The sequence below is a fragment of the Engystomops pustulosus genome, chromosome 4 (genome assembly GCF_040894005.1).
Source record: "Engystomops pustulosus chromosome 4, aEngPut4.maternal, whole genome shotgun sequence".
Classification (NCBI taxonomy): domain Eukaryota; kingdom Metazoa; phylum Chordata; class Amphibia; order Anura; family Leptodactylidae; genus Engystomops; species Engystomops pustulosus.
The window spans coordinates 225,626,230-225,698,318 of record NC_092414.1 but is presented as its reverse complement, the minus strand read 5'-3'; the positions used below and the strand labels follow the sequence as shown (position 1 = coordinate 225,698,318).

General features: G+C 52.3%; 1 protein-coding gene across 2 annotated transcripts; it reads right to left on the bottom strand.

Annotated features, from left to right (window-relative positions):
- Nucleotides 1-27,682: 27,682 nt before the first annotated feature.
- Nucleotides 27,683-68,691, bottom strand: EPHB4 (EPH receptor B4). 2 transcript variants are annotated; one of them, XM_072150063.1, is made up of 16 exons: nucleotides 68,223-68,691; nucleotides 40,025-40,095; nucleotides 36,123-36,798; nucleotides 33,530-33,685; nucleotides 33,124-33,453; nucleotides 32,906-33,042; nucleotides 32,671-32,833; nucleotides 32,472-32,592; nucleotides 32,285-32,349; nucleotides 30,772-30,885; nucleotides 30,448-30,695; nucleotides 29,864-30,079; nucleotides 29,578-29,727; nucleotides 29,309-29,502; nucleotides 28,921-29,076; nucleotides 27,683-28,759 (listed from the first exon to the last, which is right to left on the bottom strand). In XM_072150063.1, exons 1-16 carry the CDS (start codon nucleotides 68,275-68,277, stop codon nucleotides 28,645-28,647), a joined length of 2,967 nt encoding a protein of 988 aa, XP_072006164.1. In that variant the 5' UTR covers nucleotides 68,278-68,691; the 3' UTR covers nucleotides 27,683-28,644. The 2 variants fall into 2 exon arrangements, with proteins under 2 accessions (XP_072006164.1, XP_072006165.1); XM_072150064.1 differs by having other exon boundaries at nucleotides 32,472-32,574; nucleotides 68,223-68,690.
- Nucleotides 68,692-72,089: the final 3,398 nt, after the last annotated feature.

Here is a 72,089-nt window from a genome sequence, read left to right as displayed (position 1 = left end):
TGATCAGCAGGGGGCTCCCGGCCTGTAGCGCAGGGGCAGTACTAGTAGTGATCAGCAGGGGGCTCCCGGCCTGTAGCGCAGGGGCAGTACTAGTAGTGATCAGCAGGGGGCTCCCGGCCTGTAGCGCAGGGGCAGTACTAGTAGTGATGTGCAGGGGGCTCCCGGCCTGTAGCGCAGGGGCAGTACTAGTAGTGATGTGCAGGGGGCTCCCGGCCTGTAGTGCAGGGGCAGTACTAGTAGTGATGTGCAGGGGGCTCCCGGCCTGTAGTGCAGGGGCAGTACTAGTAGTCATCAGCAGGGGGCTCCCGGCCTGTAGCGCAGGGGCAGTACTAGTAGTGATCAGCAGGGGGCTCCCGGCCTGTAGCGCAGGGGCAGTACTAGTAGTGATCAGCAGGGGCTCCCGGCCTGTAGCGCAGGGGCAGTACTAGTAGTGATCAGCAGGGGGCTCCCGGCCTGTAGCGCAGGGGCAGTACTAGTAGTGATCAGCAGGGGGCTCCCGGCCTGTAGCGCAGGGGCAGTACTAGTAGTGATCAGCAGGGGGCTCCCGGCCTGTAGCGCAGGGGCAGTAGTGATCAGCAGGGGGCTCCCGGCCTGTAGTGCAGGGGCAGTACTAGTAGTGATCAGCAGGGGGCTCCCGGCCTGTAGTGCAGGGGCAGTACTAGTAGTGATCAGCAGGGGGCTCCCGGCCTGTAGTGCAGGGGCAGTACTAGTAGTGATGTGCAGGGGGCTCCCGGCCTGTAGTGCAGGGGCAGTACTAGTAGTGATCAGCAGGGGGCGCCCTTGTCATGTAGGTTGGGCTGCGCGGCTCCTGTGCTCCCCCCTCTGGTCAGGGTGAGGTTGTGTCTGAGCCGGACCACAAGTCTTCAGTACCAGAACCTCCCGGTCCTCATTTTCCACATCAGAACCACAACACAGAAGCGCGGCCGTACTGACTGCTCTACACTGAGCAGGAGCCGCCATTACTGACTGTCACCCTGTCATACATCAGTGTGACCAGCAGAGGGAGACACTACACCCCATATACTATACACACAGCCCTACACTACACCCCCCCCCCATATACTATACACACAGCTCTACACTACACCCCCCCATATACTATACACACAGCTCTACACTACACCCCCCCATATACTATACACACAGCCCTACACTACACCCCCCATATACTATACACACAGCTCTACACTACACCCCCCATATACTATACACACAGCTCTACACTACACCCCCCATATACTATACACACAGCTCTACACTACACCCCCCCCATATACTATACACACAGCCCTACACTACACCCCCCCATATACTATACACACAGCCCTACACTACACCTCCCATATACTATACACACAGCTCTACACTACACCCCCCATATACTATACACACAGCCCTACACTACACCCCCATATACTATACACACAGCTCTACACTACACCCCCCCATATACTATACACACAGCTCTACACTACACCCCCCCCCATATACTATACACACAGCCTTACACTACACCCCCCATATACTATACACACAGCTCTACACTACACCCCCCCATATACTATACACACAGCTCTACACTACACCCCCCCATATACTATACACACAGCTCTACACTACACCCCCCCATATACTATACACACAGCCCTACACTACACCCCCCCCCATATACTATACACACAGCTCTACACTACACCCCCCCATATACTATACACACAGCTCTACACTACACCCCCCCATATACTATACACACAGCCCTACACTACACCCCCCATATACTATACACACAGCTCTACACTACACCCCCCCCCATATACTATACACACAGCCCTACACTACACCCCCCATATACTATACACACAGCCCTACACTACACCCCCCCATATACTATACACACAGCTCTACACTACACCCCCCCATATACTATACACACAGCTCTACACTACACCCCCCATATACTATACACACAGCTCTACACTACACCCCCCCATATACTATACACACAGCCCTACACTACACCCCCCATATACTATACACACAGCTCTACACTACACCCCCCCCCATATACTATACACACAGCTCTACACTACACCCCCCATATACTATACACACAGCCCTACACTACACCCCCCCATATACTATACACACAGCTCTACACTACACCCCCCCATATACTATACACACAGCTCTACACTACACCCCCCCATATACTATACACACAGCCCTACACTACACCCCCCATATACTATACACACAGCTCTACACTACACCCCCCATATACTATACACACAGCTCTACACTACACCCCCCCATATACTATACACACAGCTCTACACTACACCCCCCCCCATATACTATACACACAGCCCTACACTACACCCCCCCCCATATACTATACACACAGCTCTACACTACACCCCCCATATACTATACACACAGCTCTACACTACACCCCCCATATACTATACACACAGCTCTACACTACACCCCCCATATACTATACACACAGCTCTACACTACACCCCCCATATACTATACACACAGCTCTACACTACACCCCCCATATACTATACACACAGCTCTACACTACACCCCCCCCCATATACTATACACACAGCCTTACACTACACCCCCCATATACTATACACACAGCTCTACACTACACCCCCCCATATACTATACACACAGCCCTACACTACACCCCCCCATATACTATACACACAGCTCTACACTACACCCCCCCCCATATACTATACACACAGCTCTACACTACACCCCCCATATACTATACACACAGCCCTACACTACACCCCCCCATATACTATACACACAGCCCTACACTACACCCCCCATATACTATACACACAGCTCTACACTACACCCCCCATATACTATACACACAGCCCTACACTACACCCCCCATATACTATACACACAGCTCTACACTACACCCCCCCCCCATATACTATTCACACAGCTCTACACTACACCCCCCATATACTATACACACAGCCCTACACTACACCCCCCCATATACTATACACACAGCCCTACACTACACCCCCCATATACTATACACACAGCTCTACACTACACCCCCCATATACTATACACACAGCTCTACACTACACCCCCCCATATACTATACACACAGCTCTACACTACACCCCCCATATACTATACACACAGCTCTACACTACACCCCCCATATACTATACACACAGCCCTACACTACACCCCCCCATATACTATACACACAGCCCTACACTACACCCCCCCATATACTATACACACAGCCCTACACTACACCCCCCCCATATACTATACACACAGCTCTACACTACACCCCCCATATACTATACACACAGCCCTACACTACACCCCCCATATACTATACACACAGCTCTACACTACACCCCCCATATACTATACACACAGCCCTACACTACACCCCCCATATACTATACACACAGCTCTACACTACACCCCCCCCCATATACTATACACACAGCTCTACACTACACCCCCCATATACTATACACACAGCCCTACACTACACCCCCCCCCCCATATACTATACACACAGCCCTACACTACACCCCCCATATACTATACACACAGCCCTACACTACACCCCCCCATATACTATACACACAGCCCTACACTACACCCCCCATATACTATACACACAGCCCTACACTACACCCCCCATATACTATACACACAGCCCTACACTACACCCCCCATATACTATACACACAGCCCTACACTACACCCCCCATATACTATACACACAGCCCTACACTACACCCCCCCCATATACTATACACACAGCCCTACACTACACCCCCCATATACTATACACACAGCCCTACACTACACCCCCCATATACTATACACACAGCCCTACACTACACCCCCCCCATATACTATACACACAGCCCTACACTACACCCCCCCCATATACTATACACACAGCCCTACACTACACCCCCCCCATATACTATACACACAGCTCTACACTACACCCCCCATATACTATACACACAGCCCTACACTACACCCCCCATATACTATACACACAGCCCTACACTACACCCCCCATATACTATACACACAGCTCTACACTACACCCCCCATATACTATACACACAGCCCTACACTACACCCCCCATATACTATACACACAGCCCTACACTACACCCCCCATATACTATACACACAGCCCTACACTACACCCCCCATATACTATACACACAGCCCTACACTACACCCCCCATATACTATACACACAGCCCTACACTACACCCCCCCCCCATATACTATACACACAGCTCTACACTACACCCCCCCATATACTATACACACAGCTCTACACTACACCCCCCATATACTATACACACAGCTCTACACTACACCCCCCATATACTATACACACAGCTCTACACTACACCCCCCATATACTATACACACAGCTCTACACTACACCCCCATATACTATACACACAGCTCTACACTACACCCCCCATATACTATACACACAGCTCTACACTACACCCCCCATATACTATACACACAGCTCTACACTACACCCCCCATATACTATACACACAGCCCTACACTACACCCCCCATATACTATACACACAGCTCTACACTACACCCCCCATATACTATACACACAGCCCTACACTACACCCCCCATATACTATACACACAGCCCTACACTACACCCCCCATATACTATACACACAGCCCTACACTACACCCCCCATATACTATACACACAGCCCTACACTACACCCCCCCATATACTATACACACAGCTCTACACTACACCCCCCCATATACTATACACACAGCCCTACACTACACCCCCCCATATACTATACACACAGCCCTACACTACACCCCCCATATACTATACACACAGCCCTACACTACACCCCCCATATACTATACACACAGCCCTACACTACACCCCCCATATACTATACACACAGCTCTACACTACACCCCCCCATATACTATACACACAGCTCTACACTACACCCCCATATACTATACACACAGCCCTACACTACACCCCCCATATACTATACACACAGCCCTACACTACACCCCCCCATATACTATACACACAGCTCTACACTACACCCCCCCATATACTATACACACAGCTCTACACTACACCCCCCCATATACTATACACACAGCTCTACACTACACCCCCCCATATACTATACACACAGCCCTACACTACACCCCCATATACTATACACACAGCTCTACACTACACCCCCCCATATACTATACACACAGCTCTACACTACACCCCCCATATACTATACACACAGCCCTACACTACACCCCCCCATATACTATACACACAGCCCTACACTACACCCCCCATATACTATACACACAGCTCTACACTACACCCCCCATATACTATACACACAGCCCTACACTACACCCCCCCATATACTATACACACAGCCCTACACTACACCCCCCATATACTATACACACAGCTCTACACTACACCCCCCATATACTATACACACAGCTCTACACTACACCCCCCATATACTATACACACAGCCCTACACTACACCCCCCCATATACTATACACACAGCCCTACACTACACCCCCCATATACTATACACACAGCTCTACACTACACCCCCCCATATACTATACACACAGCTCTACACTACACCCCCCCATATACTATACACACAGCTCTACACTACACCCCCCATATACTATACACACAGCCCTACATTACAACCCCCCATATACTATACACACAGCTCTACACTACACCCCCCCATATACTATACACACAGCTCTACACTACACCCCCCATATACTATACACACAGCTCTACACTACACCCCCCATATACTATACACACAGCTCTACACTACACCCCCCCATATACTATACACACAGCTCTACACTACACCCCCCCCATATACTATACACACAGCCCTACACTACACCCCCCCCATATACTATACACACAGCCCTACACTACACCCCCCATATACTATACACACAGCCCTACACTACACCCCCCCATATACTATACACACAGCTCTACACTACACCCCCCCATATACTATACACACAGCCCTACACTACACCCCCCATATACTATACACACAGCCCTACACTACACCCCCCCATATACTATACACACAGCTCTACAGTACACCCCCCCATATACTATACACACAGCCCTACACTACACCCCCCCATATACTATACACACAGCTCTACACTACACCCCCCATATACTATACACACAGCTCTACACTACACCCCCCATATACTATACACACAGCTCTACACTACACCCCCCCATATACTATACACACAGCTCTACACTACACCCCCCCCCCCCCATATACTATACACACAGCTCTACACTACACCCCCCCATATACTATACACACAGCTCTACACTACACCCCCCCCATATACTATACACACAGCCCTACACTACACCCCCCATATACTATACACACAGCCCTACACTACACCCCCCCATATACTATACACACAGCTCTACACTACACCCCCCATATACTATACACACAGCTCTACACTACACCCCCCCATATACTATACACACAGCTCTACACTACACCCCCCATATACTATACACACAGCCCTACACTACACCCCCCATATACTATACACACAGCCCTACACTACACCCCCCATATACTATACACACAGCCCTACACTACACCCCCCCATATACTATACACACAGCCCTACACTACACCCCCCATATACTATACACACAGCCCTACACTACACCCCCCATATACTATACACACAGCCCTACACTACACCCCCCATATACTATACACACAGCCCTACACTACACCCCCCCATATACTATACACACAGCCCTACACTACACCCCCCATATACTATACACACAGCCCTACACTACACCCCCCATATACTATACACACAGCCCTACACTACACCCCCCATATACTATACACACAGCCCTACACTACACCCCCCATATACTATACACACAGCCCTACACTACACCCCCCCATATACTATACACACAGCTCTACACTACACCCCCCCATATACTATACACACAGCTCTACACTACACCCCCCCATATACTATACACACAGCCCTACACTACACCCCCCATATACTATACACACAGCCCTACACTACACCCCCCCATATACTATACACACAGCTCTACACTACACCCCCCATATACTATACACACAGCCCTACACTACACCCCCCATATACTATACACACAGCCCTACACTACACCCCCCCATATACTATACACACAGCTCTACACTACACCCCCCCATATACTATACACACAGCCCTACACTACACCCCCCATATACTATACACACAGCCCTACACTACACCCCCCCATATACTATACACACAGCTCTACACTACACCCCCCATATACTATACACACAGCCCTACACTACACCCCCCATATACTATACACACAGCTCTACACTACACCCCCCCATATACTATACACACAGCCCTACACTACACCCCCCATATACTATACACACAGCCCTACACTACACCCCCCCATATACTATACACACAGCTCTACACTACACCCCCCCATATACTATACACACAGCTCTACACTACACCCCCCCATATACTATACACACAGCCCTACACTACACCCCCCCATATACTATACACACAGCCCTACACTACACCCCCCCATATACTATACACACAGCTCTACACTACACCCCCCATATACTATACACACAGCTCTACACTACACCCCCCCATATACTATACACACAGCTCTACACTACACCCCCCATATACTATACACACAGCTCTACACTACACCCCCCCATATACTATACACACAGCTCTACACTACACCCCCCCATATACTATACACACAGCTCTACACTACACCCCCCCATATACTATACACACAGCTCTACACTACACCCCCCATATACTATACACACAGCTCTACACTACACCTCCCATATACTATACACACAGCCCTACACTACACCCCCCCATATACTATACACACAGCTCTACACTACACCCCCCATATACTATACACACAGCCCTACACTACACCCCCATATACTATACACACAGCTCTACACTACACCCCCCATATACTATACACACAGCTCTACACTACACCCCCCATATACTATACACACAGCTCTACACTACACCCCCCCATATACTATACACACAGCCCTACACTACACCCCCCCATATACTATACACACAGCTCTACACTACACCCCCCCATATACTATACACACAGCCCTACACTACACCCCCCCATATACTATACACACAGCTCTACACTACACCCCCCCATATACTATACACACAGCTCTACACTACACCCCCCCATATACTATACACACAGCTCTACACTACACCCCCCATATACTATACACACAGCTCTACACTACACCTCCCATATACTATACACACAGCCCTACACTACACCCCCCCATATACTATACACACAGCTCTACACTACACCCCCCATATACTATACACACAGCCCTACACTACACCCCCATATACTATACACACAGCCCTACACTACACCCCCATATACTATACACACAGCTCTACACTACACCCCCCCATATACTATACACACAGCTCTACACTACACACCCCATATACTATACACACAGCCCTACACTACACCCCCCATATACTATACACACAGCTCTACACTACACCCCCCCATATACTATACACACAGCTCTACACTACACCCCCCCATATACTATACACACAGCTCTACACTACACCCCCCATATACTATACACACAGCTCTACACTACACCCCCCATATACTATACACACAGCTCTACACTACACCCCCCATATACTATACACACAGCTCTACACTACACCCCCCCCATATACTATACACACAGCCCTACACTACACCCCCCATATACTATACACACAGCCCTACACTACACCCCCCATATACTATACACACAGCTCTACACTACACCCCCCATATACTATACACACAGCTCTACACTACACCCCCCATATACTATACACACAGCCCTACACTACACCCCCCATATACTATACACACAGCTCTACACTACACCCCCCATATACTATACACACAGCTCTACACTACACCCCCCATATACTATACACACAGCCCTACACTACACCCCCCATATACTATACACACAGCTCTACACTACACCCCCCATATACTATACACACAGCTCTACACTACACCCCCCATATACTATACACACAGCCCTACACTACACCCCCCATATACTATACACACAGCTCTACACTACACCCCCCATATACTATACACACAGCCCTACACTACACCCCCCATATACTATACACACAGCCCTACACTACACCCCCCCATATACTATACACACAGCTCTACACTACACCCCCCATATACTATACACACAGCTCTACACTACACCCCCCATATACTATACACACAGCCCTACACTACACCCCCCATATACTATACACACAGCTCTACACTACACACCCCATATACTATACACACAGCCCTACACTACACCCCCCATATACTATACACACAGCTCTACACTACACCCCCATATACTATACACACAGCTCTACACTACACCCCCCCATATACTATACACACAGCTCTACACTACACCCCCCCATATACTATACACACAGCTCTACACTACACCCCCCCATATACTATACACACAGCCCTACACTACACCCCCCCCCATATACTATACACACAGCCCTACACTACACCCCCCATATACTATACACACAGCTCTACACTACACCCCCCATATACTATACACACAGCCCTACACTACACCCCCCCATATACTATACACACAGCCCTACACTACACCCCCCATATACTATACACACAGCTCTACACTACACCCCCCATATACTATACACACAGCTCTACACTACACCCCCCATATACTATACACACAGCTCTACACTACACCCCCCCATATACTATACACACAGCCCTACACTACACCCCCCCATATACTATACACACAGCTCTACACTACACCCCCCCCATATACTATACACACAGCTCTACACTACACCCCCCCCCATATACTATACACACAGCTCTACACTACACCCCCCCCATATACTATACACACAGCTCTACACTACACCCCCCATATACTATACACACAGCTCTACACTACACCCCCCCATATACTATACACACAGCCCTACACTACACCCCCCATATACTATACACACAGCCCTACACTACACCCCCCATATACTATACACACAGCTCTACACTACACCCCCATATACTATACACACAGCCCTACACTACACCCCCCATATACTATACACACAGCCCTACACTACACCCCCCCATATACTATACACACAGCTCTACACTACACCCCCCATATACTATACACACAGCTCTACACTACACCCCCCATATACTATACACACAGCTCTACACTACACCCCCCCATATACTATACACACAGCTCTACACTACACCCCCCCATATACTATACACACAGCCCTACACTACACCCCCCATATACTATACACACAGCCCTACACTACACCCCCCATATACTATACACACAGCCCTACACTACACCCCCCCATATACTATACACACAGCTCTACACTACACCCCCCATATACTATACACACAGCTCTACACTACACCCCCCATATACTATACACACAGCCCTACACTACACCCCCCATATACTATACACACAGCCCTACACTACACCCCCCCCATATACTATACACACAGCTCTACACTACACCCCCCCCATATACTATACACACAGCCCTACACTACACCCCCCCCCATATACTATACACACAGCCCTACACTACACCCCCCCCCATATACTATACACACAGCTCTACACTACACCCCCCCATATACTATACACACAGCTCTACACTACACCCCCCCATATACTATACACACAGCCCTACACTACACCCCCCCCCCCCATATACTATACACACAGCCCTACACTACACCCCCCCATATACTATACACACAGCCCTACACTACACCCCCCCATATACTATACACACAGCCCTACTCTACACACCCCCCCATATACTATACACACAGCCCTACACTACACCCCCCCCCATATACTATACACACAGCTCTACACTACACCCCCCCCCCCATATACTATACACACAGCTCTACACTACACCCCCCCATATACTATACACACAGCTCTACACTACACCCCCCCCCCCATATACTATACACACAGCTCTACACTACACCCCCCCATATACTATACACACAGCTCTACACTACACCCCCCCCCCCATATACTATACACACAGCTCTACACTACACCCCCCCCCCCATATACTATACACACAGCTCTACACTACACCCCCCCATATACTATACACACAGCTCTACACTACACCCCCCCATATACTATACACACAGCCCTACACTACACCCCCCATATACTATACACACAGCCCTACACTACATCCCCCCATATACTATACACACAGCCCTACACTACACCCCCCATATACTATACACACAGCCCTACACTACACCCCCATATACTATACACACAGCTCTACACTACACCCCCCATATACTATACACACAGCTCTACACTACACCCCCCATATACTATACACACAGCCCTACACTACACCCCCCCATATACTATACACACAGCTCTACACTACACCCCCCCATATACTATACACACAGCCCTACACTACACCCCCCCATATACTATACACACAGCCCTACACTACACCCCCCATATACTATACACACAGCTCTACACTACACCCCCATATACTATACACACAGCCCTACACTACACCCCCCCATATACTATACACACAGCTCTACACTACACCCCCCCATATACTATACACACAGCCCTACACTACACCCCCCCCCCATATACTATACACACAGCTCTACACTATACCCCCCCATATACTATACACACAGCTCTACACTACACTATACCCCCCCATATACTATACACACAGCTCTACACTACACCCCCCCCCATATACTATACACACAGCCCTACACTACACCCCCCCCCCATATACTATACACACAGCCCTACACTACACCCCCCCCCCATATACTATACACACAGCCCTACTCCCCGTCCTATATACACTATTGCGGGTTGTGTCTCTGAGGTGAGTGTTGGGTGTAGTATGTGACCCCGGGGCCACGTTGCACATTGTCTAGCTGCTCCTGCCCCGGGGTGTGACTACAGACAGGTCATAGGGTTATCATCTCCTAATTACTCCTTTCTGGGGGGAGATATTAGGAGTCATAGTCTGTGCTCATGGCTGCCTTTAGTCACATGACTAATCACATGACGTGGCCTTCGGCAGATGTTGCGGTCTCTGCTGCAGTCGGGGCGCTGCTCTTGAGGACTTTTCTCTGTCTCGGTGTCATCTGATTTCTCTTCTTTCCTCCTGGTGAAGTGTGAGCTCTTGTGTCTAGGGTGCTGTGGGGGAGGCGGTCTCCTTTGTTATGGCAGCCGCCTGAGGGACGCTCTAATTGCTCCCAATGACTCATTTCCTTGAGCTCGTCCTCTCCTTTTCTAACGAGTCCCACATGTTCTCGTGCTGATAATGGACGGCCTATAGCCTCGCACAAGGCTCCCTGCACCCCTCATACCGGGCCCCGGGGGGCTGAGAGGGCTGTGGGCCCCCGGGGTCTGTACATGTAGGAAATGGAAGGATATAATACATGTTACCCCCAATATGCCCCTGGAGGGGCAATAAATAGAAGCCCCACGTAGCAGCAGCAGCACAGAGTATTTTAGGAGAGGCATTTATCTGAGCTGTCACAGGCTGGGAAATTGTGGAGGTTTGCCAGCAGCACAGAGTATTTTAGAATAATTTAATGCTTTCCCTGTAGTTCTCCATAGGTGTGATGTGAGGCCTGTAAATCTGCAGCACATTGCTCCATCTACGCCGTCTGCAGCACATTACCACAGTATGGCCTCCATACAACGCATATTAATCTCTGACCCCAATTCCCTACAACTTTCTTGGACATGATCCAATTTCTGTAGAGCTTCTGCGCTCTCGCCCTTCCCAAGCTGCCACAGTCATTGTAGAAATGAAAGGATCTCATCAGAAATGGGAAAAGTGTACCCCGAGCAACAAGGCGAGCAGGAGGCTGAAGGAGTATGATCTAGATACTGTACACGGGCGACTCCACCCCAAGGACGTGACTGAACAGGAGGCTGAAGGTGTATGATCTGGATCCTGTACATAGGAGACCAGAGCTGTCCAACATGGCCACCTCCACCACAAGAACGTGGCTGAACAGGAGGCTGAAGGAGTATGACCTGGATCCTGTACATAGGAGACCAGAGCTGTCCAACATGGCGACCTCCAACCCAAGGACGTGGCTAAACAGGAGGCTGAAGGAGTATGATCTAGATACTTTACACGGGCGACCAGAGCTGTCCAACATGGCGACCTCCACCACAAGAACGTGACTGACAGGAGGCTGAAGGTGTATGACCTGGATCCTGTACATAGGAGACCAGAGCTGTCCAACATGGCCACCTCCACCACAAGAACGTGACTGATAGGAGGCTGAAGGAGTATGATCTGGATCCTGAGAGACCAGAGCTGTCCAACATGGCGACCACCACAACAAGAACGTGGCTGAACAGGAGGCTGAAGGTGTATGATCTGGATCCTGTACACGGGCGACCAGAGATGTCCAACATGGCGACCTCCACCACAAGAACGTGACTGAGCAGGAGGCTGAAGGTGTATGACCTGGATCCTGTACACGAGAGACCAGAGCTGTCCAACATGGCGACCACCACCACAAGAACGTGACTGAGCAGGAGGCTGAAGGTGTATGACCTGGATCCTGTACACGAGAGACCAGAGCTGTCCAACATGGCGACCACCACCACAAGAACGTGACTGAGCAGGAGGCTGAAGGTGTATGACCTGGATCCTGTACATAGGAGACCAGAGCTGTCCAACATGGCGACCACCACAACAAGAACGTGACTGAACAGGAGGCTGAAGGAGTATGACCTGGATCCTGTACATAGGAGACCAGAGCTGTCCAACATGGCGACCTCCACCACAAGAACGTGACTGAACAGGAGGCTGAAGGTGTATGACCTGGATCCTGTACATAGGAGACCAGAGCTGTCCAACATGGCGACCACCACCACAAGAACGTGACTGAACAGGAGGCTGAAGGTTTATGACCTGGATCCTGTACACGAGAGACCAGAGCTGTCCAACATGGCGACCTCCACCACAAGAACGTGGCTGACAGGAGGCTGAAGGTGTATGACCTGGATCCTGTACATAGGAGACCAGAGCTGTCCAACATGGCGACCACCACAACAAGAACGTGACTGAACAGGAGGCTGAAGGTGTATGATCTGGATCCTGTACACGAGAGACCAGAGCTGTCCAACATGGCGACCTCCACCACAAGAACGTGGCTGACAGGAGGCTGAAGGTGTATGACCTGGATCCTGTACATAGGAGACCAGAGCTGTCCAACATGGCGACCACCACAACAAGAACGTGACTGAACAGGAGGCTGAAGGTGTATGATCTAGATCCTGCACATAGGAGACCAGAGCTGTCCAACATGGCGACCACCACCACAAGAACGTGACTGAGCAGGAGGCTGAAGGTGTATGACCTGGATCCTGTACATAGGAGACCAGAGCTGTCCAACATGGCGACCTCCACCCCAAGGACGTGACTGAGCAGGAGGCTGAAGGTGTATGACCTGGATCCTGTACATAGGAGACCAGAGCTGTCCAACATGGCGACCACCACCACAAGAACGTGACTGACAGGAGGCTGAAGGTGTATGACCTGGATCCTGTACATAGGAGACCAGAGCTGTCCAACATGGCGACCACCACCACAAGAACGTGACTGAGCAGGAGGCTGAAGGTGTATGATCTGGATCCTGTACACGGGCGACCAGAGCTGTCCAACATGGCGACCTCCACCACAAGAACGTGACTGAACAGGAGGCTGAAGGTGTATGACCTGGATCCTGTACACAAGAGACCAGAGCTGTCCAACATGGCGACTTCCACCACAAGAACGTGACTGACAGGAGGCTGAAGGTGTATGATCTTCAGCTAAGAGACTTCTATATAGGGTGATTTTTTGGGGGGGCAGGAGTTGAGGGCCTGTGGCATGGGGCTATGCCGGTGGGGTGTCGGGATGGCAGGAGGTACGTGTCCGCAGGATAGGGCAATGTGGTCAGGTGATGGTTTCACAGTTTTCCCAAAGGCATCTTATTGTCAGCTTTGGACTTTCATTAACCCGGTGTCTTCCTGGGTCTACTCCATTGTTATTAACTCTTCCAATGCCGATGCCTCCCCCCCACCCCCCCTCTCACATCTTCCTGTACTCTCTGGCTGGAGATGCTTCCATTAACCCTTTTCCTGACGGGACTTCTCTTGGTCCTGGTTGCCCCCAGGCAAGAGCTGAGCGGGGAGGAGGCATTTGAGACCTGTGGGATTAAGGAAGGATTTGGAAGGAATGTTAAAACTATAATTAACATACCAGACAGGTGAGCGAGGGGGAGGGGGGGCTGAAAGAAGAGCCTGCGGGGCCCACTATTGTGCAGCCCATGGAGGGTGTTACATGTTACTGTGGGGTTCTCCCATTACGGTCATTAGACGTGAAAATGGCAATGACCGAGACCAGTCCATTCATGTCTATAGTGCTTGGGGATCCTCCAGTAACAAGGCTGTGAGGGGACGAGCATTATAGGGAGGGGGCGGAAGGCTGAGGGTTTAGACCCTCCAGTATTTATCGCCCCCCTCGTCATCTGTGCTCAGTGGGTTCTATGGGGGGCATATACCTTGAGATCTCCTTTTGTTCCTTGGGTCCAGCCCTACGCTATAAAGCAAAAGACACTCATCCCGTCTCCAGGCATGGTCCGGGGTCACCAAACAACATGGCTCCTTCCCGCTCCTTCATCTCCGAGGAGGATACAAGGGGCTCTGACAGAACTGGGGCAAGTGGTGCCCGGACCTGAGGTCTCCAGAGAACACACACAGACTTCAGATTATGCTGGAAGTCAATTTCTAATAATGACCTTAATTACCCCAGAATAAACATGTCCTGTCCCATTTCCTGAGCACTTCTCCACCGCCCACATCCAAGAGCGGCAAGTGCTCTAAACAAACTCTGCTAATTACCCCCCCATCCGCCTTAAATAAACTTCACTTCAGCATCCAGATGGCGAGCCGGGCCCTGTATGGACCACCATCTGCACAATCCCCCTACTCCACGCGCCAAACCTATTCTGTGTTGAAGCTGCCCCCCTCTCCATAGCAGTGCACTTGACCTCACATTGACACATAAGGGCTCATCTACTAAGGGTAGATTTTGGGAATTCGGGGTATTTAACAATTGTCTACCCCAGGATTTTGGCACATGCAATCCTTTTTTGATGCTGCTGCGCTGCTTCCATGTGACACAGTTTAGGGAGTGGGCCGTCAGACGATCCGACTGATTCGGACTGAGCACGGGATTTAACTTCCAAATTGTGTTGCAAGATCAAACACCAGGAAGAAGAAGGTGAACTCCGGGGACCTGAGCGGGGAAGCGACACATGCAGGATATCTTTAAGGGTCAAAGACCAACCCTTCCACTGGTCCACCTTCTGAGCGGCGATCTTAAGCCTGCTGTCCCAGTTTTGCATGGGGTAATCCCCCTGGCCAAATTCGACGCCGAGAACTTTGGCAGAGTCCTGGGGCCCTGGAAGAGTGTCCGGGAGATCAAAGCCTGGATCCCCCTCTCCCAGCCAGAGACTCTCACACTTATCCCGGGTGATCTTGGACCCAGAAGCCTCTGAGTAGCGGTCAACCTCCGACATCACCCACTGCGCCTCCCCTCGCGAGGACACAAAAACAGTGACATCATCGGCATATTCTACCACTCTAAGAGCGGCTTCCGGTGCTGCCCGATCCATCCCGACTCCCACCAACGGCCCACGATCAACCCTCCTAAGGAATGGGTCAATCGCAAACACGTATAGAAGTGGGCTCAGAGGACAACCCTGGCGAACACCAGACCCGACCTCAAAACTCTCTGCCCCTGCATACAAAACTTTCAGCCAATTGACAAACTCCCCCGGCAGGCCATACCTCAGAAGGACAGACCAGAGGTACTCGTGGTTAACCCGGTCAAATGCTTTTGCCTGATCCAAGGACAGCAAGTACCCCTTCCAGTTACCAGCCCTGCCCTGCTCCACTGCCTCCCGAACACAGAGCACAGCACTAAATGTACTGCGGCCTGGAACAGAGCAGTGCTGGGTCCCCGAAAGGAGCCGGGGCGCAAACTGCACCAGCCGATTAAACAACACCTTTGCCAAAACCTTTCTGTCCGTATTGAGAAGCGCTATGGGACGCCAGTTCTCAATACGAGATCGGTCCTTACCCTTTGACAGGATGATCAGGGCAGACCTCCTCATTGACTTCGGCAGAGCGCCCGAGGAAAGACACTCATTGAATACCTCAGTCAAGAGGGGAACCAAGGCGTCCTTAAAGGTCTTATAAAGCTCAGATGTTAAGCCATCCGGGCCTGGCGATTTCTTGAGGGCGAGCCCTTCAATCGCCCGGCTGACTTCCTCTTCCCTGATCATCTCTGTCAAAACATCAAGAGAGGGGTCTACTCCTGGCTCAGGGACAGTTTCAGCCAGGAAAGCCGACATCACATCCCGATCTAGATCCTTCCTGCCCAAGAGGTGTGAGTAGAAGGATCTGACGACCTCCAGAATCCCTGATCTGGACCTTTTCAGGGATCCCGTACTGTCAACCAGTCCTGTGACAACTTTACCATTCACTGACATCTTGCAGTTTCTGTAAGGGTCGGGCGAGCGGTATTTCCCGTAATCTCTCTCAAAAACCAAAGATGCGTGTCTATCGTACTGACACCTCTTCAGCAAGGATTTCACTCTGGAGATGTCCTCACGACTACCTCCAGTCGAGACGAGATGCTCGAGTTTCCTCCTCAGGCCCTGATACAGGCGGTACCTGTCCAGGCTCCTGAGGCTCGAGAGCTGGCGGAAGAATCTCGCCACCCTTTTCTTGAGCATCTCCCACCACTCTGACTTACTGCTACAAAGGCCCAGCAATGGTACCTGGCTCTGAAGAAAGTCCTCAAAGGATTGTCTGATCTCCGCTTCCTCCAGGAGAGACGAATTGAGCTTCCAGTAGCCTCTTCCCATCCGGGGGGTCTCTGTAACATTCAGAGAAAACAAAATTAGACAGTGGTCGGAGAACTCCACCTCAACAACGGACACTGCTGAAGAAATGGCTTCCTCCTTTAAATAAAACCTGTCTATTCTAGACCTACAGCTACCCCTATAATAGGTGAACCCTGCGTGGCCTGGGGTGTGCCGGATGTGGACATCCACCAGGCGAGCCTCACTGGCTATGCTATTAAGAGCGACGCTATCATAAGTCAGCTTGTCTCTGGAACCTCCCCTATCCTGGGGCCTCGTGACAGCATTGAAGTCCCCTCCAAAGACCACCTGCCGACTTGTAAAAAGGTAGGGCTTGATCCTCATAAAGAGACACTTCCTGTCCCACTTGGACTGGGGACCATAGATGTTAATTAGGCGAAGTTCTTGTCCCTTCATGAGGACATCCAGGATCAGGCACCTCCCCATTTCTAACTCAATAACTCGTCGGCATTCTACCGGTGCGGTAAAAAGGACCGCCACTCCGCTATACGGCTCTGCCGCAAGAGACCAATAGGAAGGCCCGTGTCTCCATTCCCTCTTAGCTTTAAACACGGCCGCCAAATCTGGCAGCCTGGTCTCCTGCAAAAATAAAATGTCGGCTTCAACACGGCCGAGAAAATCAAAGGCCGCAAATCTAGCCGCATCAGACTTAATGCTGGCGACATTAATGGACGCCAGCGTCAACGGAGTGGGTGCCGCCATCATGAGTGATTGAGTTAGACGGCTTTCTTCTTTCCACCCCCCTCCTTATCACCGTCTGACGAGGAGCAACCTCTACGCTTTAGGGAGACAGACATATCCATTGCCCCCCTGGTCACCCCACCGTCAGACTCATCGTCCCCATCAGCAGACTACGGGCCAGGATCCCCCCTCGAGGACCTTTCATCCTCCGAGGAGGGAGACTCGGCGCCCCCCACAGGACCTACCGCCGCTGGATCCTTACCCCCTACCTCCTCTTCCAAGGAGGAGATATCCTTAAGGGCTTGGAAACGGTTCAGAGGGGGGTGGTTTGGCCTTCCTTTGAAGCAGCCGAAGCTTTTACCGCTTTGTTTTTCTTTTTGGCACCTTCTTACGTTTTTCATTTAGCCACCTCCTATTGTCCACATCCATACTCTCATAAGGAGAGGAACCAGTGGTGATGGCCTCTTCCTCTCCCTCCAGCCTCCTGACCTCTTCATCCAAGTCCTGTCCCCCAGGGCCTCACCCCAGCAGCCGGGGCTCCCCAAGCTCTCTGCTCCTCCGACGGCCTTCAAGTCGCCTCAACTGGACCTGTATGTGGGGGGATGTATAATTGGGCTACTAGTCGGGGGTTAATGCTTGGTGATCCTGATGATGAGAATCTGCTCCACATTCCAGACAATTGCTAATTATCCATTGGATTCATCCATCAGAGGGACCAGGACAGCGGGAAGTCAGAGAAAGGAGGGTCCAGGGAGAAAACAATGGAGGAGGAAGACAAACAGTGATACATTGTTATATCCGCAAACATGACCCGGACAACCCCCTCCCCCCCATGTAATATCACACATGTAATACACCCCCCTCCCCCCATGTAATATCACACATGTAATACACCCCCCTCCCCCCATGTAATATCACACATGTAATACACCCCCCTCCCCCCATGTAATATCACACATGTAATACACCCCCTCCCCCCCATGTAATATCACACATGTAATACACCCCCCTCCCCCATGTAATATCACACATGTAATACACCCCCCTCCCCCATGTAATATCACACATGTAATACACCCCTCCCCCATGTAATATCACACATGTAATACACCCCCCTCCCCCCATGTAATATCACACATGTAATACACCCCTCCCCCATGTAATATCACACATGTAATACACCCCCTCCCCCATGTAATATCACACATGTAATACATCCCCCTCCCCCCATGTAATATCACACATGTAATACACCCCTCCCCCATGTAATATCACACATGTAATACACCCCCCTCCCCCCCTGTAATATCACACATGTAATACACCCCCCTCCCCCATGTAATATCACACATGTAATACACCCCTCCCCCATGTAATATCACACATGTAATACACCCCCTCCCCCCATGTAATATCACACATGTAATACACCCCCCTCCCCCCATGTAATATCACACATGTAATACACCCCTCCCCCATGTAATACACCCCTCCCCCCCTGTAATATCACACATGTAATACACCCCCCTCCCCCCATGTAATATCACACATGTAATACATCCCCTCCCCCATGTACTATCACACATGTAATACACCCCCTCCCCCATGTAATATCACACATGTAATACACCCCTCCCCCCATGTAATATCACACATGTAATACATCCCCTCCCCCCATGTAATATCACACATGTAATACACCCCCTCCCCCCATGTAATATCACACATGTAATACACCCCCTCCCCACCTCCTCCCCCCATGTAATATCACACATGTAATACACCCCCTCCCCCATGTAATATCACACATGTAATACACCCCCCTCCCCCATGTAATATCACACATGTAATACACCCCCTCCCCCCATGTAATATCACACATGTAATACACCCCCTCCCTCATGTAATATCACACATGTAATACACCCCTCCCCCCATGTAATATCACACATGTAATACACCCCCCTCCCCCATGTAATATCACACATGTAATACACCCCCTCCCCCCATGTAATATCACACATGTAATACACCCCCTCCCCACCTCCTCCCCCCATGTAATATCACACATGTAATACACCCCCTCCCCCATGTAATATCACACATGTAATATACCCCCCTCCCCCATGTAATATCACACATGTAATACACCCCCTCCCCCATGTAATATCACACATGTAATATACCCCCCTCCCCCCATGTAATATCACACATGTAATACACCCCCTCCCCCCATGTAATATCACACATGTAATACACCCCCCTCCCCCCATGTAATATCACACATGTAATACACCCCTCCCCCATGTAATACACCCCCTCCCCCCCTGTAATATCACACATGTAATACACCCCCCTCCCCCATGTAATATCACACATGTAATACACCCCCTCCCCCATGTACTATCACACATGTAATACACCCCCTCCCCCATGTAATATCACACATGTAATACACCCCCCTCCCCCATGTAATATCACACATGTAATACACCCCCCTCCCCCCATGTAATATCACACATGTAATACACCCCCTCCCCATGTAATATCACACATGTAATACACCCCCTCCCCATGTAATATCACACATGTAATACACCCCCCTCCCCCCATGTAATATCACACATGTAATACACCCCCTCCCCCCATGTAATATCACACATGTAATACACCCCTCCCCCATGTAATATCACACATGTAATACACCCCTCCCCACATGTAATATCACACATGTAATACACCCCCTCCCCCATGTAATATCACACATGTAATACACCCCCTCCCCCCCATGTAATATCACACATGTAATACACCCCCCTCCCCCATATAATATCACACATGTAATACACCCCCTCCCCATGTAATATCACACATGTAATACACCCCCCTCCCCCATGTAATATCACACATGTAATACACCCCCCTCCCCCCATGTAATATCACACATGTAATACACCCCCTCCCTCATGTAATATCACACGTGTAATACACCCCCTCCCTCATGTAATATCACACGTGTAATACACCCCCTCCCCATGTAATATCACACATGTAATACACCCCCTCCCCCCATGTAATATCACACATGTAATACACCCCTCCCCCATGTAATATCACACATGTAATACACCTCCTCCCCCCATGTAATATCACACATGTAATACACCCCTCCCCCCATGTAATATCACACATGTAATACACCCCTCCCCCCATGTAATATCACACATGTAATACACCCCTCCCCCCATGTAATATCACACATGTAATACACCCCCTCCCCCCATGTAATATCACACATGTAATACACCCCCTCCCCCATGTAATATCACACATGTAATACATTCCCTCCCCCCATGTAATATCACACATGTAATACACCCCCTCCCCCATGTAATATCACGCATGTAATACAACCCCCCTCCCCCCATGTAATATCACACATGTAATACACCCCCTCCCCCATGTAATATCACACATGTAATACACCCCTCTCCCCATGTAATATCACACATGTAATACACCCCCTCCCCCATGTAATATCACACATGTAATACACCCCCTCCCCCATGTAATATCACACATGTAATACACCCCTCCCCCATGTAATATCACACATGTAATACACCCCCCTCCCCCATGTAATATCACACATGTAATACACCCCTCCCCCATGTAATATCACACATGTAATACACCCCCCTCCCCCCCTGTAATATCACACATGTAATACACCCCTCCCCCATGTAATATCACACATGTAATACACCCCCTCCCCCCATGTAATATCACACATGTAATACACCCCCCTCCCCCCATGTAATATCACACATGTAATACACCCCTCCCCCATGTAATACACCCCCTCCCCCCCTGTAATATCACACATGTAATACACCCCCTCCCCCCCTGTAATATCACACATGTAATACACCCCCCTCCCCCCATGTAATATCACACATGTAATACACCCCTCCCCCATGTAATATCACACATGTAATACACCCCCCTCCCCCCCTGTAATATCACACATGTAATACACCCCTCCCCCATGTAATATCACACATGTAATACACCCCCTCCCCCCATGTAATATCACACATGTAATACACCCCCCTCCCCCCATGTAATATCACACATGTAATACACCCCTCCCCCATGTAATACACCCCCTCCCCCCCTGTAATATCACACATGTAATACACCCCCTCCCCCCCTGTAATATCACACATGTAATACACCCCCCTCCCCCCATGTAATATCACACATGTAATACACCCCTCCCCCATGTAATACACCCCCTCCCCCCATGTAATATCACACATGTAATACACCCCCTCCCCCATGTAATATCACACATGTAATACACTCCCTCCCCCCATGTAATATCACACATGTAATACACCCCTCCCCCATGTAATATCACACATGTAATACACCCCCTCCCCCCATGTAATATCACACATGTAATACACCCCCTCCCCCCATGTAATATCACACATGTAATACACCCCCTCCCCCCATGTAATATCACACATGTAATACACCCCTCCCCCCATGTAATATCACACATGTAATACACCCCCTCCCCCCATGTAATATCACACATGTAATACACCCCCTCCCCCCATGTAATATCACACATGTAATACACCCCTCCCCCCATGTAATATCACACATGTAATACACCCCTCCCCCATGTAATATCACACATGTAATACACCCCTCTCCCCATGTAATATCACACATGTAATACACCCCCTCCCCCCATGTAATATCACACATGTAATACACCCCCTCCCCCCATGTAATATCACACATGTAATACACCCCCTCCCCCATGTAATATCACACATGTAATACACTCCCTCCCCCCATGTAATATCACACATGTAATACACCCCTCCCCCATGTAATATCACACATGTAATACACCCCCTCCCCCCATGTAATATCACACATGTAATACACCCCCTCCCCCCATGTAATATCACACATGTAATACACCCCTCCCCCATGTAATACACCCCCTCCCCCCCTGTAATATCACACATGTAATACACCCCCCTCCCCCCATGTAATATCACACATGTAATACATCCCCTCCCCCATGTACTATCACACATGTAATACATCCCCTCCCCCATGTACTATCACATGTAATACACCCCCTCCCCCATGTAATATCACGCATGTAATACAACCCCCCTCCCCCCATGTAATATCACACATGTAATACACCCCTCCCCCATGTAATATCACACATGTAATACACCCCTCCCCCCATGTAATATCACACATGTAATACACCCCTCCCCCATGTAATATCACACATGTAATACACCCCTCTCCCCATGTAATATCACACATGTAATACACCCCCTCCCCCCATGTAATATCACACATGTAATACACCCCCTCCCCCCATGTAATATCACACATGTAATACACCCCCTCCCCCATGTAATATCACACATGTAATACACTCCCTCCCCCCATGTAATATCACACATGTAATACACCCCTCCCCCATGTAATATCACACATGTAATACACCCCCTCCCCCCATGTAATATCACACATGTAATACACCCCCTCCCCCCATGTAATATCACACATGTAATACACCCCCCTCCCCCCATGTAATATCACACATGTAATACACCCCTCCCCCATGTAATACACCCCCTCCCCCCCTGTAATATCACACATGTAATACACCCCCCTCCCCCCATGTAATATCACACATGTAATACATCCCCTCCCCCATGTACTATCACACATGTAATACACCCCCTCCCCCATGTAATATCACGCATGTAATACAACCCCCCTCCCCCCATGTAATATCACACATGTAATACACCCCTCTCCCCATGTAATATCACACATGTAATACACCCCCTCCCCCATGTAATATCACACATGTAATACACCCCTCCCCCCATGTAATATCACACATGTAATACACCTCTCCCCCCATGTAATATCACACATGTAATACACCCCCTCCCCCATGTAATATCACACATGTAATACACCCCCTCCCCCATGTAATATCACACATGTAATACACCCCCTCCCCATGTAATATCACACATGTAATACACCCCCCTCCCCCCATGTAATATCACACATGTAATACACCCCCTCCCCCCATGTAATATCACACATGTAATACAACCCCTCCCCCCATGTAATATCACACATGTAATACACCCCTCCCCCCATGTAATATCACACATGTAATACAACCCCCTCCCCCCATGTAATATCACACATGTAATACACCCCCTCCCCCCATGTAATACACCCCTCCCCCCCATGTAATATCACACATGTAATACACCCCTCCCCCATGTAATATCACACATGTAATACACCCCCTCCCCCCATGTAATATCACACATGTAATACACCCCTCCCCCCATGTAATATTACACATGTAATACACCCCTCCCCCCATGTAATATCACACATGTAATACACCTCCTCCCCCCATGTAGTATCACACATGTAATACACCCCCTCCCCCCATGTAGTATCACACATGTAATACACCCCTCCCCCATGTAATATCACACATGTAATACACCCCTCCCCCATGTAATATCACACATGTAATACACCCCCTCCCCCCATGTAATATCACACATGTAATACACCCCTCCCCCCATGTAATATTACACATGTAATACACCCCTCCCCCCATGTAATATCACACATGTAATACACCTCCTCCCCCCATGTAGTATCACACATGTGATACACCCCCTCCCCCATGTAATATCACACATGTAATACACCCCTCCCCCATGTAATATCACACATGTAATACACCCCTCCCCCATGTAATATCACACATGTAATACACCCCTCCCCCCATGTAATATCACACATGTAATACACCCCTCCCCCATGTAATATCACACATGTAATACACCCCTCTCCCCATGTAATATCACACATGTAATACACCCCCTCCCCCCATGTAATATCACACATGTAATACACCCCCTCCCCCCATGTAATATCACACATGTAATACACCCCCTCCCCCATGTAATATCACACATGTAATACACTCCCTCCCCCCATGTAATATCACACATGTAATACACCCCTCCCCCATGTAATATCACACATGTAATACACCCCCTCCCCCCATGTAATATCACACATGTAATACACCCCCTCCCCCCATGTAATATCACACATGTAATACACCCCCCTCCCCCCATGTAATATCACACATGTAATACACCCCTCCCCCATGTAATACACCCCCTCCCCCCCTGTAATATCACACATGTAATACACCCCCCTCCCCCCATGTAATATCACACATGTAATACATCCCCTCCCCCATGTACTATCACACATGTAATACACCCCCTCCCCCATGTAATATCACGCATGTAATACAACCCCCCTCCCCCCATGTAATATCACACATGTAATACACCCCTCTCCCCATGTAATATCACACATGTAATACACCCCCTCCCCCATGTAATATCACACATGTAATACACCCCTCCCCCCATGTAATATCACACATGTAATACACCTCTCCCCCCATGTAATATCACACATGTAATACACCCCCTCCCCCATGTAATATCACACATGTAATACACCCCCTCCCCCATGTAATATCACACATGTAATACACCCCCTCCCCATGTAATATCACACATGTAATACACCCCCCTCCCCCCATGTAATATCACACATGTAATACACCCCCTCCCCCCATGTAATATCACACATGTAATACAACCCCTCCCCCCATGTAATATCACACATGTAATACACCCCTCCCCCCATGTAATATCACACATGTAATACAACCCCCTCCCCCCATGTAATATCACACATGTAATACACCCCCTCCCCCCATGTAATACACCCCTCCCCCCCATGTAATATCACACATGTAATACACCCCTCCCCCATGTAATATCACACATGTAATACACCCCCTCCCCCCATGTAATATCACACATGTAATACACCCCTCCCCCCATGTAATATTACACATGTAATACACCCCTCCCCCCATGTAATATCACACATGTAATACACCTCCTCCCCCCATGTAGTATCACACATGTAATACACCCCCTCCCCCCATGTAGTATCACACATGTAATACACCCCTCCCCCATGTAATATCACACATGTAATACACCCCTCCCCCATGTAATATCACACATGTAATACACCCCCTCCCCCCATGTAATATCACACATGTAATACACCCCTCCCCCCATGTAATATTACACATGTAATACACCCCTCCCCCCATGTAATATCACACATGTAATACACCTCCTCCCCCCATGTAGTATCACACATGTGATACACCCCCTCCCCCCATGTAGTATCACACATGTAATACACCCCTCCCCCATGTAATATCCTCCCCCAGTATTGGGGACCTCCCGGGGCGTGCGCTCAGTGGAGGCCGGGGATGGAAGCCACACAGGCCATTGTATACTACACTCTCCAGCAGGATGATATAGAGCAGCTTGCAGGGACTTTCCATTAGGCGTTTCCTGCTGGATGCCTCCGTCTGCCAGGATAATTCCATACGATATATTCAGGATGTGAACAATTCTAGATTTATTAACCCTTCACATTCTGCTGAGGTTTTATTATCAAATAATTTAATATAAAAAATGCATGAAAATGGCATATACAGATATATACAGGAGCTGTATACAGGTCACCCCCGCAGTCTTCACAGTGCTACACGGGAGCCCCCCGTATACAGATACCGCCTTATACATGGCACCAGAGAAAGGCTCCAATAATAGTGGACAACTGCTCATCTGGAGGGTAAAGGGTCAGCTGGGAGTCAAAGGGTCGAAGGCCGCAGGGTAATGGTCGTCACAGTCTGGGGGCGGCTCCAGGGGCTGTCCGTGGCTGGTGAGACCACGTGTTGGCACAGAGTGATCACAGGAATCATCAACAGAATCCGAGTAGCTTCTTCAGGATGAAAGGAGGTCACGAGGAACGAGCGTAGGCTTCGGGTGCTCCTACCCTCAGAGCAGACATGGCAGCTGGTGAAGGGTGGGCTGCTGGAGGCCCATAGCCGTGGTCCTACAGGTCACAACAGCCGGGCACACGTGGCACAGGTCTCCATCATGCTCCAACCCTTATGTCACAGAAGATATGGAAGGATGGGCACACGTAGGCACAGAGGGCAGAGGTCATTAGGGAAGGTTAAATATATAAGGCACAGGTTTCCCATCTACTGCTCCGAGCCACGGTCTTCCATGACCTCCGGGAACAGAGGTGGTCACAACGGGCGGGCACATGTAGGCGCAGGTTTCTCCACTTGTGCCCAGACCCTCAGATCACAAATGGCAGCCTCCGAGATCACAGAAAGTATCATAGGCACTGGCTTCCGATCTCGTGGTAGGAGCCACGGCAGCCGTGGAGAACGGTCACATGTCGGCACAGATTTCCAGTCTCTCCCTGAGCCCTGGTCTGGGAGCCTTTAGGGTCCTGTGTTGGCATGGGCCAGGAGGCAGCCACCATCCGTGGGCTCATAGTCATGGCAATACACAACGTCCCAATGCCCAGGGGCAGAAATTCAGTAGAACGGCGCGGAGCCTCCAGACATCTTCTCAGCCGGAACAATCTGCTGCAGACTGGACAGGATCTTCTTCTGATGGCCGGCCAGGGTGACCCCAATCCGCAGCAGGTCTCTGCAGGAAACAAAATTGACATTTCATGATCTACCAGCGGTCACATGACTTGGCACCCCCCCCCCCTCACCATACAGGTCACGCCCCCCCCCCACCATACAGGTCACGGCCCCCACCACCACCACCACCATACAGGTCACGGCCTCCCAGTCCGCACATACTCTGTGGTCATCTGCCGCACTCGGCTGAAGGTGGTGAACCCGGCGTTCCTGAATCCGTCTTCGTACCGCCCCATTTTGATGGCGTGTAGCCACTCGCCCACTGAGGAGAAGGAGGAGTAGTGGGGCGTGCGCTGGTCCAGGAGCGGCTGAGAGCTTCTGCGTGAGACACAAAGATTGGAGACGCTGCACAATACAATCACCCCATTATCTGCTCTACGCCCAGAAACTTCCTCTGCTTCCTGCAAACCCTGGAACACTGACCCCCGGCCTGACCTGCAGAGCATTCCTCCGCACAGCACTTCCTCTTCACAGCTCCGTTAACCCCTGCCCTCCTGTGTGGCGCCACATATGGGGGGGAAGTGCTCTGTACTAGTGCCCCAGCTCTTACCCCGGCTGCTCCCGGACGGTGATCTTCAGGCTGGCCGGGTTGCGGATGAGTTTGTCCAGAGCGCTCACGATCTCGTTAAAGCGCGGGCGGACGGCTCGATCCCGCTGCCAGCAGTCCAGCATCAGCTGGTGGAGAGCCGACGGGCACTCAGGTGGCGCGGGCAGCCGGTAGTCCTGCTCAATAGCATTGATCACCTGAAGGAAGTAGATGCCAAATTAGTCCCCGAGCGGTGACCCCCCCCCCTCCCCTCCGCAGGCTCCTGCACTCACATCCTGGTTGGACATGTCCCAGTATGGACGCTCTCCAAATGACATGACCTCCCACATGACTATTCCGTAGCCCCACACGTCACTGGATGAGGTGAATTTACGGAAGGCGATGGCTTCTGGTGCCGTCCATCTGATCGGGATTTTACCGCCCTAAGAATAGAGGATGAAGCCGAGTGAGATCCGGTGGGATTGTTAGATTAACCCCTTCCCCTCTGCGCTGTGCCCAGCCCCTTCTCCATTAGGTATCATCCACCATCATGTCCCCCGGCCTGAGGCCACTACTCACCAGACAGGAGGTGTATGTGGGGTCGGTTGATCCCTCTTGTAAGAACCGGGACAATCCAAAGTCAGACACTTTGCAAACTAAATTACTGTTCACCAATATGTTCCGCGCCGCGAGGTCCCGGTGAACGTAATTCATCTCTGCCAGATATCGCATGCCGGAGGCGATTCCCCGCAGCATCCCCACCAGCTGGATCGGAGTAAACTGACCATCATTTTGCTTTAAAAACAAGAAATATTCATGAATATCCTGTAACCTAACCCCCAACCGGCCCGAAAAAGACCCCGGCCCCATCCGGCCCGATGATGAAGACCCCGGCCCTATAAAGACCCCGGCCCGATGATGAAGACCCCGGCCCTATAAAGACCCCGGCCCCATCTGCCCACTAATAAACCCCATTACAATCACATATTCATCCAACCCCTTTACTCCAACCCCTCAACCATCCTGTGATAAACTCCACTTCAGAGTCCCCACTATCCTGTGACAGACCCCACACCAGCTCCTCTGAAAGACCCCACTACCTCTAATAAAGGTGGGAGGTAGGAGGAGACTAAATGTGACAGAGAGGCCGGATGTCGTCTCACCCTGAGGAAGGAGTCTAGGGCGCCATTCTCCATGTACTCGGTGATGATCATGACGGGGCAGTTGTTGGTGATGACTCCTTCCAGGTGGATGATGTTGGGATGATGGAATTGGCCCATGATGCTGGCCTCGCTCAGGAACTCCCGCCGCTGCCGCTCCGTGTAGCCGCCCTTCAGAGTCTTGATGGCCACGTAATTCTCCTTCTTCCCCGGGACCTTAAGTCTCCCACGACAGACCTCTCCGAATTCCCCTGTAAGAGAGCGCGGGTCAGGGGGGTACGAGACAGTCCTGAGCCGTCAGCCAGGCCCGGGGTCCATCGCACTCACCAGCACCGATCACCTCCTCGATCTTCACGTAGGAGACGTCAATCTCTTTGGCAAATTCTCTCACCGCTTCGTTAGGGTCTTCGTAGGTGAACGGATCAATGTACAGCTTGGTATCTGACACAAAAATAAGGCAATTACAAGAGACGCTGAGCTCCGGGAGCTCCCAGATACATCATCCAGGAATCGAGACGCTGAGCTCCGGGAGTCCCCAGATCCATCGTCCGGGAATCGAGACGCTGAGCTCCGGGAGCCCCCAGATCCATCGTCCGGGAATCGAGACGCTGAGCTCCGGGAGCCCCCAGATCCATCATCCAGGAATCGAGACGCTGAGCTCCGGGAGTCCCCAGATCCATCGTCCGGGAATCGAGACGCTGAGCTCCGGGAGCCCCCAGATACATCATCCGGGAATCGAGACGCTGAGCTCCGGGAGCCCCCAGATCCATCGTCCGGGAATCGAGACGCTGAGCTCCAGGAGCCCCCAGATCCATCATCCAGGAATCGAGACGCAGAGCACCGGGAGCTCCCAGATACATCATCCAGGAATCGAGACGCTGAGCTCCAGGAGCCCCCAGATCCATCATCCAGGAATCGAGACGCTGAGCACCGGGAGCTCCCAGATACATCGTCCGGGAATCGAGACGCTGAGCTCCGGGAGTCCCCAGATCCATCGTCCGGGAATCGAGACGCTGAGCTCCGGGAGTCCCCAGATCCATCGTCCGGGAATCGAGACGCTGAGCTCCGGGAGTCCCCAGATCCATCATCCAGGAATCGAGACGCTGAGCTCCGGGAGTCCCCAGATCCATCGTCCGGGAATCGAGACGCTGAGCTCCGGGAGCCCCCAGATCCATCGTCCGGGAATCGAGACGCTGAGCTCCGGGAGCCCCCAGATCCATCGTCCGGGAATCGAGACGCTGAGCTCCGGGAGCCCCCAGATCCATCGTCCGGGAATCGAGACGCTGAGCTCCGGGAGCCCCCAGATCCATCGTCCGGGAATCGAGACGCTGAGCTCCGGGAGCCCCCAGATCCATCGTCCGGGAATCGAGACGCTGAGCTCCGGGAGCCCCCAGATCCATCGTCCGGGAATCGAGACGCTGAGCTCCGGGAGCCCCCAGATCCATCGTCCGGGAATCGAGACGCTGAGCTCCGGGAGCCCCCAGATCCATCGTCCGGGAATCGAGACGCTGAGCTCCGGGAGCCCCCAGATCCATCGTCCGGGAATCGAGACGCTGAGCTCCGGGAGCCCCCAGATCCATCATCCGGGAATCGAGACGCTGAGCTCCGGGAGCCCCCAGATCCATCGTCCGGGAATCGAGACGCTGAGCACCGGGAGCTCCCAGATACATCATCCGGGAATCGAGACGCTGAGCTCCAGGAGCCCCCAGATCCATCGTCCAGGAATCGAGACGCAGAGCTCCGGGAGCCCCCAGATCCATCATCTGGGAATCGAGACGCTGAGCTCCGGTGATGTCATATCAGGCACAAAGAAACCTCAGGATCAGGACACAACACTTACTGTGCCCGATGAGGTACTGTCCCGGCTTATCCGAATACTCCGGCTCCTTGTTGCTGCCATGTTTCCTGTAAAGACAGAGGGGAGATCACATTAATTACATTTAGGACAAGGGGGCGGGGCTGTGACCACCTCTCACACAGGATATACAGGCAGGGGGGGCGGGGCTGTGACTACCTCTCATACTTACCTCACACACACTACTGCAATGATGATGACGATGAGAATTAGGACTGTCCCAACTCCTACTGTCCCGGCGATGAGCTCCACCTGCGGCTGGGCCTTCTCTGGGTCTGGAAGAAGAAATGCCCCTATAAGTACACAGGAGGGTTAGGGGGGTGTCAGGCTGAGGTATTATTAGTGCTCATGCCCTCCTGCCCGCGGCTTACCCTGCGCCATTGTCTGGAACGTGTTGTCTCCACTGAAGGCGCCATATCCGGCTTCGGTCCGGGCTCGCACCTGCACCACGTAGACGGTCCCTGCGCTCAGCCCCTCCAGCAGGGCCTGGGTCCCGGGGGTCTTCAGGAATCTGATGAAGGGTCTCTCCCGATCCTGTGGAGAGGGCAGTAGCTGAAGCTCTGGTCTCTTCTCGTTAGTAATTGGGGGTCCTGCGCCCTGACCTACCTTCTCATAATACTTGACTTCATAATCCAGAATGTTGCCCCTGTTAGGAGACTGCGGGGGTCCCGGGGGGTTCCACCTTAAGGACAAGGAGGAGGCGGACGCAGCGGTCTGCTGGATTCCCATCACGGCGTGGGGCACTGCAGGATGAAGAGATAGCGGGGGTCAGTGCTGCGTCCTACGGGGGGTACATACATACGCAGATCAATCGCTCCACTCACGGTCGCGGTCTATGGTGACATTAAGCTCCTCCCCCATGGCGGGCGCACCGCTGCGCTCCGACACGCCATTCAATGCCAGGACGCGGAAGTTGTAAATGACTTGAGGGCGGAGTCCGGACACTCGGAGTTTGCGTTCCTCTACTTTTTGTGGACTGGGTGTGAAGAAGAGGCGGGAGCAGGGCACCCAGCCCCCTCCAGTGGAGTACTCCCGGCACCGCACCTCATAGTACACGTCCTGGCGCCCCCCAGAATCCTGCGGCTCGCTCCACTCCAGATCAACAGTGGATCCATTAAGATTGGACACGATGCTGCGCGGAGGGGACGGCGGCTCTGCGGAAGAGGGAGAGCGGGTCAGAACACCACATGTGGCCACAGGGGGTGCTGCTGGTGGGGGGAGGGCACTTACTGGTGCATGGATCAGTGGCCGGGTCCTGGGGGGCCCGGTAATACCCCGCTCTGCAGGTGCAGACTGTGGCTCCAGCGCTGGTGGAGAGACTGTGCTGCGGACACGCCTGGCAGGGCGACTCTCCCGACTCCTGCTTAAAGTATCCCAGGGGACACGCTGCACGGAGGAAAGGAAAAAGTGTCAGCTCTTCAGACAATGGCTCCAATCACTGATTCAAGGGTAATGGGAAGAAAAGTATCAGAAGCCGGTGGTCTCCGATACTGAGGAGAAGAAGGGTTAATGAGCGGTGGTCTCTGATACTGAGGAGGGGAAGGGTTAATGAGCGGTGGTCTCTGATACTGAGGAGGAGAAGGGTTAATGAGCGGTGGTCTCTGATACTGAGGAGGGGAAGGGTTAATGAGCGGTGGTCTCTGATACTGAGGAGGGAGAAGGGTTAATGAGCGGTGGTCTCCGATACACAGGAGGGGAAGGGTTAATGAGCGGTGGTCTCCGATACACAGGAGGGGAAGGGTTAATGAGCGGTGGTCTCTGATACTGAGGAGGGGAAGGGTTAATGAGCGGTGGTCTCTGATACTGAGGAGGGAGAAGGGTTAATGAGCGGTGGTCTCTGATACTGAGGAGGGGAAGGGTTAATGAGCGGTGGTCTCCGATACACAGGAGGGGAAGGGTTAATGAGCGGTGGTCTCTGATACACAGGAGGGAGAAGGGTTAATGAGCGGTGGTCTCTGATACACAGGAGGGAGAAGGGTTAATGAGCGGTGGTCTCTGATACTGAGGAGGGGAAGGGTTAATGAGCGGTGGTCTCCGATACTGAGGAGGGGAAGGGTTAATGAGCGGTGGTCTCCGATACACAGGAGGGGAAGGGTTAATGAGCGGTGGTCTCTGATACTGAGGAGGGGAAGGGTTAATGAGCGGTGGTCTCCGATACTGAGGAGGGGAAGGGTTAATGAGCGGTGGTCTCCGATACACAGGAGGGGAAGGGTTAATGAGCGGTGGTCTCTGATACACAGGAGGGAGAAGGGTTAATGAGCGGTGGTCTCTGATACACAGGAGGGGAAGGGTTAATGAGCGGTGGTCTCTGATACTGAGGAGGGAGAAGGGTTAATGGTCTCTGGTTGGGCCCCTCCCCCCTCCTCACATACCTGACATTCCAGGCCCCTTTTGTCTGACACTTCAGAGCCCATGACAGCAGCCGCCCCTCCCCTTATAGCTCGGTGCCCCTCCTCCTGTATTAGGCCTCTCCCCCTATAGCTCAGTGCCCGCTCATCATGTGGTGCCCCTCATGTATTAGGCCCCTCCCCCTATAGCTCAGTGCCCGCTCATCATGTGGTGCCCCTCATGTATTAGGCCTCTCCCCCTATAGCTCAGTGCCCGCTCATCATGTGGTGCCCCTCATGTATTAGGCCCCTCCCCCTATAGCTCAGTGCCCGCTCATCATGTGGTGCCCCTCATGTATTAGGCCCCTCCCCCTATAGCTCAGTGCCCGCTCATGTGGTGCCCCTCATGTATTAGGCCCCTCCCCCTATAGCTCAGTGCCCGCTCATCATGTGGTGCCCCTCATGTATTAGGCCCCTCCCCCTATAGCTCAGTGCCCGCTCATCATGTGGTGCCCCTCATGTATTAGGCCCCTCCCCCTATAGCTCAGTGCCCGCTCATCATGTGGTGCCCCTCATGTATTAGGCCCCTCCCCCTATAGCTCAGTGCCCGCTCATCATGTGGTGCCCCTCATGTATTAGGCCCCTCCCCCTATAGCTCAGTGCCCGCTCATCATGTGGTGCCCCTCATGTATTAGGCCCCTCCCCCTATAGCTCAGTGCCCGCTCATCATGTGGTGCCCCTCATGTATTAGGCCCCTCCCCTATAGCTCAGTGCCCGCTCATCATGTGGTGCCCCTCATGTATTAGGCCCCTCCCCCTATAGCTCAGTGCCCGCTCATCATGTGGTGCCCCTCATGTATTAGGCCCCTCCCCTATAGCTCGGTGCCCCTCCTCCTGTATTAGGCCCCTCCCCCTATAGCTCGGTGCCCCTCCTCCTGTATTAGGCCCCTCCCCTATAGCTCAGTGCCCCTCCTCCTGTATTAGGCCCCTCCCCTATAGCTCAGTGCCCGCTCATCATGTGGTGCCCCTCATGTATTAGGCCCCTCCCCTATAGCTCAGTTCCCCTCCTCCTGTATTAGGCCCCTCCCCCTATAGCTCGGTGCCCCTCCTCCTGTATTAGGCCCCTCCCCTATAGCTCGGTGCCCCTTCTCCTGTATTAGGCCCCTCCCCTATAGCTCGGTGCCCCTCCTCCTGTATTAGGCCCCTCCCCCTATAGCTCGGTGGCCCTTCTCCTGTATTAGGCCCCTCCCCCTATAGCTCGGTGCCCCTCCTCCTGTATTAGGCCCTCCCCCTATAGCTCGGTGCCCTCCTCCTGTATTAGGCCCCTCCCCTATAGCTCGGTGCCCCTCCTCCTGTGTTAGGCCCCTCCCCTATAGCTCGGTGCCCCTCCTCCTGTGTTAGGCCCCTCCCCTATAGCTCGGTGCCCCTCCTCCTGTGTTAGGCCCCTCCCCTATAGCTCGCCGCCCCTCCTGTATTAGGCCCCTCCCCCGCTCTTACCTGTGCACTTGGTGCGCCCGTCTGTCTCCTCCCTCCCGGCCAGGCACACGCAGTCTCCGGCGGCAGGTCTGGCCCACTCTCCGTCCTCCCGGCAGTACATGGTGGGGCGTTTGCCCTCGGCGCCGCTCACACAGCTGCCCTCCACCGACACCACCAGACCCGCGGGCACCGTCTCAGGGAAGCTGGCCAGCGAGGCCACCACCGCCGGGCAGCGCCTGTAGAAGACGCGCACCGCCAGCAGCGCCATGCACGCCCCCTGGTCCAGGAACGCCAGGTACAAGCCGCTCTCCCTCAGGGGGCCCAGGCGCAGCGTCTTGACATTGGAGCGCAAGGATCCCCCTCTGACCCGATCGCTGGGCCGCCCCAGGGTGTCTGCCGCCACCGTGTCCACTTTGATCCAGGGGTTCTCCATCCAGTTTGGGAAGTGGTCGGTGGCCACGTTGGAGTTGGCCGGGTAGTAGTACAGGTTGAAGGTTTCCTTACAGGAGCGGCCGGCGCTGGGGATGGAGGCGCACTCCATCATGGTGAAGGTGATCTCCACGTAGATGTGGTGCGCAAGACCACGGGGGATGTAGTTGGTGCGCAGCCAGTTATTCTGCTGCGGGAGGTTGGGATTACAGATCTCATAGGTGCGCACCGGGGTGTTCTCCTCGTCCAGACCCGAACTCTCGTCCCACTGAAAGAAAAGACCATGAGAGAAGAGGAGCCATGATAGGAGTAGTAGTAGTGGTGATGTGACCTGCGCTGAAGCCAGGGAGGGGGGGGGGGCTCAAGGGCCGCGGAGACGGGAGGGAGAGCCGAGCGGGCCGCGGAGACGGGAGGGAGAGCCGAGCGGGCCGCGGAGACGGGAGGGAGAGCCGAGCGGGCCGCGGAGACGGGAGGGAGAGCCGAGCGGGCCGCGGAGACGGGAGGGAGAGCCGAGCGGGCCGCGGAGACGGGAGGGAGAGCCGAGCGGGCCGCGGAGACGGGAGGGAGAGCCGAGCGGGCCGCGGAGACGGGAGGGAGAGCCGAGCGGGCCGCGGAGACGGGAGGGAGAGCCGAGCGGGCCGCGGAGACGGGAGGGAGAGCCGAGCGGGCCGCGGAGACGGGAGGGAGAGCCGAGCGGGCCGCGGAGACGGGAGGGAGAGCCGAGCGGGCCGCGGAGACGGGAGGGAGAGCCGAGCGGGCCGCGGAGACGGGAGGGAGAGCCGAGCGGGCCGCGGAGACGGGAGGGAGAGCCGAGCGGGCCGCGGAGACGGGAGGGAGAGCCGAGCGGGCCGCGGAGACGGGAGGGAGAGCCGAGCGGGCCGCGGAGACGGGAGGGAGAGCCGAGCGGGCCGCGGAGACGGGAGGGAGAGCCGAGCGGGCCGCGGAGACGGGAGGGAGAGCCGAGCGGGCCGCGGAGACGGGAGGGAGAGCCGAGCGGGCCGCGGAGACGGGAGGGAGAGCCGAGCGGGCCGCGGAGACGGGAGGGAGAGCCGAGCGGGCCGCGGAGACGGGAGGGAGAGCCGAGCGGGCCGCGGAGACGGGAGGGAGAGCCGAGCGGGCCGCGGAGACGGGAGGGAGAGCCGAGCGGGCCGCGGAGACGGGAGGGAGAGCCGAGCGGGCCGCGGAGACGGGAGGGAGAGCCGAGCGGGCCGCGGAGACGGGAGGGAGAGCCGAGCGGGCCGCGGAGACGGGAGGGAGAGCCGAGCGGGCCGCGGAGACGGGAGGGAGAGCCGAGCGGGCCGCGGAGACGGGAGGGAGAGCCGAGCGGGCCGCGGAGACGGGAGGGAGAGCCGAGCGGGCCGCGGAGACGGGAGGGAGAGCCGAGCGGGCCGCGGAGACGGGAGGGAGAGCCGAGCGGGCCGCGGAGACGGGAGGGAGAGCCGAGCGGGCCGCGGAGACGGGAGGGAGAGCCGAGCGGGCCGCGGAGACGGGAGGGAGAGCCGAGCGGGCCGCGGAGACGGGAGGGAGAGCCGAGCGGGCCGCGGAGACGGGAGGGAGAGCCGAGCGGGCCGCGGAGACGGGAGGGAGAGCCGAGCGGGCCGCGGAGACGGGAGGGAGAGCCGAGCGGGCCGCGGAGACGGGAGGGAGAGCCGAGCGGGCCGCGGAGACGGGAGGGAGAGCCGAGCGGGCCGCGGAGACGGGAGGGAGAGCCGAGCGGGCCGCGGAGACGGGAGGGAGAGCCGAGCGGGCCGCGGAGACGGGAGGGAGAGCCGAGCGGGCCGCGGAGACGGGAGGGAGAGCCGAGCGGGCCGCGGAGACGGGAGGGAGAGCCGAGCGGGCCGCGGAGACGGGAGGGAGAGCCGAGCGGGCCGCGGAGACGGGAGGGAGAGCCGAGCGGGCCGCGGAGACGGGAGGGAGAGCCGAGCGGGCCGCGGAGACGGGAGGGAGAGCCGAGCGGGCCGCGGAGACGGGAGGGAGAGCCGAGCGGGCCGCGGAGACGGGAGGGAGAGCCGAGCGGGCCGCGGAGACGGGAGGGAGAGCCGAGCGGGCCGCGGAGACGGGAGGGAGAGCCGAGCGGGCCGCGGAGACGGGAGGGAGAGCCGAGCGGGCCGCGGAGACGGGAGGGAGAGCCGAGCGGGCCGCGGAGACGGGAGGGAGAGCCGAGCGGGCCGCGGAGACGGGAGGAAGAGCCGAGCGGGCCGCGGAGACGGGAGGAAGAGCCGAGCGGGCCGCGGAGACGGGAGGAAGAGCCGAGCGGGCCGCGGAGACGGGAGGAAGAGCCGAGCGGGCCGCGGAGACGGGAGGAAGAGCCGAGCGGGCCGCGGAGACGGGAGGAAGAGACGAGAGGGCCGCGGAGACGGGAGGAAGAGACGAGAGGGCCGCGGAGACGGGAGGAAGAGACGAGAGGGCCGCGGAGACGGGAGGAAGAGACGAGAGGGCCGCGGAGACGGGAGGAAGAGACGAGAGGGCCGCGGAGACGGGAGGAAGAGCCGAGCGGGCCGCGGAGACGGGAGGAAGAGCCGAGCGGGCCGCGGAGACGGGAGGGAGAGCCGAGCGGGCCGCGGAGACGGGAGGGAGAGCCGAGCGGGCCGCGGAGACGGGAGGGAGAGCCGAGCGGGCCGCGGAGACGGGAGGGAGAGCCGAGCGGGCCGCGGAGACGGGAGGGAGAGCCGAGCGGGCCGCGGAGACGGGAGGGAAGAGCCGAGCGGGCCGCGGAGACGGGAGGAAGAGCCGAGCGGGCCGCGGAGACGGGAGGAAGAGCCGAGCGGGCCGCGGAGACGGGAGGAAGAGCCGAGCGGGCCGCGGAGACGGGAGGAAGAGCCGAGCGGGCCGCGGAGACGGGAGGAAGAGACGAGAGGGCCGCGGAGACGGGAGGAAGAGACGAGAGGGCCGCGGAGACGGGAGGAAGAGACGAGAGGGCCGCGGAGACGGGAGGAAGAGACTAGAGGGCCGCGGAGACGGGAGGAAGAGACGAGAGGGCCGCGGAGACGGGAGGAAGAGACGAGAGGGCCGCGGAGACGGGAGGAAGAGACGAGAGGGCCGCGGAGACGGGAGGAAGAGCCGAGCGGGCCGCGGAGACGGGAGGAAGAGCCGAGCGGGCCGCGGAGACGGGAGGAAGAGCCGAGCGGGCCGCGGAGACGGGAGGAAGAGCCGAGCGGGCCGCGGAGACGGGAGGAAGAGCCGAGCGGGCCGCGGAGACGGGAGGAAGAGCCGAGAGGAAGAGACGAGCGGGCCGCGGAGACGGGAGGAAGAGACGAGAGGGCCGTGGAGAGACGAGCGGGCCGTGGAGACGAGCGGGGCGCGGAGACGGAGGAAGAGCCGAGCGGGCCGTGGAGACGGGAGGGGAGCCGAGCGGGCCGTGGAGACGGGAGGAGAGACGAGCGGGCCGTGGAGACGGGAGGGGAGCAGGCGGTGGCTACGGGAGGAGATTACTGTATATACTGATGGGTGGGGGAGGGTGAAGGAGGCGGGGCTAACAGCATGATTGGCATTACCTGGCTGCTGGATCGGGGGTAGGTGGTCCAGCCGAGGTCAGAGGTCTCCAGCTTTGTGTTCATGAGTGTAACTGGAATAAGACAGAAGATATCAGTACACCTACCTCTAACCGGTACTTACTGTACACAGGTCACCCCCAACCAGAACCCCAGACCGGCCCATTACATAGTGGCTGGTACAGGTGCGGTGTAGTATAGAGGTAGCAGTGTGTAGATGGTACAGGTGTGGTGTAGTATAGAGGTAGCAGTGTATAGATGGTACAGGTGTGGTGTAGTATACAGGTAGCAGTGTATAGATGGTACAGGTGTGGTGTAGTATAGAGGTAGCAGTGTGTAGATGGTACAGGTGTGGTGTAGTATACAGGTAGCAGTGTATAGATGGTACAGGTGTGGTGTATTATAGAGGTAGCAGTGTGTAGATGGTACAGGTGTGGTGTATTATAGAGGTAGCAGTGTGTAGATGGTACAGGTGTGGTGTAGTATAGAGGTAGCAGTGTATAGATGGTACAGGTGTGGTGTAGTATAGAGGTAGCAGTGTATAGATGGTTCAGGTGTGGTGTAGTATAGAGGTAGCAGTGTGTAGATGGTACAGGTGTGGTGTAGTATAGAGGTAGCAGTGTATAGATGGTACAGGTGTGGTGTAGTATACAGGTAGCAATGTATAGATGGTACAGGTGTGGTGTAGTATAGAGGTAGCAATGTATAGATGGTACAGGTGTGGTGTAGTATAGAGGTAGCAATGTATAGATGGTACAGGTGCGGTGTAGTATAGAGGTAGCAGTGTGTAGATGGTACAGGTGTGGTGTAGTATAGAGGTAGCAGTGTATAGATGGTACAGGTGTGGTGTAGTATAGAGGTAGTAGTGTATAGATGGTACAGGTGTGGTGTAGTATAGAGGTAGCAGTGTATAGATGGATCAGGTGTGGTGTATTATAGAGGTAGCAGTGTATAGATGGTACAGGTGTGGTGTAGTATAGAGGTAGCAGTGTGTATATGGTACAGGTGTGGTGTAGTATAGAGGTAGCAGTGTGTAGATGGTACAGGTGTGGTGTAGTATAGAGGTAGCAGTGTGTAGATGGTACAGGTGCGGTGTAGTATAGAGGTAGCAGTGTGTAGAGGGTACAGGTGCGGTGTAGTATAGAGGTAGCAGTGTATAGATGGTTCAGGTGCGGTGTAGTATAGAGGTAGCAGTGTGTAGATGGTACAGGTGCGGTGTAGTATAGAGGTAGAAGTGTGTAGATGGTACAGGTGTGGTGTAGTATAGAGGTAGCAGTGTATAGATGGTACAGGTGAGGTGTAGTATAGAGGTAGCAGTGTATAGATGGTACAGGTGCGGTGTAGTATAGAGGTAGCAGTGTGTAGATGGTACAGGTGCGGTGTAGTATAGAGGTAGCAGTGTATAGATGGTACAGGTGTGGTGTAGTATAGAGGTAGGTACAGGTGGCAGATACACGTGCGGTGTAGTATAGAGGTAGGTACAGGTGGCAGATACACGTGCAGTGTAGTATAGAGGTAGGTACATGTGGCAGGTACACGTGCGGTGTAGTATAGAGGTAGGTACAGGTGGCAGATACACGTGCGGTGTAGTATAGAGGTAGGTACAGGTGGCAGATACACGTGCGGTGTAGTATAGAGGTAGGTACAGGTGGCAGATACACGTGCGGTGTAGTATAGAGGTAGGTACAGGTGGCAGATACACGTGCAGTGTAGTATAGAGGTAGGTACAGGTGGCAGATACACGTGCGGTGTAGTATAGAGGTAGGTACAGGTGGCAGGTACACGTGCGGTGTAGTATAGAGGTAGGTACAGGTGGCAGGTACACGTGTGGTGTAGTATAGAGGTAGCAGTGTATAGATGGTACAGGTGTGGTGTATTATAGAGGTAGCAGTGTGTAGATGGTACAGGTGTGGTGTAGTATAGAGGTAGCAATGTATAGATGGTACAGGTGCGGTGTAGTATAGAGGTAGCAGTGTGTAGATGGTACAGGTGCGGTGTAGTATAGAGGTAGCAGTGTGTAGATGGTACAAGTGTGGTGTAGTATAGAGGTAGCAGTGTATAGATGGTACAGGTGTGGTGTAGTATAGAGGTAGCAGTGTATAGATGGTACAGGTGTGGTGTAGTATAGAGGTAGCAGTGTGTAGATGGTACAGGTGTGGTGTAGTATAGAGGTAGCAGTGTGTAGATGGTACAGGTGTGGTGTAGTATAGAGGTAGCAGTGTATAGATGGTACAGGTGTGGTGTATTATAGAGGTAGCAGTGTGTAGATGGTACAGGTGTGGTGTAGTATAGAGGTAGCAGTGTATAGATGGTACAGGTGTGGTGTAGTATACAGGTAGCAGTGTATAGATGGTACAGGTGTGGTGTATTATACAGGTAGCAGTGTATAGATGGTACAGGTCGGTGTAGTATAGAGGTAGCAGTGTATAGATGGTACAGGTGTGGTGTATTATACAGGTAGCAGTGTGTAGATGGTACAGGTGTGGTGTAGTATAGAGGTAGCAGTGTATAGATGGTACAGGTGTGGTGTAGTATAGAGGTAGCAGTGTATAGATGGTACAGGTGTGGTGTAGTATAGAGGTAGCAGTGTATAGATGGTACAGGTGTGGTGTAGTATAGAGGTAGCAGTGTATAGATGGTACAGGTGTGGTGTAGTATAGAGGTAGGTACAGGTGGCAGGTACACGTGTGGTGTATTATAGAGGTAGCAGTGTATAGATGGTACAGGTGTGGTGTAGTATAGAGGTAGCAGTGTATAGATGGTACAGGTGTGGTGTAGTATAGAGGTAGCAGTGTATAGATGGTACAGGTGTGGTGTAGTATAGAGGTAGCAATGTATAGATGGTACAGGTGCGGTGTAGTATAGAGGTAGCAATGTATAGATGGTACAGGTGCGGTGTAGTATAGAGGTAGCAGTGTATAGATGGTACAGGTGCGGTGTAGTATAGAGGTAGCAGTGTATAGATGGTACAGGTGTGGTGTAGTACACAGGTAGCAGTGTATAGATGGTACAGGTGTGGTGTATTATACAGATAGCAGTGTATAGATGGTACAGGTGCGGTGTAGTATAGAGGTAGCAGTGTGTAGATGGTACAAGTGTGGTGTAGTATAGAGGTAGGTACAGGTGGCAGATACAAGTGTGGTGTAGTATAGAGGTAGGTACAGGTGGCAGGTACACGTGCGGTGTAGTATAGAGGTAGGTACAGGTGGCAGATACACGTGCGGTGTAGTATAGAGGTAGGTACAGGTGGCAGGTACACGTGCGGTGTAGTATAGAGGTAGGTACAGGTGGCAGGTACACGTGCGGTGTAGTATAGAGGTAGGTACAGGTGGCAGGTACACGTGCGGTGTAGTATAGAGGTAGGTATATGTGGCAGGTACACGTGCGGTGTAGTATAGAGGTAGGTACAGGTGGCAGATACACGTGCGGTGTAGTATAGAGGTAGGTACAGGTGGCAGGTACACGTGCGGTGTAGTATAGAGGTAGGTACAGGTGGCAGGTACACGTGCGGTGTAGTATAGAGGTAGGTACAGGTGGCAGATACACGTGCGGTGTAGTATAGAGGTAGGTACAGGTGGCAGGTACACGTGCGGTGTAGTATAGAGGTAGGTACAGGTGGCAGATACACGTGCGGTGTAGTATAGAGGTAGGTACAGGTGGCAGGTACACGTGCGGTGTAGTATAGAGGTAGGTACAGGTGGCAGGTACACGTGCGGCGTAGTATAGAGGTAGGTACAGGTGGCAGGTACACGTGCGGTGTAGTATAGAGGTAGGTACAGGTGGCAGGTACACGTGCGGTGTAGTATAGAGGTAGGTACAGGTGGCAGGTACACGTGCGGCGTAGTATAGAGGTAGGTACAGGTGGCAGGTACACGTGCGGTGTAGTATAGAGGTAGGTACAGGTGGCAGGTACACGTGCGGTGTAGTATAGAGGTAGGTACAGGTGGCAGGTACACGTGCGGTGTAGTATAGAGGTAGGTACAGGTGGCAGATACACGTGCGGTGTAGTATAGAGGTAGGTACAGGTGGCAGGTACACGTGCGGTGTAGTATAGAGGTAGGTACAGGTGGCAGGTACACGTGCGGCGTAGTATAGAGGTAGGTACAGGTGGCAGGTACACGTGCGGCGTAGTATAGAGGTAGGTACAGGTGGCAGGTACACGTGCGGTGTAGTATAGAGGTAGGTACAGGTGGCAGGTACACGTGCGGTGTAGTATAGAGGTAGGTACAGGTGGCAGATACACGTGCGGTGTAGTATAGAGGTAGGTATATGTGGCAGGTACACGTGCGGTGTAGTATAGAGGTAGGTACAGGTGGCAGCTGCCCGCTGTATACACAGTGATAAGTAGTGGAAATCGTAGATACGGCCGGGGGGGGGGGGGGGGGGTAAATATTGACTCTTCTACACCAGCGAGTCTAGGACAGGACAAGGGCAGTCCTGGAGAGGAGGGGGTTAACAGCGCCGGCGCTGCCCATTCCCCGCTCGGGTTTCAGGTGTTCACCAGGTGACGGCACAGTCCACCGATCCCGAGGGGCAACTGCCTGCACACAGGCAGCTACATACAGGGCCCCTCCGTATACCACCACATACCATGCACATATATACTGCCCCACACTGTTCTATCTAGCATCATAAAGCCACACGTGGTCATATGTACCTCTATATAGCCACACGTGGTCATATCTACCCCTATATAGCCACACGTGGTCATATCTACCCCTATATAGCCACACGTGGTCATATCTACCCCTATATAGCCACACGTGGTCATATCTACCCCTATATAGCCACACATGATCATATCTACCCCTATATAGCCACACCTGGTCATATCTACCCCTATATAGCCACACCTGGTCATATCTACCCCTATATAGCCACACATGGTCCTATATAGCCACACATGGTCCTATATAGCCACACATGGTCCTATATAGCCACACATGGTCATATCTACCCCTATATAGCCACACATGGTCATATCTACCCCTATATAGCCACACATGGTCATATCTACCCCTATATAGCCACACATGGTCATATCTACCCCTATATAGCCACACATGGTCCTATATAGCCACACATGGTCATATCTACCCCTATATTGCCACACATGATCATATATAGCCACACATGGTCCTATATAGCCACACATGATCATATCTACCCCTATATAGCCACACATGATCATATATACCCCTATATAGCCACACATGGTCCTATCTACCCCTATATAGCCACACATGGTCCTATCTACCCCTATATAGCCACACATGGTCATATCTACCCCTATATAGCCACACATGGTCCTATCTACCCCTATATAGCCACACATGGTCATATCTACCCCTATATAGCCACACATGGTCATATCTACCCCTATATAGCCACACATGGTCATATCTACCCCTATATAGCCACACATGGTCATATCTACCCCTATATAGCCACACATGGTCATATCTACCCCTATATAGCCACACATGGTCATATCTACCCCTATATAGCCACACATGGTCATATCTACCCCTATATAGCCACACATGGTCATATCTACCCCTATATAGCCACACATGGTCATATCTACCCCTATATAGCCACACATGGTCATATCTACCCCTATATAGCCACACATGGTCATATCTACCCCTATATAGCCACACATGGTCATATCTACCCCTATATAGCCACACATGGTCATATCTACCCCTATATAGCCACACATGGTCATATCTACCCCTATATAGCCACACATGGTCATATCTACCCCTATATAGCCACACATGGTCATATCTACCCCTATATTGCCACACATGATCATATCTACCCCTATATTGCCACACATGATCATATCTACCCCTATATTGCCACACATGGTCATATCTACCCCTATATTGCCACACATGGTCATATCTACCCCTATATAGCCACACATGGTCATATCTACCCCTATATAGCCACATGGTCATATCTACCCCTATATAGCCACACATGGTCATATCTACCCCTATATAGCCACACGTGGTCATATCTACCCCTATATAGCCACACATGGTCATATCTACCCCTATATAGCCACACATGGTCATATCTACCCCTATATAGCCACACATGGTCATATCTACCCCTATATAGCCACACGTGGTCATATCTACCCCTATATAGCCACACGTGGTCATATCTACCCCTATATAGCCACACCTGGTCATATCTACCCCTATATAGCCACACATGATCATATCTACCCCTATATAGCCACACATGATCATATCTACCCCTATATAGCCACACATGATCATATCTACCCCTATATAGCCACACATGGCCATATCTACCCCTATATAGCCACACATGGTCATATCTACCCCTATATAGCCACACATGGTCATATCTACCCCTATATAGCCACACATGGTCATATCTACCCCTATATAGCCACACATGATCATATCTACCCCTATATAGCCACACATGGTCATATCTACCCCTATATAGCCACACATGGCCATATCTACCCCTATATAGCCACACATGGCCATATCTACCCCTATATAGCCACACATGGTCATATATACCCCTATATAGCCACACATGGTCATATCTACCCCTATATAGCCACACATGGTCATATCTACCCCTATATAGCCACACATGGTCATATCTACCCCTATATTGCCACACATGATCATATCTACCCCTATATTGCCACACATGGTCATATCTACCCCTATATAGCCACACATGGTCATATCTACCCCTATATAGCCACACATGGTCATATCTACCCCTATATAGCCACACATGGTCATATCTACCCCTATATAGCCACACATGGTCATATCTACCCCTATATAGCCACACATGGTCCTATATAGCCACACATGGTCATATCTACCCCTATATAGCCACACATGGTCATATCTACCCCTATATAGCCACACATGGTCATATCTACCCCTATATAGCCACACATGATCATATCTACCCCTATATAGCCACACATGATCATATCTACCCCTATATAGCCACACATGGTCATATCTACCCCTATATAGCCACACATGGTCCTATATAGCCACACATGGTCATATCTACCCCTATATAGCCACACATGGTCATATCTACCCCTATATAGCCACACATGGTCATATCTACCCCTATATAGCCACACATGATCATATCTACCCCTATATAGCCACACATGATCATATCTACCCCTATATAGCCACACATGGTCATATCTACCCCTATATAGCCACACATGGTCATATCTACCCCTATATAGCCACACATGGTCATATCTACCCCTATATAGCCACACATGGTCATATCTACCCCTATATAGCCACACATGGTCCTATATAGCCACACATGGTCATATCTACCCCTATATAGCCACACATGATCATATCTACCCCTATATAGCCACACATGATCATATCTACCCCTATATAGCCACACATGGTCATATCTACCCCTATATAGCCACACATGGTCATATCTACCCCTATATAGCCACACATGGTCATATCTACCCCTATATAGCCACACATGGTCATATCTACCCCTATATAGCCACACATGGTCATATCTACCCCTATATAGCCACACATGGTCATATCTACCCCTATATAGCCACACATGATCATATCTACCCCTATATAGCCACACATGGTCATATCTACCCCTATATAGCCACACATGGTCATATCTACCCCTATATAGCCACACATGGTCATATCTACCCCTATATAGCCACACATGGTCATATCTACCCCTATATAGCCACAAATGGTCATATCTACCCCTATATAGCCACACATGGTCCTATATAGCCACACATGGTCATATCTACCCCTATATAGCCACACATGGTCATATCTACCCCTATATAGCCACACATGGTCATATCTACCCCTATATAGCCACACATGGTCCTATATAGCCACACATGGTCATATCTACCCCTATATAGCCACACATGGTCATATCTACCCCTATATAGCCACACATGATCATATCTACCCCTATATAGCCACACATGATCATATCTACCCCTATATAGCCACACATGGTCATATCTACCCCTATATAGCCACACATGGTCCTATATAGCCACACATGGTCATATCTACCCCTATATAGCCACACATGGTCATATCTACCCCTATATAGCCACACATGATCATATCTACCCCTATATAGCCACACATGATCATATCTACCCCTATATAGCCACACATGATCATATCTACCCCTATATAGCCACACATGGTCCTATCTACCCCTATATAGCCACACATGGTCCTATCTACCCCTATATAGCCACACATGGTCCTATATAGCCACACATGGTCATATCTACCCCTATATAGCCACACATGATCATATCTACCCCTATATAGCCACACATGGTCCTATATAGCCACATGGTCATATATACCCCTATATAGCCACACATGGCCATATCTACCCCTATATATCCACACATGGTCATATCTACCCCTATATAGCCACACATGGTCATATCTACCCCTATATAGCCACACATGGTCATATCTACCCCTATATAGCCACACATGATCATATCTACCCCTATATAGCCACACATGGTCATATCTACCCCTATATAGCCACACATGGTCATATCTACCCCTATATAGCCACACATGATCATATCTACCCCTATATAGCCACACATGGTCCTATATAGCCACATGGTCATATATACCCCTATATAGCCACACATGGCCATATCTACCCCTATATAGCCACACATGGTCATATCTACCCCTATATAGCCACACATGGTCATATCTACCCCTATATAGCCACACATGGTCATATCTACCCCTATATAGCCACACATGATCATATATACCCCTATATAGCCACACATGGTCATATCTACCCCTATATAGCCACACATGGACATATATACCCCTATATAGCCACACATGGTCATATCTACCCCTATATAGCCACACATGGTCATATCTACCCCTATATAGCCACACATGGTCATATCTACCCCTATATAGCCACACATGGTCATATCTACCCCTATATAGCCACACATGGTCATATCTACCCCTATATAGCCACACATGGTCATATCTACCCCTATATAGCCACACATGGTCATATCTACCCCTATATAGCCACACATGGTCATATCTACCCCTATATAGCCACACATGGTCATATCTACCCCTATATAGCCACACATGGTCATATCTACCCCTATATAGCCACACATGATCATATCTACCCCTATATAGCCACACATGGTCATATCTACCCCTATATAGCCACACATGATCATATCTACCCCTATATAGCCACACATGGTCCTATATAGCCACATGGTCATATATACCCCTATATAGCCACACATGGCCATATCTACCCCTATATATCCACACATGGTCATATCTACCCCTATATAGCCACACATGGTCATATCTACCCCTATATAGCCACACATGGTCATATCTACCCCTATATAGCCACACATGGTCATATCTACCCCTATATAGCCACACATGGTCATATCTACCCCTATATAGCCACACATGATCATATCTACCCCTATATAGCCACACATGATCATATCTACCCCTATATAGCCACACATGGCCATATCTACCCCTATATAGCCACACATGGCCATATCTACCCCTATATAGCCACACATGGCCATATATACCCCTATATAGCCACACATGGCCATATATACCCCTATATAGCCACATGTACATAGATGATGGAGGCCGCCATACATTCTATATCCTGTAGTAGGAGACGTGTTGGGAGCTTCTGCCCCGGGTGCTGCTGGTGCTGGGGTAGTTGGGTGCAGGGGGCAGCAGACGCTCTGGGAGTGGCAGGAGAATACGCAGGGAGGGGTAATTACAGCCTTGGTGAGAGCGATGCCCCGGGGCACATGACGAGGGCAGACACGTTCACTGCACCGGATCCTCATGGCGCGCAGTCATACATGCGTCACCCGCCGCTCACGGGCGATGACACCCGTCTGACATACATTAACCCCCGGCAGCCTGGGGCACACGTCTCATACACAGGAGCAGACGCCCCCTGCAGCTACCACCCGGTACCAGCACCCGTCACCTGCACAGTCACAGCACACAGGGGTCTACGTCCAGGTGTATATATATACACAGCGTCACCCGGGTGTCTATATCCAGGTGTGTGTATATATATATATATATATATATATATATATATATATATATATATATATATACACACACAGCGTCACCCGGGTGTCTATATCCAGGTGTATATATATATATCAGCGTCCGCCATGCACTCAGCCGGGGGTCCGCCATGCACTCAGCCGGGGGTCCGCCATGCACTCAGCCGGGGGTCCGCCATGCACTCAGCCGGGGGTCCGCCATGCACTCAGCCGGGGGTCCGCCATGCACTCAGCCGGGGGTCCGCCATGCACTCAGCCGGGGGTCCGCCATGCACTCAGCCGGGGGTCCGTCCTCTGTGTTTCGGATGGGGCAGGGGTTGGGAAGTTCCTGGTGACGATTCCCGGGAAGTTCTCTTTGAATGAGGCTTTGTTTTTGCAGGGAGGGAGGAAGCGCAGGTCAGGCCCAGGACAAGCTCCATTGTTAGGAGAACGTCCCCCGGGCGCGAAGCAGGAACAATGACCACAGGACTACAACTCCCAGCATGGTCACATGACCAGAGCGCGGCTCCAGGGTGTTATCCTGATGTAACGGCTCAGGCGAGAAGGAGACGCACAGAAGACTTACCCCCTGCTGGGAGACCCCTACCTGAGGACCCCAAAACTAAGACACAGCCCCACATTTATTACTGCGACTCAACTGAATTATGTCATACGCTGCGTAGTAACAATGCAGCACAGGGGGCGCCCGATCATGGAGGACCCAGGGCCAGTACAAAGCGCACAGTACAGACTGCACAGGAGGGAGGACGCTGCACATAGTACAGACTGCACAGGAGGGAGGACGCTGCACATAGTACAGACTGCACAGGAGGGGGGACGCTGCACATAGTACAGACTGCACAGGAGGGGGGACGCTGCACATAGTACAGACTGCACAGGAGGGAGGACGCTGCACATAGTACAGACTGCACAGGAGGAGGGAGGACGCCGCACATAGTACAGACTGCACAGGAGGGAGGACACCGCACATAGTACAGGCTGCACAGGAGGGAGGACACCGCACATAGTACAGACTGCACAGGAGGGAGGACACCGCACATAGTACAGACTGCACAGGAGGGAGGACACCGCACATAGTACAGACTGCACAGGAGGGAGGACACCGCACATAGTACAGACTGCACAGGAGAGAGGACACCGTACATAGTACAGACTGCACAGGAGGGAGGAGACTGCACATAGTACAGACTGCACAGGAGGGAGGACGCTGCACATAGTACAGACTGCACAGGAGGGAGGACACTGCACATAGTACAGACTGCACAGGAGGAGGGAGGACGCTGCACATAGTACAGACTGCACAGGAGGAGGGAGGACGCTGCACATAGTACAGACTGCACAGGAGGGAGGACACTGCACATAGTACAGGCTGCACAGGAGGGAGGACACTGCACATAGTACAGACTGCACAGGAGGGAGGACACTGCACATAGTACAGACTGCACAGGAGGGAGGACACCGCACATAGTACAGACTGCACAGGAGGGAGGACACCGCACATAGTACAGACTGCACAGGAGAGAGGACACCGTACATAGTACAGACTGCACAGGAGGGAGGACACCGCACATAGTACAGACTGCACAGGAGGGAGGACACCGCACATAGTACAGACTGCACAGGAGAGAGGACACCGTACATAGTACAGACTGCACAGGAGGGAGGACACCGCACATAGTACAGACTGCACAGGAGAGAGGACACCGTACATAGTACAGACTGCACAGGAGGGAGGACACCGCACATAGTACAGACTGCACAGGAGAGAGGACACCGTACATAGCACAGACTGCACAGGAGGGGGGACACCGCACATAGTACAGACTGCACAGGAGGGAGGACACTGCACATAGTACAGACTGCACAGGAGGGAGGACACTGCACATAGCACAGACTGCACAGCAGGGAGGAGACTGCACATAGTACAGACTGCACAGGAGGAGGACACTGCACATAGTACAGACTGCACAGGAGGGAGGACACTGCACATAGTACAGACTGCACAGGAGGGAGGACACTGCACATTATACATACTGCACAGGAGGGAGGACACTGCACATTATACATACTGCACAGGAGGAAGGACACTGCACACTATACATACTGCACAGGAGGAAGGACACTGCACATTATACATACTGCACAGGAGGAAGGACACTGCACATTATACATACTGCACAGGAGGAAGGACACTGCACATTATACATACTGCACAGGAGGAAGGACACTGCACATAGTACAGACTGCACAGGAGGGAGGAGACTGCACATAGTACAGACTGCACAGGAGGGAGGAGACTGCACATTATACATACTGCACAGGAGGGAGGACACTGCACATAGTACAGACTGCACAGGAGGGAGGACACTGCACATAGTACAGACTGCACAGGAGGGAGGACACTGCACATAGTACAGACTGCACAGGAGGAGGGAGGACACTGCACATAGTACAGACTGCACAGGAGGAGGGAGGACACTGCACATAGTACAGACTGCACAGGAGGAGGGAGGACACTGGACATAGTACAGACTGCACAGGAGGGAGGACACTGCACATAGCACAGACTGCACAGGAGGGGGGACACTGCACATAGCACAGACTGCACAGCAGGGAGGAGACTGCACATAGTACAGACTGCACAGGAGGAGGACACTGCACATAGTACAGACTGCACAGGAGGAGGACACTGCACATAGTACAGACTGCACAGGAGGGAGGACACTGCACATAGCACAGACTGCACAGCAGGGAGGACACTGCACATAGTACAGACTGCACAGGAGGAGGACACTGCACATAGTACAGACTGCACAGGAGGGAGGACACTGCACATAGTACAGACTGCACAGGAGGAGGACACTGCACACAGTACAGACTGCACAGGATCGAGGACAGTGCACATAGTACAGACTGCACAGGAGGGGGACACTGCACATAGTACAGACTGCACAGGAGGGAGGACACTGCACATAGTACAGACTGCACAGGAGGGAGGAGACTGCACATAGTACAGACTGCACAGGAGGGAGGAGACTGCACATAGTACAGACTGCACAGGAGGGAGGAGACTGCACATAGTACAGACTGCACAGGAGGAGGAGACTGCACATAGTACAGACTGCACAGGAGGGAGGATGCTGCACATAGTACAGACTGCACAGGAGGGAGGACACTGCACATAGTACAGACTGCACAGGAGGGAGGAGACTGCACATAGGACACACCCCCTGCACCCTTCACTACTACTGATAAATCTGGGCAAGTGACTGCAACAACATCCACCTCCCCCACACCTGAGCTCCGGGGAATCTCACTATAAGCCCCCGGAGATCCTGAACATCTGGAGGAGGAGACCAGATATGACATTATACAATATAATACACTCACATTTATTACATAATCCTATTCTGTATCCTAAAATAATCCTATACTGTACTGGAATATAATAATATATTGTCACCATATATAATCCTATACTGTACTGATATATAATCCTATAGTGTACTGATATAAAATCCTATACTGTACTGATAAAATACTATACTGTACTGGAATATAATCCTATACTGTACTGATATAAAATCCTATACTGTACTGGGATATAATCCTATACTATCACCATATATAATCCTATACTGTCACCATATATAATCCTATACTGTCACCATATATAATCCTATACTGTACTGATATATAATACTATACTGTCACCATATATAATCCTATACTGTACTGATATAAAATCCTATACTGTACTGGAATATAATCCTATACTATCACCATATATAATCCTATACTGTACTGATATATAATCCAATACTGTCACCATATATAATCCGATACTGTACTGATATATAATCCCATACTGTCACCATATATAACCCAATACTGTCACCATATATAATCCCATACTGTCACCATATATAACCCAATACTGTCACCATATATAATCCTATACTGTCACCATATATAATCCTATACTGTCACCATATATAATCCTTTACTGTACTGATATATAATCCTATACTATCACCATATATAATCCGATACTGTACTGATATATAATCCCATACTGTCACCATATATAATCCTATACTGTACTGATATATAATCCCATACTGTTACCATATATAATCCTATACTCTACTGGAGTATAATCCCATACTGTCACCATATATAATCCTATACTGTCACCATATATAATCCTATACTGTCACCATATATAATCCTATACTGTACTGGAGTATAATCCAATACTGTCACCATATATAATCCTATACTGTACTGGAGTATAATCCAATACTGTCACCATATATAATCCTATACTGTCACCATATATAATCCTATACTGTCACCATATATAATCCTATACTGTACTGGAGTATAATCCTATACTGTCACCATATATAATCCTATACTGTACTGGAGTATAATCCAATACCGTCACCATATATAATCCTATACTGTACTGGAGTATAATCCAATACTGTCACCATATATAATCCTATACTGTACTGGAGTATAATCCTATACTGTCACCATATATAATCCTATACTGTACTGGAGTATAATCCAATACTGTCACCATATATAATCCTATACTGTACTGGAGTATAATCCAATACTGTCACCATATATAATCCTATACTGTCACCATATATAATCCTATACTGTACTGGAGTATAATCCTATACTGTCACCATATATAATCCTATACTGTACTGGAGTATAATCCAATACTGTCACCATATATAATCCTATACTGTCACCATATATAATCCTTTACTGTACTGGAGTATAATCCAATACTGTCACCATATATAATCCTTTACTGTACTGATATATAATCCTATACTGTACTGATATATAATCCTATACTGTACTGATATATAATCCTATACTGTACTGATATATAATCCTATACTGTCACCATATATAATCCTATACTGTCACCATATATAATCCTATACTCTACTGGAGTATAATCCAATACTGTCACCATATATAATCCTATACTGTCACCATATATAATCCTATACTGTCACCATATATAATCCTATACTATCACCATATATAATCCTATACTGTACTGATATATAATCCCATACTGTCACCATATATAATCCTATACTCTACTGGAGTATAATCCCATACTGTCACCATATATAATCCTATACTGTCACCATATATAATCCTATACTGTACTGGAGTATAATCCAATACTGTCACCATATATAATCCTATACTGTCACCATATATAATCCTATACTGTACTGGAGTATAATCCTATACTGTCACCATATATAATCCTATACTGTACTGGAGTATAATCCTATACTGTCACCATATATAATCCTATACTGTACTGGAGTATAATCCAATACTGTCACCATATATAATCCTATACTGTCACCATATATAATCCTATACTGTCACCATATATAATCCTTTACTGTACTGGAGTATAATCCAATACTGTCACCATATATAATCCTATACTGTCACCATATATAATCCTATACTGTCACCATATATAATCCTTTACTGTACTGATATATAATCCCATACTGTCACCATATATAATCCTATACTGTCACCATATATAATCCTATACTGTACTGATATATAATCCCATACTGTCACCATATATAATCCTATACTCTACTGGAGTATAATCCCATACTGTCACCATATATAATCCTATACTGTCACCATATATAATCCTATACTGTACTGGAGTATAATCCAATACTGTCACCATATATAATCCTATACTGTACTGGAGTATAATCCTATACTGTCACCATATATAATCCTATACTGTACTGGAGTATAATCCAATACTGTCACCATATATAATCCTATACTGTACTGGAGTATAATCCTATACTGTCACCATATATAATCCTATACTGTACTGGAGTATAATCCTATACTGTCACCATATATAATCCTATACTGTACTGGAGTATAATCCAATACTGTCACCATATATAATCCTATACTGTACTGGAGTATAATCCTATACTGTCACCATATATAATCCTATACTGTACTGGAGTATAATCCTATACTGTCACCATATATAATCCTATACTGTACTGGAGTATAATCCAATACTGTCACCATATATAATCCTATACTGTCACCATATATAATCCTATACTGTACTGGAGTATAATCCAATACTGTCACCATATATAATCCTATACTGTACTGGAGTATAATCCAATACTGTCACCATATATAATCCTATACTGTCACCATATATAATCCTATACTGTACTGGAGTATAATCCTATACTGTCACCATATATAATCCTATACTGTACTGATATATAATCCTATACTGTACTGATATAAAATCCTATACTGTCACCATATATAATCCAATACTGTCACCATATATAATCCGATACTGTACTGATATATAATCCCATACTGTCACCATATATAATCCCATACTGTACTGATATATAATCCTATACTGTACTGATATATAATCCTATACTGTACTGATATATAATCCTATACTGTACTGATATATAATCCTATACTGTCACCATATATAATCCTATACTGTCACCATATATAATCCTATACTGTCACCATATATAATCCTATACTGTCACCATATATAATCCTATACTCTACTGGAGTATAATCCAATACTGTCACCATATATAATCCTATACTGTCACCATATATAATCCTATACTGTACTGATATATAATCCTATACTGTACTGATATATAATCCTATACTGTACTGATATAAAATCCTATACTGTCACCATATATAATCCTATACTGTCACCATATATAATCCTATACTCTACTGGAGTATAATCCAATACTGTCACCATATATAATCCGATACTGTACTGATATATAATCCCATACTGTCACCATATATAATCCTATACTGTACTGATATATAATCCTATACTGTACTGATATATAATCCTATACTGTCACCATATATAATCCTATACTGTCACCATATATAATCCTATACTCTACTGGAGTATAATCCAATACTGTCACCATATATAATCCTATACTGTCACCATATATAATCCTATACTCTACTGGAGTATAATCCAATACTGTCACCATATATAATCCGATACTGTACTGATATATAATCCCATACTGTCACCATATATAATCATATACTGTACTGATATAATCCTATATTATCACCATATATAATCCTATACTGTCACCATATATAATCCTATACTGTCACCATATATAATCCGATACTGTACTGATATATAATCCCATACTGTCACCATATATAATCCTATACTGTCACCATATATAATCCTATACTGTCACCATATATAATCCTTTACTGTACTGGAGTATAATCCAATAATGTCACCATATATAATCCAATACTGTCACCATATATAATCCTATACTGTACTGATATATAATCCAATACTGTACTGATATATAATCCCATACTGTCACCATATATAATCCAATACTGTCACCATATATAATCCTATACTGTCACCATACATAATCCTATACTGTCACCATATATAATCCAATACTGTCACCATATATAATCCTATACTGTACTGATATATAATCCCATACTGTCACCATATATAATCCTATACTGTCACCATATATAATCCTATACTGTACTGGAATATAATCTTATACCGTCACCATATATAATCCTATACTATACTGAAATATAATCTTATACCGTCACCATATATAATCATATACTGTACTGATATAATCCTATATTATCACCATATATAATCCTATACTGTGCTGATATATAATCCTATACTGTCACCATATATAATCCTATACTGTACTGGAGTATAATCCTATACTGTCACCATATATAATCCTATACTGTCACCATATATAATCCTATACTGTACTGGAATATAATCTTATACCGTCACCATATATAATCATATACTGTACTGATATAATCCTATATTATCACCATATATAATCCTATACTGTCACCATATATAATCCTATACTGTACTGATATATAATCATATACTGTACTGATATAATCCTATATTATCACCATATATAATCCTATACTGTCACCATATATAATCCTATACTGTCACCATATATAATCCTATACTGTCACCATATATAATCCTATACTGTGTGATGATATAATGCCGTCTCCTCCTCCCGGTTCTGATAATCTCGGATCTCCGGTGCCGGGTCCAGGTGTGGGAATGTTAATGTAATGGATACGCCCGGATTTCACACCCTCCGCCCTCACAGTAACCAGTCCCTGCAGGAGGAACCAGTCCTGGCGCCACACAACCTGTATACACCTATAGAAGCAGCACCCTCATCATCCGCCCACACCGCTGAGGGTTGTAGTATGCCATGTGCAGTGACTGCAGCAGTATCACCCTCATCATCCTCCCACACCGCTGGGGGTTGTAGTATGCCATGTGCAGTGACTGCAGCAGTATCACCCTCATCATCCTCCCACACCGCTGGGGGTTGTAGTGTGTAGACTTCCCGCCAGCGCTCAGAGTTCTCAGAGGAGACGGCAGGAGTTGTGTTACCACCTGTCTCAGGTATCACTCGCCCGTAACTGGAGATCCCTGGGGTCCTCCCCTCCAGGGGAACATGTGATCCTCATCCACCGAAACTTCCCAGGTTACATTCAGGGCTAGTGGGGGAGGGGAGCCGTGTATGAGACCGGAGGACCCCCATCAGGTGGATACAGCTGTATGAGGACCCCCCAGTCCTGCTAACACCGAATGGTGAAGTGGTGGCCTCCGGGACCTGTGATGGGGACGACGACATGGCCTCCGGGACCTGTGATGGGGACGACATGGCCTCCAGGACCTGCGATGGGGACGACATGGCCTCCAGGACCTGCGATGGGGACGACATGGCCTCCAGGACCTGCGATGGGGACGACATGGTCTCCAGGACCTGCGATGGGGACGACATGGTCTCCAGGACCTGTGATGATGATGATGATGATGATGTGATGGTCTCCAGGACCTGTGATGATGATGATGAGATGGTCTCCAGGACCTGTGATGATGATGATGAGATGGTCTCCAGGACCTGTGATGATGATGATGAGATGGTCTCCAGGACCTGTGATGATGATGATGATGATGATGATGATGATGATGTGATGGTCTCCAGGACCTGTGATGATGATGATGAGATGGTCTCCAGGACCTGTGATGATGATGATGATGATGATGATGAGATGGTCTCCAGGACCTGTGATGATGATGATGATGAGATGGTCTCCAGGACCTGTGATGATGATGATGAGATGGTCTCCAGGACCTGTGATGATGATGATGAGATGGTCTCCAGGACCTGTGATGATGATGATGATGATGATGATGATGAGATGGTCTCCAGGACCTGTGATGATGATGATGAGATGGTCTCCAGGACCTGTGATGATGATGATGATGAGATGGTCTCCAGGACCTGTGATGATGATGATGTGATGGTCTCCAGGACCTGTGATGATGATGATGAGATGGTCTCCAGGACCTGTGATGATGATGATGAGATGGTCTCCAGGACCTGTGATGATGATGATGAGATGGTCTCCAGGACCTGTGATGATGATGATGAGATGGTCTCCAGGACCTGTGATGATGATGATGAGATGGTCTCCAGGACCTGTGATGATGATGATGAGATGGTCTCCAGGACCTGTGATGATGATGATGAGATGGTCTCCAGGACCTGTGATGATGATGATGAGATGGTCTCCAGGACCTGTGATGATGATGATGAGATGGTCTCCAGGACCTGTGATGATGATGAGAGGGTCCTGTGTATGATGACCACCACAGGTTCTATATCAGCAGGTGGTCAGTCCTGGGCTGTAGAAGACGTAATGAGGGAGGAGGGGAATACGATGTTCCAGCTTTGTCCCCTCCTAATCCTCATTGAATTGGGTTGGCAGGAGCTGCACCCAGGGGGGTAAAGTGGGTGGGAGGAGCACAGGCGACTTGTTATATGCAGTCAATGCAAAAAAACACCAACTTCACACTGACCAAGTCCCACCAGCAACGAGGCCTGTGCCAGCAGTGGGGCCCCCACAATGCCACATAGTGGGTGATAGGGTGGGCAATGAAAAGGCCACAAAAAGAGGGGGAGCAGTCACCTCATGGGGGGCACAGGGAGGAGGGAGCAGTCACCTCATGGGGGGCACAGGTACACGGAGGAGGGAGCAGTCACATCATGGGGGGCACAGGGAGGAGGGAGCAGACACATCATGGGGGGCACAGGTACAGGGAGGAGGGAGCAGAAACATCATGGGGGGCACAGGGAGGAGGGAGCAGTCACATCATGGGGAGCACAGGTACAGGGAGGAGGGAGCAGTCACATCATGGGGGGCACAGGGAGGAGGGAGCAGTCACCTCATGGGGGGCACAGGTACACGGAGGAGGGAGCAGTCACATCATGGGGGGCACAGGTACAGGGAAGAGGGAGCAGTCACATCATGGGGGGCACAGGTACAGGGAAGAGGGAGCAGTCACATCATGGGGGCACAGGTACAGGGAAGAGGGAGCAGTCACATCATGGGGAGCACAGGTACAGGGAAGAGGGAGCAGTCACATCATGGGGGCACAGGTACAGGGAAGAGGGAGCAGTCACATCATGGGGGGCACAGGTACAGGGAGGAGGGAGCAGTCACCTCATGGGGGGCACAGGTACAGGGAGGAGGGAGCAGTCACATCATGGGGGGCACAGGTACAGGGAAGAGGGAGCAGTCACATCATGGGGGGCACAGGTACAGGGAAGAGGGAGCAGTCACATCATGGGGGCACAGGTACAGGGAAGAGGGAGCAGTCACATCATGGGGGGCACAGGTACAGGGAAGAGGGAGCAGACACATCATGGGGGGCACAGGTACAGGGAAGAGGGAGCAGTCACATCATGGGGGGCACAGGTACAGGGAGGAGGGAGCAGAAACATCATGGGGGGCACAGGGAGGAGGGAGCAGTCACATCATGGGGAGCACAGGTACAGGGAGGAGGGAGCAGTCACATCATGGGGAGCACAGGTACAGGGAGGAGGGAGCAGTCACATCGTGGGGAGCACAGGTACAGGGAGCAGTCACATCGTGGGGAGCACAGGTACAGGGAGGAGGGAGCAGTCACATCATGGGGGGCACAGGTACAGGGAGGAGGGAGCAGTCACATCATGGGGGGCACAGGTACAGAGAGGAGGGAGCAGTCACATCATGGGGGGCACAGGTACAGGGAGGAGGGAGCAGTCCCATCATGGGGGGCACAGGTACAGGGAGGAGGGAGCAGTCACATCATGGGGGGCACAGGTACAGGGAGGAGGGAGCAGTCACATCATGGGGGGCACAGGTACAGGGAGGAGGGAGCAGTCACATCATGGGGGGCACAGGGAGGAGGGAGCAGTCACATCATGGGGGCACAGGTACAGGGAGGAGGGAGCAGGCACATCATGGGGGGCACAGGGAAGAGAGAGCAGTAACATCATGGGGAGCAAAGGTATAGGGAGCAGTCACATCATGGGGGGCACAGGTACAGGGAAGAGGGAGCAGTCACATCATGGGGGGCACAGGGAGGAGGGAGCAGTCATATCATGGGGGGCACAGGGAGGAGGGAGCAGTCACATCGTGGGGGGCACAGGTACAGGGAGGAGGGAGCAGTCACATCATGGGGAGCACAGGTACAGGGAGCAGTAACATCGTGGGGAGCACAGGTACAGGGAGCAGTCACATCGTGGGGAGCACAGGTACAGGGAGCAGTCACATCATGGGGGGCACAGGTACAGGGAGGAGGGAGCAGTCACATCATGGGGGGCACAGGTACAGGGAGCAGTCACATCGTGGGGAGCACAGGTATAGGGAGCAGTCACATCGTGGGGAGCACAGGTACAGGGAGCAGTCACATCGTGGGGAGCACAGGTACAGAGAGGAGGGAGCAGTCACATCGTGGGGAGCACAGGTACAGGGAGGAGGGAGCAGTCCCATCATGGGGAGCACAGGTACAGGGAGGAGGGAGCAGTCCCATCATGGGGAGCACAGGTACAGGGAGGAGGGAGCAGTCCCATCATGGGGAGCACAGGTACAGGGAGGAGGGAGCAGTCCCATCATGGGGGGCACAGGTACAGGGAGGAGGGAGCAGTCACATCATGGGGGTCACAGGTACAGGGAGGAGGGAGCAGTCACATCATGGGGGGCACAGGGAGGAGGGAGCAGTCACATCATGGGGGGCACAGGGAGGAGGGAGCAGTCACATCATGGGGGGCACAGGGAGGAGGGAGCAGTCACATCATGGGGGGCACAGGGAGGAGGGAGCAGTCACATCATGGGGGGCACAGGGAGGAGGGAGCAGTCACATCATGGGGGGCACAGGGAGGAGGGAGCAGTCACATCATGGGGGGCACAGGGAGGAGGGAGCAGTCACATCATGGGGGGCACAGGGAGGAGGGAGCAGTCACATCATGGGGGGCACAGGTACAGGGAGGAGGGAGCAGTCACATCATGGGGGGCACAGGTACAGGGAGGAGGGAGCAGTCACATCATGGGGGGCACAGGTACAGGGAGGAGGGAGCAGTCACATCATGGGGGGCACAGGGAGGAGGGAGCAGTCACATCATGGGGGGCACAGGTATAGGGAGCAGTCACATCATGGGGGGCACAGGTATAGGGAGCAGTCACATCATGGGGGGCACAGGTATAGGGAGCAGTCACATCATGGGGGGCACAGGGAGGAGGGAGCAGTCACATCATGGGGAGCACAGGTACAGGGAGGAGGGAGCAGTCACATCATGGGGGGCACAGGTACAGGGAGGAGGGAGCAGTCACATCATGGGGAGCACAGGTACAGGGAGGAGGGAGCAGTCACATCGTGGGGAGCACAGGTACAGGGAGCAGTCACATCGTGGGGAGCACAGGTACAGGGAGGAGGGAGCAGTCACATCATGGGGGGCACAGGTACAGAGAGGAGGGAGCAGTCACATCATGGGGGGCACAGGTACAGGGAGGAGGGAGCAGTCCCATCATGGGGGGCACAGGTACAGGGAGGAGGGAGCAGTCACATCATGGGGGGCACAGGTACAGGGAGGAGGGAGCAGTCACATCATGGGGGGCACAGGTACAGGGAGGAGGGAGCAGTCACATCATGGGGGGCACAGGGAGGAGGGAGCAGTCACATCATGGGGGCACAGGTACAGGGAGGAGGGAGCAGGCACATCATGGGGGGCACAGGGAAGAGAGAGCAGTAACATCATGGGGAGCAAAGGTATAGGGAGCAGTCACATCATGGGGGGCACAGGTACAGGGAAGAGGGAGCAGTCACATCATGGGGGGCACAGGGAGGAGGGAGCAGTCATATCATGGGGGGCACAGGGAGGAGGGAGCAGTCACATCGTGGGGGGCACAGGTACAGGGAGGAGGGAGCAGTCACATCATGGGGAGCACAGGTACAGGGAGCAGTAACATCGTGGGGAGCACAGGTATAGGGAGCAGTCACATCGTGGGGAGCACAGGTACAGGGAGCAGTCACATCATGGGGGGCACAGGTACAGGGAGGAGGGAGCAGTCACATCATGGGGGGCACAGGTACAGGGAGCAGTCACATCGTGGGGAGCACAGGTATAGGGAGCAGTCACATCGTGGGGAGCACAGGTACAGGGAGCAGTCACATCGTGGGGAGCACAGGTACAGAGAGGAGGGAGCAGTCACATCGTGGGGAGCACAGGTACAGGGAGGAGGGAGCAGTCCCATCATGGGGAGCACAGGTACAGGGAGGAGGGAGCAGTCCCATCATGGGGAGCACAGGTACAGGGAGGAGGGAGCAGTCCCATCATGGGGAGCACAGGTACAGGGAGGAGGGAGCAGTCCCATCATGGGGGTCACAGGTACAGGGAGGAGGGAGCAGTCACATCATGGGGGTCACAGGTACAGGGAGGAGGGAGCAGTCACATCATGGGGGGCACAGGGAGGAGGGAGCAGTCACATCATGGGGGGCACAGGGAGGAGGGAGCAGTCACATCATGGGGGGCACAGGGAGGAGGGAGCAGTCACATCATGGGGGGCACAGGGAGGAGGGAGCAGTCACATCATGGGGGGCACAGGGAGGAGGGAGCAGTCACATCATGGGGGGCACAGGGAGGAGGGAGCAGTCACATCATGGGGGGCACAGGGAGGAGGGAGCAGTCACATCATGGGGGGCACAGGGAGGAGGGAGCAGTCACATCATGGGGGGCACAGGGAGGAGGGAGCAGTCACATCATGGGGGGCACAGGTACAGGGAGGAGGGAGCAGTCACATCATGGGGGGCACAGGTACAGGGAGGAGGGAGCAGTCACATCATGGGGGGCACAGGTACAGGGAGGAGGGAGCAGTCACATCATGGGGGGCACAGGGAGGAGGGAGCAGTCACATCATGGGGGGCACAGGTATAGGGAGCAGTCACATCATGGGGGGCACAGGTATAGGGAGCAGTCACATCATGGGGGGCACAGGTATAGGGAGCAGTCACATCATGGGGGGCACAGGGAGGAGGGAGCAGTCACATCATGGGGAGCACAGGTACAGGGAGGAGGGAGCAGTCACATCATGGGGGGCACAGGTATAGGGAGCAGTCACATCATGGGGGGCACAGGGAGGAGGGAGAAGTCACATCATGGGGGGCACAGGTATAGGGAGCAGTCACATCATGGGGGGCACAGGGAGGAGGGAGCAGTCACATCATGGGGGGCACAGGTATAGGGAGCAGTCACATCATGGGGGGCACAGGTATAGGGAGCAGTCACATCGTGGGGAGCACAGGTACAGGGAGGAGGGAGCAGTCACATCATGGGGGGCACAGGGAGGAGGGAGCAGTCACACGATGGGGGGCACAGGTACAGGGCAGGAGATGAGGATATTGAGGGGCACAGGATAGAGTTGGGGAGTGGGTGCAGGGATCGGCCATCTGAGCTCCAAGCCTACGGAAGAAGTGAAGAAAAGTTGGGAATGGGGGAGGAGAAAGTGAAAGGAGCAGAAGATGAAAGAGTGGGGGGGGGGGGGGGGGGGGAGAGGAAAGGGGGAGGAAGGGAGGGGAGACAGGAAGGAGGAGAGCGCAGACACGGCCATTGTTTCTAAACAATCCTGAGAGGCAGCGACGCTTATCCCAGATATTAATAGCCCGCACAATGGAGGGCTGGACTGCAGAGCTTACACTTCACACAGATCCCGGGGTACTGGGAGCCCCAAGCCTGGAGGCGACACAGGGTCCCCAAAAGACATTACCCGGGGGAGGAGCTTACAGCTGCCTGATACTGATCCAGTAATGGGGCAGCGCCGGGGGTCCACATGTACAGATAACGGGGCAGCGCCGGGGGTCCACATGTACAGATAACGGGGCAGCGCCGGGGGTCCACGTTTACAGATAACTGGGCAGCGCCGGGGGGTCCACATGTACAGATAACGGGGCAGCGCCGGGGGGTCCACGTGTACAGATAACGGGGCAGCGCCGGGGGGTCCACGTGTACAGATAACGGGGCAGCGCCGGGGGGTCCACGTGTACAGATAACGGGGCAGCGCCGGGGGGTCCACGTGTACAGATAACGGGGCAGCGCCAGGGGTCCACGTGTACAGATAATGGGGCAGCGCCAGGGGTCCACGTGTACAGATAATGGGGCAGCGCCGGGGGTCCACGTGTACAGATAATGGGGCAGCGCCGGGGGTCCACGTGTACAGATAATGGGGCAGCGCCGGGGGTCCACGTGTACAGATAACGGGGCAGCGCCGGGGGTCCACGTGTACAGATAACGGGGCAGCGCCGGGGGTCCAGGATCAGGGGTCATAAGAGTTACAGGTGATGGTGGGAGAGAGCCCCCACATACAAGCTCGGGGGTTACAGGAAAGCAGCCCCCCCTCCCTCCCCGCACAATCACTTTGCTCTGTGATACAATGTAACAATATCAATAAGATGTCATAACAAAGTATCTTCTCACAACATCCTGCAGGGTCTGGCCAAACACTAGAGACCCCCAGGTATAGAGGACCGGCCCCCTATATACAGCACCACAGGAAACTATACTAGTGCCCAAAGCTTCATGGGTACAGTGCCAGATCCCTACAGACAGACCTCCCCTGCACAGTGCCGGATCCCTACAGACAGACCTCCCCTGCACAGTGCCGGATCCCTACAGACAGACCTCCCCTGCACAGTGCCGGATCCCTACAGACAGACCTCCCCTGCACAGTGCCGGATCCCTACAGACAGACCTCCCCTGCACAGTGCCGGTGCCCTACAGACAGACCTCCCCTGCACAGTGCCGGATCCCTACAGACAGACCTCCCCTGCACAGTGCCGGATCCCTACAGACAGATCTCCCCTGCACAGTGCCAGATCCCTACAGACAGACCTCCCCTGCACAGTGCCGGATCCCTACAGACAGACCTCCCCTGCACAGTGCCGGATCCCTACAGACAGACCTCCCCTGCACAGTGCCGGATCCCTACAGACAGACCTCCCCTGCACAGTGCCGGATCCCTACAGACAGACCTCCCCTGCACAGTGCCGGTGCCCTACAGACAGACCTCCCCTGCACAGTGCCGGTGCCCTACAGACAGACCTCCCCTGCACAGTGCCGGAGCCCTACAGACAGACCTCCCCTGCACAGTGCCGGAGCCCTACAGACAGACCTCCCCTGCACAGTGCCGGATCCCTACAGACAGACCTCCCCTGCACAGTGCCGGATCCCTACAGACAGACCTCCCCTGCACAGTGCCGGATCCCTACAGACAGACCTCCCCTGCACAGTGCCGGTGCCCTACAGACAGACCTCCCCTGCACAGTGCCGGATCCCTACAGACAGACCTCCCCTGCACAGTGCCAGAGCCCTACAGACAGATCTCCCCTGCACAGTGCCAGATCCCTACAGACAGATCTCCCCTGCACAGTGCCAGAGCCCTACAGACAGATCTCCCCTGCACAGTGCCGGATCCCTACAGACAGATCTCCCCTGCACAGTGCCAGAGCCCTACAGACAGATCTCCCCTGCACAGTGCCAGATCCCTACAGACAGATCTCCCCTGCACAGTGCCAGATCCCTACAGACAGATCTCCCCTGCACAGTGCCAGATCCCTACAGACAGATCTCCCCTGCACAGTGCCAGATCCCTACAGACAGATCTCCCCTGCACAGTGCCAGATCCCTACAGACAGATCTCCCCTGCACAGTGCCAGATCCCTACAGACAGACCTCCCCTGCACAGTGCCAGATCCCTACAGACAGACCTCCCCTGCACAGTGCCAGATCCCTACAGACAGATCTCCCCTGCACAGTGCCAGATCCCTATAGACAGACCCCCCTGTATAGTGCTAGATCCCTATAGACAGACCCCCCTGTATAGTGCCAGAGCCCTACAGACAGATCTCCCCTGCACAGTGCCAGATCCCTATAGACAGATCTCCCCTGCACAGTGCCAGATCCCTATAGACAGACCCCCCTGTATAGTGCCAGATCCCTATAGACAGACCTCCCCTGCACAGTGCCAGATCCCTATAGACAGACCCCCCTGTATAGTGCCAGATCCCTATAGACAGACCTCCCCTGCACAGTGCCAGATCCCTACAGACAGACCCCCCTGTATAGTGCCAGATCCCTATAGACAGACCCCCCCTGTATAGTGCCAGATCCCTATAGACAGATCTCCCCTGCACAGTGCCAGATCCCTATAGACAGACGTCCCTGTATAGTGCCAGATCCCTATAGACAGACCCCCCCTGTATAGTGCCAGATCCCTATAGACAGACCCCCCTGTATAGTGCCAGATCCCTATAGACAGACCCCCCTGTATAGTGCCAGATCCCTATAGACAGACCCCCCTGTATAGTGCCAGATCCCTATAGACAGACCCCCCTGTATAGTGCCAGATCCCTATGGACAGACCCCCCTGTATAGGGCTGAGCGCAGCCACATGCCCCATCACCCCCGGCCTTACCTTCCAGGGCCAGAGCCGCCGGGGTCCAGAGCAGCAGCAGCAGGCGGGGATCCATGGGCTCCGGGCACAGGGGGGTCCCGCACCAGCCTTGGCCCCTGTATTCGGGGGAAGGGGGCCCCGGAGGTCAGGTGATCCACGACGACCCACACCTGGGGACCCCCAAAACAATCAGCTGGGGGGAGGGGGCTCCAGAGCACAGGGGGCACAGTCCTGGGGGCCAATGTACAGATCCTGCGGGTCCAGGCTCCAGGGGTCCCCGCACAGGGGCGAGCACAGAAACCTGATCCGGCTACGTAGGACGCGGCGGGGGGGAGGGGGTCCGGGCTGCGCGGAGACAAGTCCCGGGATCCTTCACCCAAACTTTCTGCGATGTGAGAAGCGGCTGCTCCAGGACCCGAGCACACAGCCCCGCCCCCAGCGCCCTCATTGGCCCGGCCCGGCGTGCACGGACCGCCCCTGCACCAGGATTGGCTGCTGCTGGAAGAGAAGTCAATCAGTCCTGCGCCGGGAGGAAAAGTCTCAGGAGTCACAAACTTATAGAGACAAAGCCCTGAGAACAGAGAGGACACCCCGACAACATGCAGGACACCCCGACAACATGCAGGTCACCCCGACAACATGAAGGTCACCCCGACAACATACAGGATACCCCGACAACATGCAGGACACCCCGACAACATGCAGGTCACCCCGACAACATACAGCACACCCCGACAACATACAGGATACCCCGACAACATACAGAACACCCCGACAACATGCAGGTCACCCCGACAACATGCAGGTCACCCCGACAACATGCAGGTCACGACGACAACATACAGGATACACCGACAACATACAGGACACCCCGACAACATGCAGGACACCCCGACAACATACAGGTCACCCCGACAACATGCAGGTCACCCCGACAACATACAGGACACCCCGACCACATACAGGACACCCCGACAACATGCAGGTCACCCCGACAACATGCAGGACACCCCGACAACATGCAGGACACCCCGACAACATGCAGGACACCCCGACAACATACAGGACACCCCGACAACATGCAGGTCACCCCGACAACATGCAGGACACCCCGACAACATACAGGACACCCCGACAACATGCAGGACACCCCGACAACATGCAGGACACCCCGACAACATACAGGACACCCCGACAACATGCAGGTCACCCCGACAACATGCAGGTCACCCCGACAACATGCAGGTCACCCCGACAACATACAGGACACCCCGACAACATGCAGGTCACCCCGACAACATGCAGGACACCCCGACAACATGCAGGTCACCCCGACAACATGCAGGACACCCCGACAACATGCAGGACACCCCGACAACATGCAGGACACCCCGACAACATGCAGGACACCCCGACAACATACAGGACACCCCGACAACATGCAGGACACCCCGACAACATGCAGGTCACGACGACAACATACAGGACACCCCGACAACATGCAGGTCACCCCGACAACATGCAGGTCACCCCGACAACATACAGGACACCCCGACAACATGCAGGTCACCCCGACAACATGCAGGACACCCCGACAACATGCAGGTCACCCCGACAACATGCAGGTCACCCCGACAACATGCAGGACACCCCGACAACATGCAGGACACCCCGACAACATACAGGACACCCCGACAACATGCAGGACACCCCGACAACATACAGGACACCCCGACAACATGCAGGTCACGACGACAACATACAGGACACCCCGACAACATGCAGGTCACCCCGACAACATGCAGGTCACCCCGACAACATACAGGACACCCCGACAACATGCAGGTCACCCCGACAACATGCAGGTCACCCCGACAACATACAGGACACCCCGACAACATGCAGGTCACCCCGACAACATGCAGGTCACGACGACAACATGCAGGACATGCAGGTCACCCCGACAACATGCAGGTCACCCCGACAACATGCAGGTCACGACGACAACATGCAGGTCACCCCGACAACATGAAGGTCACCCCGACAACATACAGGACACCCCGACAACATGCAGGTCACCCCGACAACATGCAGGTCACCCCGACAACATGAAGGTCACCCCGACAACATACAGGACACCCCGACAACATGCAGGTCACCCCGACAACATGCAGGTCACCCCGACAACATGCAGGTCACCCCGACAACATACAGGACACCCCGACAACATGCAGGACACCCCGACAACATGCAGGTCACCCCGACAACATACAGAACACCCCGACAACATGCAGGTCACCCCGACAACATGCAGGTCACCCCGACAACATACAGAACACCCCGACAACATGCAGGTCACCCCGACAACATACAGATCACCCCGACAACATACAGATCACCCCGACAACATACAGGACACCCCGACAACATACAGGACACCCCGACAACATGCAGGTCACCCCGACAACATGCAGGTCACCCCGACAACATACAGATCACCCCGACAACATACAGGACACCCCGACAACATACAGGACACCCCGACAACATGCAGGTCACCCCGACAACATGCAGGTCACCCCGACAACATACAGATCACCCCGACAACATACAGAACACCCCGACAACATGCAGGTCACCCCGACAACATGCAGGTCACCCCGACAACATGCAGGACACCCCGACAACATACAGGACACCCCGACAACATACAGGACACCCCGACAACATGCAGGTCACCCCGACAACATGCAGGACACCCCGACAACATACAGGACACCCCGACAACATGCAGGTCACCCCGACAACATGCAGGACACCCCGACAACATACAGGACACCCCGACAACATGCAGGTCACCCCGACAACATGCAGGTCACGACGACAACATACAGGACACCCCGACAACATGAAGGTCACCCCGACAACATACAGGACACCCCGACAACATGCAGGTCACCACGACAACATACAGGATACCCCGACAACATGCAGGTCACCCCGACAACATACAGGACACCCCGACAACATGCAGGTCACCCCGACAACATACAGGATACCCCGACAACATGCAGGTCACCCCGACAACATGCAGGTCACCCCGACAACATGCAGGTCACGACGACAACATACAGGACACCCCGACAACATACAGGTCACCCCGACAACATACAGGACACCCCGACAACATGCAGGTCACCCCGACAACATGCAGGTCACCCCGACAACATGCAGGATACCCCGACAACATGCAGGTCACCCCGACAACATGCAGGTCACGACGACAACATACAGGTCACAACGACAACATACAGGACACCCCGACAACATACAGGACACCCCGACAACATGCAGGTCACCCCGACAACATGCAGGATACCCCGACAACATGCAGGTCACCCCGACAACATGCAGGACACCCCGACAACATGCAGGACACCCCGACAACATGCAGGACACCCCGACAACATACAGGACACCCCGACAACATGCAGGACACCCCGACAACATACAGGACACCCCGACAACATGCAGGACACCCCGACAACATACAGGACACCCCGACAACATGCAGGTCACCCCGACAACATGCAGGACACCCCGACAACATGCAGGACACCCCGACAACATGCAGGTCACCCCGACAACATGAAGGTCACGACGACAACATACAGGACACCCCGACAACATACAGGACACCCCGACAACATACAGGACACCCCGACAACATGCAGGTCACCCCGACAACATGCAGGACACCCCGACAACATACAGGACACCCCGACAACATGCAGGACACCCCGACAACATGCAGGACACCCCGACAACATACAGGACACCCCGACAACATACAGGACACCCCGACAACATGCAGGTCACCCCGACAAC

What these genes read in the sequence shown, in the direction of transcription:
- EPHB4 (XM_072150063.1), bottom strand. Translation starts at nt 68,277, where the DNA reads ATGGATCCCCGCCTGCTGCTGCTGCTCTGGACCCCGGCGGCTCTGGCC. An exon ending in TGTCACCATAGACCGCGACC is followed by an intron (nt 33,043 to 33,123) that starts GTGAGTGGAGCG and finishes TTCATCCTGCAG; the next exon opens with TGCCCCACGCCGTGATGGGA. An exon ending in ATTGCAGTAGTGTGTGTGAG is followed by an intron (nt 32,350 to 32,471) that starts GTAAGTATGAGA and finishes CTGTCTTTACAG; the next exon opens with GAAACATGGCAGCAACAAGG.